Source organism: Chiloscyllium plagiosum, unplaced genomic scaffold, assembly GCF_037043375.1.
Source record: "Chiloscyllium plagiosum isolate Xiang-an unplaced genomic scaffold, Cpla_swu_hap1 HiC_scaffold_132, whole genome shotgun sequence".
Taxonomy (NCBI): domain Eukaryota; kingdom Metazoa; phylum Chordata; class Chondrichthyes; order Orectolobiformes; family Hemiscylliidae; genus Chiloscyllium; species Chiloscyllium plagiosum.
Window position 1 is genome coordinate 2,501 of NW_028270271.1, and position 67,420 is coordinate 69,920.

At 56.8% G+C, this 67,420-nt stretch overlaps 1 protein-coding gene across 1 annotated transcript; it reads right to left on the minus strand.

The window, feature by feature from the left end:
• Window positions 1-13,662: 13,662 nt before the first annotated feature.
• On the minus strand, window positions 13,663-48,546 carry LOC148134001 (hydroxyproline dehydrogenase-like; the record flags this gene model as incomplete). The annotated part of the gene is made up of 5 exons (XM_087985704.1): window positions 48,199-48,546; window positions 40,934-41,124; window positions 18,982-19,114; window positions 14,237-14,320; window positions 13,663-13,743 (listed from the first exon to the last, which is right to left on the minus strand). Coding segments are annotated over exons 1-5 (717 nt in total), but the record flags the coding sequence as incomplete, so codon positions are not given.
• Between the last annotated feature and the right edge of the window lie 18,874 nt (window positions 48,547-67,420).

The following is a 67,420-nucleotide window of genomic DNA, read 5'->3' on the forward strand; positions in this document are numbered from 1 at the left end:
TCTGTAACCCCCCTACACCCCCTCCCTATCTCTGTAACCCCCTACATCCCCTCCCTGTCTCTGTAACCCCCCTACACCCCCTCCCTATCTCTGTAACCACCCTACACCCCCTCCCTATCTCTGTCACCCCCTACACCTCCTCCCTATCTCTGTCACCTCCTACACCCCCTCCCTGTCTCTGTAACCCCCCTACACCCCCTCCCTATCTCTGTAACCCCCTACATCCCCTCCCTGTCTCTGTAACCCCCCTACACCCCCTCCCTATCTCTGTAACCCCCTACACCCCCTCCCTATCTCTGTAACACCCCTACACCCCCTCCCTATCCCTGTAACCCCCTACACCCTCTCCCTGTCTCTGTAACCCCCCTACACTCCCTCCCTATCTCTGTAACCCCCCCTACACCCCCTCCCTATCTCTGTCACCCCCTACACCTCCTCCCTATCTCTGTAAACCCCTACACCCCCTCCCTATCTCTGTAACCCCCTACACCCCCTCCCTATCCCTGTAACCCCCTACACCCCCTCCCTATCTCTGTAACCACACTACACCCCCTCCCTATCTCTGTAACCCCCCTACACCCCCTCCCTATCTCTGTAACCCCCCTACACCTCCTCCCTATCTCTGTCACCTCCTACACCCCCTCCCTATCTCTGTAACCCCCCTACACCCCCTCCCTATCTCTGTAACCCCCCTACACCTCCTCCCTATCTCTGTCACCTCCTACACCCCTTCCCTATCTCTGTAACCCCCTACACCCCCTCCCTATCTCTGTAACACTCCTACACCCCCTCCCTACCCCTGTAACCCCCTACAACCCCTCCCTATCTCTGTCACCCCCTACACCCCCTCCCTATCCCTGTAACCCCCTACACCCCCTCCCTATCTCTGTAACACCCTACACCCCTTCCCTATCTCTGTCACCCCCTACACCCCCTCCCTATCCATATAACCCCCCAACACCCCCTCCCGATCTCTGTTACCCCCTACACCCCCTCCCTATCCCTGTAACCCCCTACACCCCCTCCCTATCTCTGTAACCCCCCCCACACCCCCTCCCTATCACTGTAACCCCCTACACCCCCCTCCCTATCTCTGTAACCCCCTACACCCTCTCCCTGTCTCTGTAACACCGCTACACCCCCTCCCTATCCCTGTAACCCCCTACACCCCCTCCCTATCTCTGTAACCCCCTACACACCCTCCCTATCCATCTAACCCCCCAACACCCCCTCCCGATCTCTGTTACCCCCTACACCCCCTCCCTATCCCTGTAACCCCCTACACCCCCTCCCTATCTCTGTAACCCCCTACACCCCCTCCCTATCTCTGTAACCCCCCCACACGCCCTCCCTATCACTGTAACCCCCTACACCCCCCTCCCTATCACTGTAACCCCCTACACCCTCTCCCTGTCTCTGTAACCCCCTACACCCTCTCCCTGTCTCTGTAACACCCCTACACCCCCTCCCTATCCCTGTAACCCCCTACACCCCCTCCCTATCTCTGTAACCCCCTGCACCCCCTCCCTATCACTGTAACCCCCTACACCCCCCTCCCTATCTCTGTAACCCCCTACACCCTCTCCCTGTCTCTGTAACACCCCTACACCCCCTCCCTATCCCTGTAACCCCCTACACCCCCTCCCTATCTCTGTAACCCCCTACACCCTCTCCCTGTCTCTGTAACCCCCCTACACCCCCTCCCTATCTCTGTAACCCCCCCTACACCCCCTCCCTATCTCTGTCACCCCCTACACCCCCTCCCTATCCCTGTAACCCCCTACACCCCCTCCCTATCTCTGTAACCCCCCCACACCCCCTCCCTATCTCTGTTACCCCCTACACCCCCTCCCTATCCCTGTAACCCCCTACCCCCCCCTCCCTGTCCCTGTAACCCCCTACACCCCCTCCCTATCCCTGTAACCCCCTACCCCCCCCTCCCTATCCCTGTAACCCCCTACACCCTCTCCCTGTCTCTGTAACCCCCCTACACCCCCTCCCTATCTCTGTCACCCCCTACAACCTCTCCCTATCTCTGTAACCACCTACACCCCTTCCCTATCTCTGTCACCCCCTACACCCCCTCCCTATCCCTGTAACCCCCTGCACCCCCTCCCTATCTCTGTAACCCCCTACACCCCCTCCCTATCCCTGTAACCCCCTACACCCCCTCCCTATCTCTGTAACCACCCTACACCCCCTCCCTATCTCTGTCACCCCCTACACCTCCTCCCTATCTCTGTAAACCCCTACACCCCCTCCCTATCTCTGTAACCCCCTACACCCCCTCCCTATCCCTGTAACCCCCTACACCCCCTCCCTATCTCTGTAACCCCCTACCCCCCCTCCCTATCCCTGTAACCCCCGACACCCCCTCCCTATCTCTGTAACCCCCCCACACCCCCTCCCTATCACTGTAAACCCCTACACCCTCTCCCTGTCTCTGTAACACCCCTACACCCCCTCCCTATCTCTGTCACCCCCTACACCCCCTCCCTATCTCTGTAACCCCCTACACCCTCTCCCTGTCTCTGTAACACCCCTACACCCCCTCCCTATCCCTGTAACCCCCTACACCACCTCCCTATCTCTGTAACCCCCCACACCCCCTCCCTATCTCTGTCACCCCCCACACCCCCTCCCTATCTCTGTCACCCCCTACACCCCCTCCCTATCTCTGTAACCCCCTACACCCTCTCCCTGTCTCTGTAACCCCCCTACACCCCCTCCCTATCTCTGTAACCCCCCCTACACCCCCTCCCTATCTCTGTCACCCCCTACAACCCCTCCCTATCTCTGTAACCACCTACACCCCTTCCCTATCTCTGTCACCCCCTACACCCCCTCCCTATCCCTGTAACCCCCTACACCCCCTCCCTATCTCTGTAACCCCCCTACACTCCCTCCCTATCTCTGTTACCCCCCCCAGAAACCTCTCCCTATCTCTGTAACCCCCTACACCCCCCTCCCTATCTCTGTAACCCCCTACACTCCCTCCCTATCTCTGTAACCCCCTACAACCCCTCCCTATCTCTGTAACCCCCTACCCTCCCTCCCTATCTCTGTAACCCCTACACCCTCTCCCTATCTCTGTAACCCCCTACACCCCCTCCCTATCTCTGTAACCCCCTACACTCCCTCCCTATCCCTGTAACCCCCCTACACCCCCTCCCTATCTCTGTAACCCCCTACACTCCCTCCCTATCCCTGTAACCCCCCTACACCCCCTCCCTATCTCTGTAACCCCCCTACACCCCCTCCCTATCTCTGTAACCCCCTACACCCTCTCCCTATCCCTGTAACCCCCCTACAACCCCTCCCTATCTCTGTAACCCCCTATACCCCCTCCGTATCCCTGTAACCCCCCTACACCCTCTCCCTATCTCTGTAACCCCCTACACCCCCTCCCTATCTCTGTAACCCCCTACACTCCCTCCCTATTCCTGTAACCCCCCTACACCCCCTCCCTATCCCTGTAACCCCCCTACACCCCTCCCGATCTCTATAACCCCCTACTCCCCCTCCCAATCTCTGTAACCCCCTACACCCCCTCCCTATCCCTCCAGCCCCTACACCCCCTCCCTATCTCTGTAACCCCCTCCAGCCCCTACATCCACTCCCTATCTCTGTAACCCCCTCCAGCCCCTACTTCCACTCCCTATCTCTGTAACCCCCTACACCCCCTCCCAGTCTCTGTAACCCCTTACACCCCCTCCCTATCTCTGTAACCCCCTACATCCCCTCCCTGTCTCTGTAACCCCCCTACACCCCCTCCCTATCCCGTAACCCCCCTACACACACCCCCATCTCTGCAACCCCCTACACCCCCTCCCTATCCCTGTAACCCCCTACACCCCCTCCCTATCCCTGTAACCACCTACACCCCCTCCTTATCTCTGTAACCCCCTACACCCCCTCCCTATCCCTGTAACCCCCTACACCCCCTCCCTATCTCTGTAACCCCCTACACCCCTTTTCTATCCTTGTAACACCCCTACACCCCCTCACTATCTCTGTAACCCCTGCACCCCCTCCCTATCTCTGTAACCCCCTACACCCCTTTTCTATCCCTGTAACACCCCTACACCCCCTCACTATCTCTGTACCCCCCTACACCCCCTCCCTATCTCTGTAACCCCCTACACCCCCTCCCTATCTCTGTAACCCCCTACACCCCCTCCCTATCTCTGTAACCCCCCTACACCCCCACCCTATCTCTGTAACCCCCTACACCCCCTCCTTGCCTCTATAACCCCCCTACACCCCCTCCCTGTCTCTGTAACCCCCAACACCCCCTCCCTTTCTCTGTAATCCCCCTACACACCCTCCATATCTCTGTAACCCCTTCACCCTCTACCTGTCTCTGTAACCACCCTACACCCCCTCCCAATCACTGTAACCCCCCTACACCCCCTCCCTATCTCTGTAACCCCCTACACCCTCTCCCTATCCCTGTAACCCCCCTACAACCCCTCCCTATCTCTGTAACCCCCTATACCCCCTCCGTATCCCTGTAACCCCCCTACACCCTCTCCCTATCTCTGTAACCCCCTACACCCCCTCCCTATCTCTGTAACCCCCTACACTCCCTCCCTATTCCTGTAACCCCCCTACACCCCCTCCCTATCCCTGTAACCCCCCTACACCCCTCCCGATCTCTATAACCCCCTACTCCCCCTCCCAATCTCTGTAACCCCCTACACCCCCTCCCTATCCCTCCAGCCCCTACACCCCCTCCCTATCTCTGTAACCCCCTCCAGCCCCTACATCCACTCCCTATCTCTGTAACCCCCTCCAGCCCCTACTTCCACTCCCTATCTCTGTAACCCCCTACACCCCCTCCCAGTCTCTGTAACCCCTTACACCCCCTCCCTATCTCTGTAACCCCCTACATCCCCTCCCTGTCTCTGTAACCCCCCTACACCCCCTCCCTATCCCGTAACCCCCCTACACCCCCTCCATATCCCTGTAACCACCTACACCCCCTCCTTATCTCTGTAACCCCCTAGACACCCTCCCTATCCCTGTAACCCCCCTACACCCCCTCCCTATCTCTGTAACCCCCTCGACTCCCCCTCCCTATCTCTGCAACCCCCTACACCCCCTCCCTATCCCTGTAACCCCCCTACACCCCCTCCCTATCCCTGTAACCACCTACACCCCCTCCTTATCTCTGTAACCCCCTAGACACCCTCCCTATCCCTGTAACCCCCCTACACCCCCTCCCTATCTCTGTAACCCCCTCGACTCCCCCTCCCTATCTCTGTAACCCCCTACACCCCCTCCCTATCTCTGTAACCCCTACACCCCCTCCCTATCCCTGTAACCCCCTACACCCCCTCCCTATCCCTGTAACCCCCTACACCCTCTCCCTAGCTCTGTAACCCCCTACACCCCTTTTCTATCCCTGTAACCCCCTACACCCCCTCCCTATCTCTGTAACCCCCTACACCCCCTCCTTGTCTCTGTAACCCCCCTACATCCCTTCCCTATCTCTGTAACCCCTACACCCCCTCCCTATCTCTGTAACCCCCTACACCCCTTTTCTATCCTTGTAACACCCCTACACCCCCTCACTATCTCTGTAACCCCTGCACCCCCTCCCTATCTCTGTAACCCCCTACACCCCTTTTCTATCCCTGTAACACCCCTACACCCCCTCACTATCTCTGTACCCCCCTACACCCCCTCCCTATCTCTGTAACCCCCTACACCCCCTCCCTATCTCTGTAACCCCCTACACCCCCTCCCTATCTCTGTAACCCCCCTACACCCCCACCCTATCTCTGTAACCCCCTACACCCCCTCCTTGCCTCTATAACCCCCCTACACCCCCTCCCTGTCTCTGTAACCCCCAACACCCCCTCCCTTTCTCTGTAATCCCCCTACACACCCTCCATATCTCTGTAACCCCTTCACCCTCTACCTGTCTCTGTAACCACCCTACACCCCCTCCCAATCACTGTAACCCCCCTACACCCCCTCCCTATCTCTGTAACCCCCTACACCCTCTCCCTGTCTCTGTAACCCCCCTACACCCCCTCCCTATCTCTGCAACCCCCCTACACCCCCTCCCTATCTCTGTAACCCCCTACACCCCCTCCCTATCTCTGTAATACCCCTACACCCCCTCCCTATCTCTGTAACCCCCTACACCCCCTCCTTGCCTCTATAACCCCCCTACAACCCCTCCCTGTCTCTGTAACCCCCAACACCCCCTCCCTTTCTCTGTAATCCCCCTACACACCCTCCATATCTCTGTAACCCCTTCACCCTCTACCTGTCTCTGTAACCACCCTACACCCCCTCCCAATCACTGTAACCCCCCTACACCCCCTCCCTATCTCTGTGACCCCCTACACCCTCTCCCTGTCTCTGTAACCCCCCTACACCCCCTCCCTATCTCTGCAACCCCCCTACACCCCCTCCCTATCTCTGTAACCCCCTACAACCCCTCCCTATCTCTGTAATACCCCTACACCCCCTCCCTATCTCTGTAACCCCCTACACCCTCTCCCTGTCTCTGTAACCCCCCTACACCCCCTCCCTATCACTGTAACCCCCCTACACCCCCTCACTATCTCTGTCACCTCCTACACCCCCTCCCTGTCTCTGTAACCCCCCTGCACCCCCTCCCTATCTCTGTAACCCCCTACATCCCCTCCCTGTCTCTGTAACCCCCCTACACCCCCTCCCTATCTCTGTAACCCCCCTACACCCCCTCCCTATCTCTGTAACACCCCTACACCCCCTCCCTATCTCTGTCACCCCCTACACCCCCTCCCTATCTCTGTCACCCCCTACACCCCCTCCCTATCTCTGTAACCCCCCTACACCCCCTCCCTATCTCTGTAACCCCCTACACCCCCTCCCTATCTCTGTCACCCCCCTACACCCCCTCCCTATCTCTGTAACCCCCTACACCCTCTCCCTGTCTCTGTAACCCCCCTACACCCCCTCCCTATCCCTGTAACCCCCTACACCCCCTCCTTATCCCTGTAACCCCCTACACCCCCTCACTATCCCTGTAACCCCCTACACCCCCTCCCTATCTCTGTAACCCCCTACACCCCCTCCCTATCTCTGTAACCCCCCCACAAACCTCTCCCTATCACTGTAATCCCCTACACCCCCTCCCTATCCCTGTAACCCCCTACACCCCCTCCCTATCTCTGTAACCCCCTACACCCCCTCCCTATCTCTGTAACCCCCCCACAAACCTCTCCCTATCACTGTAATCTCCTACACCCCCTCCCTATCTCTGTAACCCCCTACACTCCCTCCCTATCCCTGTAACCCCCCTACACCCCCCCCCATCCCTGTAACCCCCTACACCCCCTCCCTATCTCTGTAACCCCCCTACACCCCCTCCCTATCCCTGTAACCCCCTACACCCCCCTCCCTATCCCTGTAACCCCCCTACACCCCCTCCCTATCCCTGTAACCCCCCTACACCCCCTCCCTATCCCTGTAACCCCCCTACATCCCCTCCCTATCCCTGTAACCCCCTCCACACTGTAAGTAATCTCATCTAATCTAATCTACACCCCCTCCCTATCTCTGTAACCCCCCTACACCCCCTCCGTATCCCTGTAACCCCCCTACACCCTCTCCATATCTCTGTAACCCCCTACACCCCCTCCCTATCCCTGTAACCCCCTACACCCCCTCCCTATCCCTGTAACCCCCCTACACCCCCCCCATCCCTGTAACCCCCTACACCCCCTCCCTATCTCTGTAACCCCCCTACACCCCCTCCCTATCCCTGTAACCCCCTACACCCCCCTCCCTATCCCTGTAACCCCCCTACACCCCCTCCCTATCCCTGTAACCCCCTACACCCCCTCCCTATCTCTGTAACCCCCCTACACCCCCTCCCTATCCCTGTAACCCCCTACACCCCCCTCCCTATCCCTGTAACCCCCCTACACCCCCTCCCTATCCCTGTAACCCCCTACCCCCCCCTCCCTATCCCTGTAACCCCCTACACCCTCTCCCTGTCTCTGTAACCCCCCTACACCCCCTCCCTATCTCTGTCACCCCCTACAACCTCTCCCTATCTCTGTAACCACCTACACCCCTTCCCTATCTCTGTCACCCCCTACACCCCCTCCCTATCCCTGTAACCCCCTGCACCCCCTCCCTATCTCTGTAACCCCCTACACCCCCTCCCTATCCCTGTAACCCCCTACACCCCCTCCCTATCTCTGTAACCACCCTACACCCCCTCCCTATCTCTGTCACCCCCTACACCTCCTCCCTATCTCTGTAAACCCCTACACCCCCTCCCTATCTCTGTAACCCCCTACACCCCCTCCCTATCCCTGTAACCCCCTACACCCCCTCCCTATCTCTGTAACCCCCTACCCCCCCTCCCTATCCCTGTAACCCCCGACACCCCCTCCCTATCTCTGTAACCCCCCCACACCCCCTCCCTATCACTGTAAACCCCTACACCCTCTCCCTGTCTCTGTAACACCCCTACACCCCCTCCCTATCTCTGTCACCCCCTACACCCCCTCCCTATCTCTGTAACCCCCTACACCCTCTCCCTGTCTCTGTAACACCCCTACACCCCCTCCCTATCCCTGTAACCCCCTACACCACCTCCCTATCTCTGTAACCCCCCACACCCCCTCCCTATCTCTGTCACCCCCCACACCCCCTCCCTATCTCTGTCACCCCCTACACCCCCTCCCTATCTCTGTAACCCCCTACACCCTCTCCCTGTCTCTGTAACCCCCCTACACCCCCTCCCTATCTCTGTAACCCCCCCTACACCCCCTCCCTATCTCTGTCACCCCCTACAACCCCTCCCTATCTCTGTAACCACCTACACCCCTTCCCTATCTCTGTCACCCCCTACACCCCCTCCCTATCCCTGTAACCCCCTACACCCCCTCCCTATCTCTGTAACCCCCCTACACTCCCTCCCTATCTCTGTTACCCCCCCCAGAAACCTCTCCCTATCTCTGTAACCCCCTACACCCCCCTCCCTATCTCTGTAACCCCCTACACTCCCTCCCTATCTCTGTAACCCCCTACAACCCCTCCCTATCTCTGTAACCCCCTACCCTCCCTCCCTATCTCTGTAACCCCTACACCCTCTCCCTATCTCTGTAACCCCCTACACCCCCTCCCTATCTCTGTAACCCCCTACACTCCCTCCCTATCCCTGTAACCCCCCTACACCCCCTCCCTATCTCTGTAACCCCCTACACTCCCTCCCTATCCCTGTAACCCCCCTACACCCCCTCCCTATCTCTGTAACCCCCCTACACCCCCTCCCTATCTCTGTAACCCCCTACACCCTCTCCCTATCCCTGTAACCCCCCTACAACCCCTCCCTATCTCTGTAACCCCCTATACCCCCTCCGTATCCCTGTAACCCCCCTACACCCTCTCCCTATCTCTGTAACCCCCTACACCCCCTCCCTATCTCTGTAACCCCCTACACTCCCTCCCTATTCCTGTAACCCCCCTACACCCCCTCCCTATCCCTGTAACCCCCCTACACCCCTCCCGATCTCTATAACCCCCTACTCCCCCTCCCAATCTCTGTAACCCCCTACACCCCCTCCCTATCCCTCCAGCCCCTACACCCCCTCCCTATCTCTGTAACCCCCTCCAGCCCCTACATCCACTCCCTATCTCTGTAACCCCCTCCAGCCCCTACTTCCACTCCCTATCTCTGTAACCCCCTACACCCCCTCCCAGTCTCTGTAACCCCTTACACCCCCTCCCTATCTCTGTAACCCCCTACATCCCCTCCCTGTCTCTGTAACCCCCCTACACCCCCTCCCTATCCCGTAACCCCCCTACACACACCCCCATCTCTGCAACCCCCTACACCCCCTCCCTATCCCTGTAACCCCCTACACCCCCTCCCTATCCCTGTAACCACCTACACCCCCTCCTTATCTCTGTAACCCCCTACACCCCCTCCCTATCCCTGTAACCCCCTACACCCCCTCCCTATCTCTGTAACCCCCTACACCCCTTTTCTATCCTTGTAACACCCCTACACCCCCTCACTATCTCTGTAACCCCTGCACCCCCTCCCTATCTCTGTAACCCCCTACACCCCTTTTCTATCCCTGTAACACCCCTACACCCCCTCACTATCTCTGTACCCCCCTACACCCCCTCCCTATCTCTGTAACCCCCTACACCCCCTCCCTATCTCTGTAACCCCCTACACCCCCTCCCTATCTCTGTAACCCCCCTACACCCCCACCCTATCTCTGTAACCCCCTACACCCCCTCCTTGCCTCTATAACCCCCCTACACCCCCTCCCTGTCTCTGTAACCCCCAACACCCCCTCCCTTTCTCTGTAATCCCCCTACACACCCTCCATATCTCTGTAACCCCTTCACCCTCTACCTGTCTCTGTAACCACCCTACACCCCCTCCCAATCACTGTAACCCCCCTACACCCCCTCCCTATCTCTGTAACCCCCTACACCCTCTCCCTATCCCTGTAACCCCCCTACAACCCCTCCCTATCTCTGTAACCCCCTATACCCCCTCCGTATCCCTGTAACCCCCCTACACCCTCTCCCTATCTCTGTAACCCCCTACACCCCCTCCCTATCTCTGTAACCCCCTACACTCCCTCCCTATTCCTGTAACCCCCCTACACCCCCTCCCTATCCCTGTAACCCCCCTACACCCCTCCCGATCTCTATAACCCCCTACTCCCCCTCCCAATCTCTGTAACCCCCTACACCCCCTCCCTATCCCTCCAGCCCCTACACCCCCTCCCTATCTCTGTAACCCCCTCCAGCCCCTACATCCACTCCCTATCTCTGTAACCCCCTCCAGCCCCTACTTCCACTCCCTATCTCTGTAACCCCCTACACCCCCTCCCAGTCTCTGTAACCCCTTACACCCCCTCCCTATCTCTGTAACCCCCTACATCCCCTCCCTGTCTCTGTAACCCCCCTACACCCCCTCCCTATCCCGTAACCCCCCTACACCCCCTCCATATCCCTGTAACCACCTACACCCCCTCCTTATCTCTGTAACCCCCTAGACACCCTCCCTATCCCTGTAACCCCCCTACACCCCCTCCCTATCTCTGTAACCCCCTCGACTCCCCCTCCCTATCTCTGCAACCCCCTACACCCCCTCCCTATCCCTGTAACCCCCCTACACCCCCTCCCTATCCCTGTAACCACCTACACCCCCTCCTTATCTCTGTAACCCCCTAGACACCCTCCCTATCCCTGTAACCCCCCTACACCCCCTCCCTATCTCTGTAACCCCCTCGACTCCCCCTCCCTATCTCTGTAACCCCCTACACCCCCTCCCTATCTCTGTAACCCCTACACCCCCTCCCTATCCCTGTAACCCCCTACACCCCCTCCCTATCCCTGTAACCCCCTACACCCTCTCCCTAGCTCTGTAACCCCCTACACCCCTTTTCTATCCCTGTAACCCCCTACACCCCCTCCCTATCTCTGTAACCCCCTACACCCCCTCCTTGTCTCTGTAACCCCCCTACATCCCTTCCCTATCTCTGTAACCCCTACACCCCCTCCCTATCTCTGTAACCCCCTACACCCCTTTTCTATCCTTGTAACACCCCTACACCCCCTCACTATCTCTGTAACCCCTGCACCCCCTCCCTATCTCTGTAACCCCCTACACCCCTTTTCTATCCCTGTAACACCCCTACACCCCCTCACTATCTCTGTACCCCCCTACACCCCCTCCCTATCTCTGTAACCCCCTACACCCCCTCCCTATCTCTGTAACCCCCTACACCCCCTCCCTATCTCTGTAACCCCCCTACACCCCCACCCTATCTCTGTAACCCCCTACACCCCCTCCTTGCCTCTATAACCCCCCTACACCCCCTCCCTGTCTCTGTAACCCCCAACACCCCCTCCCTTTCTCTGTAATCCCCCTACACACCCTCCATATCTCTGTAACCCCTTCACCCTCTACCTGTCTCTGTAACCACCCTACACCCCCTCCCAATCACTGTAACCCCCCTACACCCCCTCCCTATCTCTGTAACCCCCTACACCCTCTCCCTGTCTCTGTAACCCCCCTACACCCCCTCCCTATCTCTGCAACCCCCCTACACCCCCTCCCTATCTCTGTAACCCCCTACACCCCCTCCCTATCTCTGTAATACCCCTACACCCCCTCCCTATCTCTGTAACCCCCTACACCCCCTCCTTGCCTCTATAACCCCCCTACAACCCCTCCCTGTCTCTGTAACCCCCAACACCCCCTCCCTTTCTCTGTAATCCCCCTACACACCCTCCATATCTCTGTAACCCCTTCACCCTCTACCTGTCTCTGTAACCACCCTACACCCCCTCCCAATCACTGTAACCCCCCTACACCCCCTCCCTATCTCTGTGACCCCCTACACCCTCTCCCTGTCTCTGTAACCCCCCTACACCCCCTCCCTATCTCTGCAACCCCCCTACACCCCCTCCCTATCTCTGTAACCCCCTACAACCCCTCCCTATCTCTGTAATACCCCTACACCCCCTCCCTATCTCTGTAACCCCCTACACCCTCTCCCTGTCTCTGTAACCCCCCTACACCCCCTCCCTATCTCTGTAACCCCCTACACCCCCTCCCTATCTCTGTAACCCCCCCACAAACCTCTCCCTATCACTGTAATCCCCTACACCCCCTCCCTATCCCTGTAACCCCCTACACCCCCTCCCTATCTCTGTAACCCCCTACACCCCCTCCCTATCTCTGTAACCCCCCCACAAACCTCTCCCTATCACTGTAATCTCCTACACCCCCTCCCTATCTCTGTAACCCCCTACACTCCCTCCCTATCCCTGTAACCCCCCTACACCCCCCCCCATCCCTGTAACCCCCTACACCCCCTCCCTATCTCTGTAACCCCCCTACACCCCCTCCCTATCCCTGTAACCCCCTACACCCCCCTCCCTATCCCTGTAACCCCCCTACACCCCCTCCCTATCCCTGTAACCCCCCTACACCCCCTCCCTATCCCTGTAACCCCCCTACATCCCCTCCCTATCCCTGTAACCCCCTCCACACTGTAAGTAATCTCATCTAATCTAATCTACACCCCCTCCCTATCTCTGTAACCCCCCTACACCCCCTCCGTATCCCTGTAACCCCCCTACACCCTCTCCATATCTCTGTAACCCCCTACACCCCCTCCCTATCCCTGTAACCCCCTACACCCCCTCCCTATCCCTGTAACCCCCCTACACCCCCCCCATCCCTGTAACCCCCTACACCCCCTCCCTATCTCTGTAACCCCCCTACACCCCCTCCCTATCCCTGTAACCCCCTACACCCCCCTCCCTATCCCTGTAACCCCCCTACACCCCCTCCCTATCCCTGTAACCCCCTACACCCCCTCCCTATCTCTGTAACCCCCCTACACCCCCTCCCTATCCCTGTAACCCCCTACACCCCCCTCCCTATCCCTGTAACCCCCCTACACCCCCTCCCTATCCCTGTAACCCCCTACACCCCCTCCCTATCCCTGTAACCCCCCTACACCCCCTCCCTATCTCTGTAACCCCCCTACACCCCCTCCCTATCCCTGTAACCCCCCTACACCCCCTCCCTATCCCTGTAACCACCTTGCAGCCCCTATACCCCGCCCCTTCTCCCTGACAACCCCCTCCCTGAACTGAGTGACCTACCCGGCCAATTTTCGCCAGGCGCCTGAGGGAGTGATGGAAATGCGCAGAGTCTGAGTCACTCAGTGACCGGAAAGTGAGGTCCTGATTGAGGTGAGTGAGGAAGACAGGATCGACATGAAAAACAGAGAGAGAGAGCGAGTGGGAACGCTCCTTTCGCCCTGGGAATACATCCCCTACTCCTTGGGGACACTCCCTCCGCCGTGGGGACGCTCCCTCCACCGTGAGGACCCTCCCTCCGCCGTGGGGCCAGTTCCTCCACCGTGGGGACACACCTCCACCATGAGAGGACACTTTCCCCATGGGGGACCCTCCCTCCGCCGTGGGGCCAGTTCCTCCGCGGTGGGGACGCAGCTCCACCGTGGGGATACACCACCATCACAGGAATGTTCCCCCCTTCGTGGGGACGCTCCCTCCGCTGGGAGTGCGCTCCCTGCATCGTGTGTCCCTGATCCCACTTCACCCCCGCTCCCCCCCCACCACCACCCCAGGGGTCACTCCATCCCCCTCCCAGCCAGTGACTCCAGGGCACTGGGCCTTGACCCCAGACCTTTGATCCCTGCTCCCCATCACTCACCTTTCCCTCCATCACCTCCACCAATCGGTGAACAGCGAGGTCCTGAGCACAAGCCGTCTCCCTCAGGGCGAGGGTCAGTGTCTTCTGGAGGGAGTGAAAGAAGGGTGGGTAGGGGGGGGGTACAGAGACAGTCCCATTTACGTAAGGGGGTTACAGAGACAGTGCCTGGTAGGTAGGGGGCAAAGAGACAATGCCCAGTGGGTAAGGGGGTTACAGAGACAGTGCCTGGTAGGTAGGGGGCAAAGAGACAATGCCCAGTGGGTAAGGGGGTTACAGAGACAGTGCCCGGTGGATCAGGAGATACAGAGCGCCTAGTGGGTAAGGGGGTTACAGAAACACTGCCCAGTGGGTAAGGGGGTTACAGAGACACTGTCAGGTGGATCAGGGGGTACAGAGTGCCCAGTGGGTAAGGGGGATACAGAGACAGTGTCCAGTGGGTAAGGGGGTTACAGAGACATTGCCCAGTAGGTAAGGGGGTTACAGAGACACTGTCCAGTGGGTAAGGGGGTTACAGAGACACTGCAAAGTGGGTAAGGGGGTTGCAGAGACATTGCCTAGTGGGTAAGGGGGTTACAGAGACACTGCCCAGTGGGTAAGGGGGTTACAAAGACAGTTCCCAGTGGGTAAGGGGGTTACAGAGACATTGCCCAGTGGGTAAGCGGGTTACCGAGACAGTGCCCAGTGGATCAGGGGATACAGAGTCCCCAGTGAGTAAGGGGGTTACAGAGACAGTACCCAATGGGTAAGGGGGTTACAGTGATACTGTCCGGTGGGTAAGGGGGTTACAGAGACGCTGCCCAGTGGGTAAGGGGGTTACAGAGACATTGCCCAGTGGGTAAGGGGGTTACAAAGACAGTGCCCAGTGGGTAAGGGGGTTACAGAGACATTGCCCAGTGGGTAAGCGGGTTACAGAGACAGTGCCCAGTGGATCAGGGGATACAGAGTCCCCAGTGGGTAAGGGGGTTACAGAGACAGTACCCAATGGGTAAGGGGGTTACAGAGATACTGTCCGGTGGGTAAGGGGGTTACAGAGACGCTGCCCAGTGGGTAAGGGGGTTACAGAGACGCTGCCCAGTGGGTAAGGGGGTTACAGAGACACTGCCCAGTGGGTAAGCGGGTTACAGAGACAGTGCCCAGTGGATCAGGGGATACAGAGTCCCCAGTGGGTAAGGGGGTTACAGAGACAGTACCCAATGGGTAAGGGGGTTACAGAAATACTGTCCGGTGGGTAAGGGGGTTACAGAGACAATGCCCAGTGGGTAAGGGGGTTACAGAGAGAGTGCCCAGTGGGTAAGGGGGTAACAGAGGCGCTGCCCAGTGGGTAAGGGTGTTACAGAGACAGTGCCCAGTGGATCAGGGGATACAGAGTCCCCAGTGGGTAAGGGGGTTACAGAGACAGTACCCAATGGGTAAGGGGGTTACAGAAATACTGTCCGGTGGGTAAGGGGGTTACAGAGACAATGCCCAGTGGGTAAGGGGGTTACAGAGAGAGTGCCCAGTGGGTAAGGGGGTAACAGAGGCGCTGCCCAGTGGGTAAGGGTGTTACAGAGACAATACCCAGCGGGTAAGGGGGTTACAGAGACAATGCCCAGTGTGTAAGAGGTTACAGAGACATTTCCCAGTGGGTAAGGGGGTTACAGACACACTGCCCAATGGATAAGGGGGTTACAGAGACATTGTCCAGTGGGTAAGGGGGTTACAGAGACATTGCCTAGCGGGTAAGGGGGTTACAGAGACAGCGCCCAGTGGGTAAGGGGGTTACAGAAAGACTGCCCAGTGGGTAAGGCGGTTACAGAGACAACGCCCAGTGGTTAAGGGAGTTACAGAGACATTGCCCAGTGGGTAAGGGGGTTACTGAGACATTGCCCAGTGGGTAAGGGGGTTACAGAGACATTGCCTTGTGTATCAGAGGATACCGAGTGCCCAGTGGGTGAGGGGTTTACAGAGGCAGTGTCCAGTGGGTAAGGGGATTACAGAGACAGTGCCCAGTGGGTAGGTGGGTTACACTGACAGTGCCAAGTGGGTAAGGGGGTTACAGAGACATTGCCCAGTGGGTAAGGGGGTTACAGAAATACTGCCCAATGGGTGAGGGGGTTACAGAGACATTGCCCAGTGGGTAAGGGGGTTACAGAGACATTGCCCAGTGGGTAAGGGGGTTAAAGAGACAGTGCCCAGTGGGTAAGGGGGTTACAGAGACAGTGCCCAGTGGGTAAGGCGGTTACAGAGACATTGCCCAGTGGGTAAGGGGGTTAAAGAGATAGTGCCCAGTGGGTAAGGGGGTTACAGCGACATTGACCAGTGGGGAAGGGGGTTACAGACACAGTGCCAGTGGGTAAGTGGGTTACAGAGACATTGCCCAGTGGATCACGTGATACACAGTCCCCAGTGAGTAAGGGGGTTACAGAGACAGTGCCCAGTGGATCGGGGATACAGAGTCCCCAATGGGTAAGGGGATTACAGAGACACTGTCCAGTGGGTAAGGGGGTTACAGAGACATTGCCCAGTGGGTAAGGTGTTTACAGAGACAGTGCCCAGTAGATCAGGGCATACAGAGTCCCCAATGGGTAAGGGGGTTACAGAGACACTGTCCAGTGGGTAAGGGGGTTACAGAGACAATGCCCAGTGGGTAAGGGGGTTAAAGAGACAGTGCCCAGTGGGTAAGGGGGTTACAGAGACATTGCCCAGTGGATCAGGGGATACAGAGTCCCCAGTGGGTAAGGGGGTTACAGAGACAGTGCCCAATGGATAAGGGGGTTACAGAGACACTGTCCGGTGGGTAAGGGGGTTACAGAGACAATGCCCAGTGGGTAAGGGGGTTACAAAGACATTGCCCAGTGGGTAAGGGGGTTACAGAGACGCTGCCCACTGGGTAAGGCTGTTACAGAGACAATGCCCAGTGGGTAAGGGGGTTACAGAGACAATGCCCAGTGTGTAAGAGGTTACAGAGACAGTGCCCAGTGGGTAAGGGGGTTACAGACACACTGCCCTTTGGGTAAGGAGGTTACAGAGACAACGCCCAGTGGTTAAGGGAGTTACAGAGACATTGCCCAGTGGGTAAGGGGGTTACTGAGACATTGCCCAGATGGCAAGGGGGTTACAGAGACATTGCCTGGTGTATCAGAGGATACCGAGTGCTCAGTGGGTGAGGGGTTTACAGAGACAGCGCCCAGTGGGTAAGGGGGTTACAGAGACAGTGCCCAGTGGGTAGGTGGGTTACAGAGACATTGCCCAGTGGCTAAGGGGGTTACAGAGACATTGCCTGGTGGTTCAGAGGATACAGAGTGCCCAGTGGGTAAGAGGGTTACAGAGACAGTTCCCAGTGGGTAAGGGGGTTACAGAGACATTGCGCAGTGGATCAGGGGATACAGAGTGCCCAGTGGGTGCGGGGGTTACAGAGACAGTGCCCAGTGGGTAAGGTGGTTACAGAGACATTGCCTAGTGGGTGAGGGGTTTACTGAGACAGCGCCCAGTGGGTAGGTGGGTTACAGAGATAATGCTCAGTGGGTTAGGGGATTACAGCGACACTGTCCGGTGGGTAAGGGGGTTACAGCGACATTGACCAGTGGGGAAGGGGGTTACAGAGAGCCCGGTGGGTAAGGGGGTTACAGAGACATTGTCGAGTTGATCATGGGGAATAGATTGCCCGGTGGGTAAGGGGGTTACAGAGATACTGTCCAGTGAGTAATGGGGTTACAGAGACATTGCGCAGTGGATCAGGGGATACAGAGTGCCCAGTGAGTAAGGGGGTTACAGAGACATTGCCCAGTGGGTAAGGGGCTTACAGAGACAGTGCCAGGTTGATCGGGGGTACAGTGTGCCCAGAGAGTAAGGGCAGGTTACAGAATGCCCAGGGTTACAGAAACAGAACCCAGTGGATCAGGGGATACAGAGTCAATGCCTAGTGGGTAAGGGTGTTACAGAGACAGTGCCCAGTGGGTAAGGGGGTTACAGAGACATTGTCCACTGGGTAAGGGGATAACAGAGACATTGCCCAGTGGGTAAGGGGGTTACAGAGACAGCACCCAGTGGGTAAGGGGGTTATAGAGACAGCGCCCAGTGGGTAAGAGGTTACAGAGACACTGCCCAGTGGGTAAGGGGGTAACAGAGACATTGCCCAGTGGGTAAGGGGGTTACAGAGACAGCGCCCAGTGGGTAAGAGGTTACAGAGAGAGCGCCCAGTGGGTAAGGGGGTTACAGAGACACTGCCCAGTGGGTAAGGGGGTTACAGAGACACTGCCCAGTGGGTACGGTGGTCACAAAGACACTGTCCGGTGGGTAAGGGGCTTACAGAGTCAGTGCCAGGTTGATCGGGGGTACAGTGTGCCCAGAGAGTAAGGGCGGGTTACAGAGATAGTGCGAAGTGGGTAAGGGGGTAACAGAGACAGTGCCTGATGGGTAAGGGGGTTACAGAGACAGTGCCCGGTGGGTAAGGGGGTAACAAAGACAGCGCCCAGTGGGTAAGGGGGTAACAGAGACAATGCCTAGTGGGTAAGGGGGTAACAGAGACAGTGCCCGATGGATAAGGGGGTTACAGAGACAGTGCCTGGTGAGTAAGGGGGTGAGAGAGACAGTGCCCAGTGGGTAAGGGAGTTAGAGAGACAGTGCCCAGTGAATAAGGGGGTTAAAACAGACACTGCACGGTGTGTTAGGGGGTGACAGAGTGCCTGGTGGGTAAGGGGGTTAAAGAGTCAGTGCCCCAATGAGTAATGGGGGACAGATATGGTGCGCAGTGGTTAGGTACTCACACACAGCTCAGCACTCATCAGGGCGGTGACCTTTAATTGCATCATTGGCTGGGGGCAGCTCCCGGTGGAAAGATCAACGCAGTTCAGCATCCTCTGCAGGTGCTGGTCATACCAGGACTCCATCTCACTGTCCCTCAGAGGGAGATGGAGGGAGAGAGACAGAAACAGACAGGGATAGTGAAGGGGAATCCACTCCAGCACTCTGTGTTACTGACTGTATCCCTACTGATGTTAATCCAGCTCCCTCACACTGTCACTCAGTAACCCCTCTCCCCCCCAACGCCCTGTGTTACTGACTGTATCCCTACTGCGTTAATGCAGCTCCCTCACACTGTCACTCAGTAACCCCTCTCCCTCCCAGCGCACTGTGTTACTGACGATATCCCGACTGTTGTTAATCTAGCTCCCTCACACTGTCACTCAGTAACCCCTCCCCCCCCAGTGCCCTGTGTTACTGACTGTATCCCTACTGATGTTAATCCAGCTCCCTCACACTGTCAGTCAGTAACCCCTCTCCCCCCCAGGGCCCTGTGTTACTGACTGTATCCCTACTGATGTTAATCCAGCTCCCTCACACTGTCACTCAGTAACCCCTCTCCCCACCAGTGCCCTGTGTTACTGACTGTATCCCTACTGATGTTAATCCAGCTCCCTCACACTGTCACTCAGTAACCCCTCTCCCCCCCAGCACCCTGTGTTAGTGACTGTATCCCTACTGATGTTAATCCAGCTCCCTCACACTGTCACTCAGTAACCCCTCTCCCCGCCAGGGCCCTGTGTTACTGACTGTATCCCTACTGATGTTAATCCAGCTCCCTCACACTGTCACTCAGGAACCCCTCTCCCCCCCAGTGACTTGTGTTACTGACTGTATCCCTACTGATGTTAATCCAGCTCCCTCACACTGTCACTCAGTAACCCCTCCCCCCAGCACCCTGTGTTACTGACTGTATCCCTACTGATGTTAATCCAGCTCCCTCACACTGTCACTCAGTAACCCCTCCCCCCAGCACCCTGTGTTACTGACTGTATCCCTACTGATGTTAATCCAGCTTCCTCACACTGTCACTCAGTAACCGCTCTCCCCCCATCGCCCTGTGTTACTGACTGTATCCCTACTGATGTTAATCCAGGTTCCTCACACTGTCACTCAGTAACCCCTCTCCCCCCCAACGCCCTGTGTTACTGACTGTATCCCTACTGCGTTAATGCAGCTCCCTCACACTGTCACTCAGTAACCCCTCTCCCTCCCAGCGCACTGTGTTACTGACGATATCCCGACTGTTGTTAATCTAGCTCCCTCACACTGTCACTCAGTAACCCCTCCCCCCCCAGTGCCCTGTGTTACTGACTGTATCCCTACTGATGTTAATCCAGCTCCCTCACACTGTCAGTCAGTAACCCCTCTCCCCCCCAGGGCCCTGTGTTACTGACTGTATCCCTACTGATGTTAATCCAGCTCCCTCACACTGTCACTCAGTAACCCCTCTCCCCACCAGTGCCCTGTGTTACTGACTGTATCCCTACTGATGTTAATCCAGCTCCCTCACACTGTCACTCAGTAACCCCTCTCCCCCCCAGCACCCTGTGTTAGTGACTGTATCCCTACTGATGTTAATCCAGCTCCCTCACACTGTCACTCAGTAACCCCTCTCCCCGCCAGGGCCCTGTGTTACTGACTGTATCCCTACTGATGTTAATCCAGCTCCCTCACACTGTCACTCAGGAACCCCTCTCCCCCCCAGTGACTTGTGTTACTGACTGTATCCCTACTGATGTTAATCCAGCTCCCTCACACTGTCACTCAGTAACCCCTCCCCCCAGCACCCTGTGTTACTGACTGTATCCCTACTGATGTTAATCCAGCTTCCTCACACTGTCACTCAGTAACCGCTCTCCCCCCATCGCCCTGTGTTACTGACTGTATCCCTACTGATGTTAATCCAGCTCCCTCACACTGTCACTCAGTAACCCCTCTCCCTCCCAGTGCCCTGTGTTACTGACTGTATCCCTACTGATGTTAATCCAGCTCCCTCACACTGTCACTCAGGAACCCCTCTCCCCCCCAGTGACTTGTGTTACTGACTGTATCCCTACTGATGTTAATCCAGCTCCCTCACACTGTCACTCAGTAACCCCTCCCCCCAGCACCCTGTGTTACTGACTGTATCCCTACTGATGTTAATCCAGCTTCCTCACACTGTCACTCAGTAACCGCTCTCCCCCCATCGCCCTGTGTTACTGACTGTATCCCTACTGATGTTAATCCAGGTTCCTCACACTGTCACTCAGTAACCCCTCTCCCCCCCAGGGCCCTGTGTTACTGACTGTATCCCTACTAATGTTAATCCAGCTCCCTCACACTGTCACTCAGTAACCCCTCTCCCCCCATCGCCCTGTGTTACTGACTGTATCCCTACTGATGTTAATCCAGCTCCCTCACACTGTCACTCAGTAACCCCTCTCCCCCCCAGCGCCCTGTGTTACTGACTGTATCCCTACTGATGTTAATCCAGCTCCATCACACTGTCACTCAGTAACCCCTCTCCCTCCCAGTGCCCTGTGTTACTGAGTGTATCCCTACTGATGTTAATCCAGCTCCCTCACACTGTCCCTCAGTAACCCCTCTTCCCCCCAGCGCCCTGTGTAACTGACTGTATCCCTACTGATGTTAATCCAGCTCCCTCACACTGTCACTCAGTAACCCCTCTCCCCCCCAGCGCCCTGTGTTACACACTGTATCCCTACTGATGTTAATCCAGCTCCCTCACACTGTCACTAAGTAACCCCTCTCCCCCCCCAGCGCCCTGTGTTACTGACGGTATCCCTACTGATGTTACTCCAGCTCCCTCACACTGTCACTCAGTAACCCCTCTCCCCCCCAGTGCCTTGTGTTACTGACTGTATCCCTACTGATGTTAATCCAGCTCCCTCACACTGTCACTCAGTAACCCCTCCCCCCAGCACCCTGTGTTACTGACTGTATCCCTACTGATGTTAATCCAGCTCCCTCACACTGTCACTCAGTAACCCCACCCCCCAGCACCCTGTGTTACTGACTGTATCCCTACTGATGTTAATCCAGCTCCCTCACACTGTCCCTCAGTAACCCCTCTCCCCCCCAGCGCCCTGTGTTACTGACTGTATCCCTACTGATGTTGATCCAGCTCCCTCACACTGTCACTCAGAAACCCCTCTCCCTCCCAGGGCCCTGTGTTACTGACTGTATCCCTACTGATGTTAATCCAGCTCCCTCACACTGTCACTCAGTAACCCCTCTCCCCCCCAGCGCCCTGTGTTACTGACTGTATCCCTACTGATGTTAATCCAGCTCCCTCACACTGTCACTCACTAACCCCTCTCCCCCCCAGCGCCCTGTGTTACTGAGTGTATCCCTACTGATGTTAATCCAGCTCCCCCACACTGTCACTCACTAACCCCTCTCCCCCCCCAGCGCCCTGTGTTACTGACTGTATCCCTACTGATGTTAATCCAGCTCCCTCACACTGTCACTCACTAACCCCTCTCCCCCCCAGTGCCCTGTGTTACTGAGTGTATCCCTACTGATGTTAATCCAGCTCCCTCACACTGTCACTCACTAACCCCTCTCCCCCCCCAGTGCCCTGTGTTACTGAGTGTATCCCTACTGATGTTAATCCAGCTCCCTCACACTGTCACTCAGTAACCCCTCTCTCTCCCAGCGCCCTGTGTTACTGACTGTATCCCTACTGATGTTAATCCAGCTGCCTCACACTGTCACTCAGTAACCCCTCTCCCCCCCAGCGCCCTGTGTTACTGACTGTATCCCTACTGATGTTTATCCAGCTCCCTCACACTGTCACTCAGTAACCCCTCTCTCTCCCAGCGCCCTGTGTTACTGACTGTATCCCTACTGATGTTAATCCAGCTCCCTCACACTGTCACTCAGTAACCCCTCTCCCCCCCAGCGCCCTGTGTTACTGACTGTATCCCTACTGATGTTAATTCAGCTCCCTCACACTGTCACTCAGTAATCCCTCTCCCCCCCAGTGCCCTGTGTTACTGACTGTATCCCTACTGATGTTAATCCCGCTCCCTCACACTGTCACTCAGTAACCCCTCCCCCCCCCCGAGCGCCCTGTGTTACTGACTGTATCCCTCCTGATGTTAATCCAGCTCCCTCACACTGTCACTCAGTAACCCCTCTCCCTCCCAGTGCCCTGTGTTACTGACTGTATCCCTACTGATGTTAATCCAGCTCCCTCACACTGTCACTCAGTAACCCCTCTCCCCCCCACAGCGCCCTGTGTTACTGACTGTATCCCTACTGATGTTAATCCAGCTCCCTCACACTGTCACTCAGTAACCCCTCTCCCCCCCACAGCGCCCTGTGTTACTGACTGTATCCCGACTCATGTTAATCCAGCTCCCTCACACTGTCACTCAGTAACCCCTCTCCCTCCCAGTGCCCTGTGTTACTGAGTGTATCCCTACTGATGTTAATCCAGCTCCCTAACACTGTCACTCACTAACCCCTCTCCCCCCCAGCGCCCTGTGTTACTGAGTGTATCCCTACTGATGTTAATCCAGCTCCCTCACACTGTCACTCACTAACCCCTCTCCCCGCCCAGCGCCCTGTGTTACTGACTGTATCCCTACTGATGTAAATCCAGCTCCCTCACACTGTCACTCACTAACCCCTCTCCCCCCCAGTGCCCTGTGTTACTGAGTGTATCCCTACTGATGTTAATCCAGCTCCCTCACACTGTCACCCAGTAACCCCTCTCCCCCCCCAGCGCCCTGTGTTACTGACTGTATCCCTACTGATGTTAATCCAGCTCCCTCACACTGTCACTCACTAACCCCTCTCCCCCCCAGTGCCCTGTGTTACTGACTGTATCCCTAGTGATGTTAATCCAGCTCACTCACACTGTCACTCAGTAACCCCTCTCCCCCCCAGCGCCCTGTGTTACTGACGGTATCCCTACTGATGTTACTCCAGCTCCCTCACACTGTCACTCAGTAACCCCTCTCCCCCCCAGTGCCTTGTGTTACTGACTGTATCCCTACTGATGTTAATCCAGCTCCCTCACACTGTCACTCAGTAACCCCTCCCCCCAGCACCCTGTGTTACTGACTGTATCCCTACTGATGTTAATCCAGCTCCCTCACACTGTCACTCAGTAACCCCACCCCCCAGCACCCTGTGTTACTGACTGTATCCCTACTGATGTTAATCCAGCTCCCTCACACTGTCCCTCAGTAACCCCTCTCCCCCCCAGCGCCCTGTGTTACTGACTGTATCCCTACTGATGTTGATCCAGCTCCCTCACACTGTCACTCAGAAACCCCTCTCCCTCCCAGGGCCCTGTGTGACTGACTGTATCCCTACTGATGTTAATCCAGCTCCCTCACACTGTCACTCAGTAACCCCTCTCCCCCCCAGCGCCCTGTGTTACTGACTGTATCCCTACTGATGTTAATCCAGCTCCCTCACACTGTCACTCACTAACCCCTCTCCCCCACAGCGCCCTGTGTTACTGAGTGTATCCCTACTGATGTTAATCCAGCTCCCTCACACTGTCACTCAGTAACCCCTCTCCCCCCCAGCGCCCTGTGTTACTGACTGTATCCATACTGATGTTAATCCAGCTCCCCCACACTGTCACTCACTAACCCCTCTCCCCCCCCAGCGCCCTGTGTTACTGACTGTATCCCTACTGATGTTAATCCAGCTCCCTCACACTGTCACTCACTAACCCCTCTCCCCCCCAGTGCCCTGTGTTACTGAGTGTATCCCTACTGATGTAAATCCAGCTCCCTCACACTGTCACTCAGTAACCCCTCTCCCCCCCAGTGCCCTGTGTTACTGACTGTATCCCTACTGATGTTAATCCAGCTCCCTCACACTGTCACTCAGTAACCCCTCTCCCCCCCCAGCGCCCTGTGTTCCTGACTGTATCCCTACTGATGTTAATCCAGCTCCCTCACACTGTCACTCAGTAACCCCTCTCCCCCCCAGTGCCCTGTGTTACTGACTGTATCCCGACTAATGTTAATCCAGCTCCCTCACACTGTCACTCAGTAACCCCTCTCCCCCCCAGTGCCCTGTGTTACTGACTGTATCCCTACTGATGTTAATCCAGCTCCCTCACACTGTCACTCAGTAACCCCTCTCCCCCCCAGCGCCCTGAGGTACTGACTGTATCCCTACTGATGTTAATCCAGCTCCCTCACACTGTCACTCAGTAACCCCTCTCCCCCCCAGCGCCCTGTGTTACTGACTGTATCCCTACTGATGTTAATCCAGCTCCCTCACACTGTCACTCAGTAACCCCTCTCCCCCCCAGTGCCCTGTGTTACTGACTGTATCCCTACTGATGTTAATCCAGCTCCCTCACACTGTCACTCAGTAACCCCTCTCCCCCCCAGCGCCCTCTGTTATTGACTGTATCCCTACTGATGTTAATCCAGCTCCCTCACACTGTCACTCAGTAACCCCTCTCCCTCCCAGCGCCCTGTGTTACTGACTGTATCCCTACTGATGTTAATCCAGCTCCCTCACACTGTCACTCAGAAACCCCTCTCCCTCCCAGCGCCCTGTGTTACTGACTGTATCCCTACTGATGTTAATCCAGCTCCCTCACACTGTCACTCAGTAACCCCTCTCCCTCCCCAGTGCCCTGTGTTACTGACTGTATCCCTACTGATGTTAATCCAGCTCCCTCACACTGTCACTCAGTAACCCCTCTCCCCCCCAGCGCCCTGTGTTACTGACTGTATCCCTACTGATGTTAATCCAGCTCCCTCACACTGTCACTCAGTAACCCCTCTCCCCCCCAGCGCCCTGTGTTACTGACTGTATCCCTACTGATGTTAATCCAGCTCCCTCACACTGTCACTCAGTAACCCCTCTCCCCCCAGCGTCCTGTGTTACTGACTGTATCCCTACTGATGTTAATCCAGCTCCCTCACACTGTCACTCAGTAACCCCTCTCCCTCCCAGCGCACTGTGTTACTGACTGTATCCCTACTGATGTTAATCCAGCTCCCTCACACTGTCACTCAGTAACCCCTCTCCCCCCAGGGCCCTGTGTCACTGACTGTATCCCTACTGATGTTAATCCAGCTCCCTCACACTGTCACTCAGTAACCCCTCTCCCTCCCAGCGCCCTGTGTTACTGACTGTATCCCTACTGATGTTAATCCAGCTCCCTCACACTGTCACTCAGTAACCCCTCTCCCCCCCAGCGCACTGTGTTACTGACTGTATCCCTACTGATGTTAATCCAGCTCCCTCACACTGTCACTCAGTAACCCCTCTCCCCCCCAGTGCCCTGTGTTACTGACTGTATCCCTACTGATGTTAATCCAGCTCCCTCACACTGTCACTCAGTAACCCCTCTCCCCACCAGCGCCCTGTGTTACTGACTGTATCCCTACTGATGTTAATCCAGCTCCCTCACACTGTCACTCACTAACCCCTCTCCCCCCCAGTGCCCTGTGTTACTGAGTGTATCCCTACTGATGTAAATCCAGCTCCCTCACACTGTCACTCAGTAACCCCTCTCCCCCCCAGTGCCCTGTGTTACTGACTGTATCCCTACTGATGTTAATCCAGCTCCCTCACACTGTCACTCAGTAACCCCTCTCCCCCCCCAGCGCCCTGTGTTCCTGACTGTATCACTACTGATGTTAATCCAGCTCCCTCACACTGTCACTCAGTAACCCCTCTCCCCCCCAGTGCCCTGTGTTACTGACTGTATCCCTACTGATGTTAATCCAGCTCCCTCACACTGTCACTCAGTAACCCCTCTCCCCCCCAGTGCCCTGTGTTACTGACTGTATCCCTACTGATGTTAATCCAGCTCCCTCACACTGTCACTCAGTAACCCCTCTCCCCCCCAGCGCCCTGAGTTACTGACTGTATCCCTACTGATGTTAATCCAGCTCCCTCACACTGTCACTCAGTAACCCCTCTCCCCCCCAGCGCCCTGTGTTACTGACTGTATCCCTACTGATGTTAATCCAGCTCCCTCACACTGTCACTCTGTAACCCCTCTCCCCCCCTGCGCCCTGTGTTACTGACTGTATCCCTACTGATGTTAATCCAGCTCCCTCACACTGTCACTCAGTAACCCCTCTCCCCCCAGCGCCCTGTGTTACTGACTGTATCCCTACTGATGTTAATCCAGCTCCCTCACACTGTCACTCAGTAACACCTCTCCCTCCCAGCGCCCTGTGTTACTGACTGTATCCCTACTGATGTTAATCCAGCTCCCTCACACTGTCACTCAGTAACCCCTCTCCCCACCAGCGCCCTGTGTTACTGACTGTATCCCTACTGATGTTAATCCAGCTCCCTCACACTGTCACTCAGTAACCCCTCTCCCCCCCAGTGCCCTGTGTTACTGACTGTATCCCTACTGATGTTAATCCAGCTCCGTCACACTGTCACTCAGTAACCCCTCTCCCCCCCAGCGCCCTCTGTTATTGACTGTATCCCTACTGATGTTAATCCAGCTCCCTCACACTGTCACTCAGTAACCCCTCTCCCTCCCAGCGCCCTGTGTTACTGACTGTATCCCTACTGATGTTAATCCAGCTCCCTCACACTGTCACTCAGAAACCCCTCTCCCTCCCAGCGCCCTGTGTTACTGACTGTATCCCTACTGATGTTAATCCAGCTCCCTCACACTGTCACTCAGTAACCCCTCTCCCTCCCCAGTGCCCTGTGTTACTGACTGTATCCCTACTGATGTTAATCCAGCTCCCTCACACTGTCACTCAGTAACCCCTCTCCCCCCCAGCGCCCTGTGTTACTGACTGTATCCCTACTGATGTTAATCCAGCTCCCTCACACTGTCACTCAGTAACCCCTCTCCCCCCCAGCGCCCTGTGTTACTGACTGTATCCCTACTGATGTTAATCCAGCTCCCTCACACTGTCACTCAGTAACCCCTCTCCCCCCAGCGTCCTGTGTTACTGACTGTATCCCTACTGATGTTAATCCAGCTCCCTCACACTGTCACTCAGTAACCCCTCTCCCTCCCAGCGCACTGTGTTACTGACTGTATCTCTACTGATGTTAATCCAGCTCCCTCACACTGTCACTCAGTAACCCCTCTCCCCCCAGGGCCCTGTGTTACTGACTGTATCCCTACTGATGTTAATCCAGCTCCCTCACACTGTCACTCAGTAACCCCTCTCCCTCCCAGCGCCCTGTGTTACTGACTGTATCCCTACTGATGTTAATCCAGCTCCCTCACACTGTCACTCAGTAACCCCTCTCCCCCCCAGCGCACTGTGTTACTGACTGTATCCCTACTGATGTTAATCCAGCTCCCTCACACTGTCACTCAGTAACCCCTCTCCCCCACAGTGCCCTGTGTTACTGACTGTATCCCTACTGATGTTAATCCAGCTCCCTCACACTGTCACTCAGTAACCCCTCTCCCCACCAGCGCCCTGTGTTACTGACTGTATCCCTACTGATGTTAATCCAGCTCCCTCACACTGTCACTCAGTAACCCCTCTCCCTCCCAGCGCCCTGTGTTACTGACTGTATCCCTACTGATGTTAATCCAGCTCCCTCACACTGTCACTCAGTAACCCCTCTCCCCACCAGCGCCCTGTGTTACTGACTGTATCCCTACTGATGTTAATCCAGCTCCCTCACACTGTCACTCAGTAACCCCTCTCCCTCCCAGCGCCCTGTGTTACTGACTGTATCCCTACTGATGTTAATCCAGCTCCCTCACACTGTCACTCAGTAACCCCTCTCCCCACCAGCGCCCTGTGTTACTGACTGTATCCCTACTGATGTTAATCCAGCTCCCACACACTGTCACTCAGTAACCCCTCTCCCCACCAGCGCCCTGTGTTACTGACTGTATCCCTACTGATGTTAATCCAGCTCCCTCACACTGTCACTCAGTAACCCCTCTCCCCTCCCAGCGCCCCGTGTTACTGACTGTATCCCTACTGATGTTAATCCAGCTGCCTCACACTGTCACTCAGTAACCCCTCTCCCCCCCAGCGCCCTGTGTTACTGACTGTATCCCTACTGACGTTAATCCAGCTCCCTCACACTGTCACTCAGTAACCCCTCTCCCTCCCAGCGCCCTGTGTTACTGACGATATCCCGACTGATGTTAATCTAGCTCCCTCACACTGTCACTCAGTAACCCCTCTCCCCCCCAGTGCCCTGTGTTACTGTCTGTATCCCTACAGATGTTAATCCAGCTCCCTCACACTGTCACTCAGTAACCCCTCTCCCTCCCAGTGCCCTGTGTTACTGACTGTATCCCTACTGATGTTAATCCAGCTCCCTCACACTGTCACTCACTAACCCCTCTCCCCCCCACAGCGCCCTGTGTTACTGACTGTATCCCTACTGATGTTAATCCAGCTCCCTCACACTGTCACTCAGTAACCCCTCTCCCCCCCACAGCGCCCTGTGTTACTGACTGTATCCCGACTCATGTTAATCCAGCTCCCTCACACTGTCACTCAGTAACCCCTCTCCCTCCCAGTGCCCTGTGTTACTGAGTGTATCCCTACTGATGTTAATCCAGCTCCCTCACACTGTCACTCAGTAACCCCTCTCCCCCCCAGCGCCCTGTGTTACTGACTGTATCCCTACTGATGTTAATCCAGCTCCCTCACACTGTCACTCACTAACCCCTCTCCCCCCCAGCGCCCTGTGTTACTGAGTGTATCCCTACTGATGTTAATCCAGCTCCCTCACACTGTCACTCACTAACCCCTCTCCCCGCCCAGCGCCCTGTGTTACTGACTGTATCCCTACTGATGTAAATCCAGCTCCCTCACACTGTCACTCACTAACCCCTCTCCCCCCCAGTGCCCTGTGTTACTGAGTGTATCCCTACTGATGTTAATCCAGCTCCCTCACACTGTCACCCAGTAACCCCTCTCCCCCCCCAGCACCCTGTGTTACTGACTGTATCCCTACTGATGTTAATCCAGCTCCCTCACACTGTCACTCACTAACCCCTCTCCCCCCCAGTGCCCTGTGTTACTGAGTGTATCCCTACTGATGTTAATCCAGCTCCCTCACACTGTCACTCAGTAACCCCTCTCCCCTCCAGCGCCCTGTGTTACTGACTGTATCCCTACTGATGTTAATCCAGCTCCCTCACACTGTCACTCAGTAACCCCTCTCCCCCCCAGCACCCTGTGTTACTGACTGTATCCCTACTGATGTTAATCCAGCTCCCTCACACTGTCACTCACTAACCCCTCTCCCCCCCAGTGCCCTGTGTTACTGAGTGTATCCCTACTGATGTTAATCCAGCTCCCTCACACTGTCACTCAGTAACCCCTCTCCCCCCCAGTGCCCTGTGTTACTGACTGTATCCCTACTGATGTTAATCCAGCTCCCTCACACTGTCACTCAGTAACCCCTCTCCCCCCCAGCGCCCTGAGTTACTGACTGTATCCCTACTGATGTTAATCCAGCTCCCTCACACTGTCACTCAGTAACCCCTCTCCCCCCCAGCGCCCTGTGTTACTGACTGTATCCCTACTGATGTTAATCCTGCTCCCTCACACTGTCACTCAGTAACCACTCTCCCTCCCAGCGCCCTGTGTTACTGACTGTATCCCTACTGATGTTAATCCAGCTCCCTCATACTGTCCCTCAGTAACCCCTCTCCCCCCCAGTGCCCTGTGTTACTGACTGTATCCCTACTGATGTTAATCCAGCTCCCTCACACTGTCCCTCAGTAACCCCTCTCCCCCCCAGGGCCCTGTGTTACTGACTGTATCCCTACTGATGTTAATCCAGCTCCCTCACACTGTCACTCAGTAACCCCTCTCCCCCCCAGCACCCTGTGTTACTGACTGTATCCCTACTGATGTTAATCCAGCTCCCTCACACTGTCACTCAGTAACCCCTCTCCCTCCCAGCACCCTGTGTTACTGACTGTATCCCTACTGATGTTAATCCAGCTCCCTCACACTGTCACTCAGTAACCCCTCTCCCCCCAGCGCCCTGTGTTACTGACTGTATCCCTACTGATGTTAATCCAGCTCCCTCACACTGTCACTCAGTAACCCCTCTCCCCCCCAGGGCCCTGTGTTACTGACTGTATCCCTACTGATGTTAATCCAGCTCCCTCACACTGTCACTCAGTAACCCCTCTCCCCCCCAGCGCCCTGTGTTACTGACTGTATCCCTACTGATGTTAATCCAGCTCCCTCACGCTGTCACTCAGTAACCCCTCTCCCCCCCCAGTGCCCTGTGTTACTGACTGTATCCCTACTGATGTTAATCCAGCTCCCTCACACTGTCACTCAGTAACCCCTCTCCCCCCAGCGCCCTGTGTTACTGACTGTATCCCTACTGATGTTAATCCAGCTCCCTCACACTGTCACTCAGTAACCCCTCTCCCCCCCAGCGCCCTGTGTTACTGACTGTATCCCTACTGATGTTAATCCAGCTCCCTCACACTGTCACTCAGTAACCCCTCTCCCCCCCAGTGCCCTGTGTTACTGACTGTATCCCTACTGATGTTAATCCAGCTCCCTCACACTGTCACTCAGTAACCCCTCTCCCCCCAGCGTCCTGTGTTACTGACTGTATCCCTACTGATGTTAATCCAGCTCCCTCACACTGTCACTCAGTAACCCCTCTCCCTCCCAGCGCACTGTGTTACTGACTGTATCCCTACTGATGTTAATCCACCTCCCTCACACTGTCACTCAGTAACCCCTCTCCCCCCAGGGCCCTGTGTCACTGACTGTATCCCTACTGATGTTAATCCAGCTCCCTCACACTGTCACTCAGTAACCCCTCTCCCTCCCAGCGCCCTGTGTTACTGACTGTATCCCTACTGATGTTAATCCAGCTCCCTCACACTGTCACTCAGTAACCCCTCTCCCCCCCAGCGCACTGTGTTACTGACTGTATCCCTACTGATGTTAATCCAGCTCCCTCACACTGTCACTCAGTAACCCCTCTCCCCCCCAGTGCCCTGTGTTACTGACTGTATCCCTACTGATGTTAATCCAGCTCCCTCACACTGTCACTCAGTAACCCCTCTCCCCACCAGCGCCCTGTGTTACTGACTGTATCCCTACTGATGTTAATCCAGCTCCCTCACACTGTCACTCACTAACCCCTCTCCCCCCCAGTGCCCTGTGTTACTGAGTGTATCCCTACTGATGTTAATCCAGCTCCCTCACACTGTCACTCAGTAACCCCTCTCCCCCCCCAGCGCCCTGTGTTTCTGACTGTATCCCTACTGATGTTAATCCAGCTCCCTCACACTGTCACTCAGTAACCCCTCTCCCCCCCAGTGCCCTGTGTTACTGACTGTATCCCTACTGATGTTAATCCAGCTCCCTCACACTGTCACTCAGTAACCCCTCTCCCCCCCAGTGCCCTGTGTTACTGACTGTATCCCTACTGATGTTAATCCAGCTCCCTCACACTGTCACTCAGTAACCCCTCTCCCCCCCAGCGCCCTGAGTTACTGACTGTATCCCTACTGATGTTAATCCAGCTCCCTCACACTGTCACTCAGTAACCCCTCTCCCCCCCAGCGCCCTGTGTTACTGACTGTATCCCTACTGATGTTAATCCTGCTCCCTCACACTGTCACTCAGTAACCACTCTCCCTCCCAGCGCCCTGTGTTACTGACTGTATCCCTACTGATGTTAATCCAGCTCCCTCATACTGTCCCTCAGTAACCCCTCTCCCCCCCAGTGCCCTGTGTTACTGACTGTATCCCTACTGATGTTAATCCAGCTCCCTCACACTGTCCCTCAGTAACCCCTCTCCCCCCCAGGGCCCTGTGTTACTGACTGTATCCCTACTGATGTTAATCCAGCTCCCTCACACTGTCACTCAGTAACCCCTCTCCCCCCCAGCACCCTGTGTTACTGACTGTATCCCTACTGATGTTAATCCAGCTCCCTCACACTGTCACTCAGTAACCCCTCTCCCTCCCAGCACCCTGTGTTACTGACTGTATCCCTACTGATGTTAATCCAGCTCCCTCACACTGTCACTCAGTAACCCCTCTCCCCCCAGCGCCCTGTGTTACTGACTGTATCCCTACTGATGTTAATCCAGCTCCCTCACACTGTCACTCAGTAACCCCTCTCCCCCCCAGGGCCCTGTGTTACTGACTGTATCCCTACTGATGTTAATCCAGCTCCCTCACACTGTCACTCAGTAACCCCTCTCCCCCCCAGGGCCCTGTGTTACTGACTGTATCCCTACTGATGTTAATCCAGCTCCCTCACACTGTCACTCAGTAACCCCTCTCCCCCCCAGCGCCCTGTGTTACTGACTGTATCCCTACTGATGTTAATCCAGCTCCCTCACACTGTCACTCAGTAACCCCTCTCCCCCCCAGGGCCCTGTGTTACTGACTGTATCCCTACTGATGTTAATCCAGCTCCCTCACACTGTCACTCAGTAACCCCTCTCCCCCCCAGCGCCCTGTGTTACTGACTGTATCCCTACTGATGTTAATCCAGCTCCCTCACACTGTCACTCAGTAACCCCTCTCCCCCCCAGCGCCCTGTGTTACTGACTGTATCCCTACTGATGTTAATCCAGCTCCCTCACACTGTCACTCTGTAACCCCTCTCCCCCCCTGCGCCCTGTGTTACTGACTGTATCCCTACTGATGTTAATCCAGCTCCCTCACACTGTCACTCAGTAACCCCTCTCCCCCCAGCGCCCTGTGTTACTGACTGTATCCCTACTGATGTTAATCCAGCTCCCTCACACTGTCACTCAGTAACACCTCTCCCTCCCAGCGCCCTGTGTTACTGACTGTATCCCTACTGATGTTAATCCAGCTCCCTCACACTGTCACTCAGTAACCCCTCTCCCCCCCAGCGCCCTGTGTTACTGACTGTATCCCTACTGATGTTAATCCAGCTCCCTCACACTGTCACTCAGTAACCCCTCTCCCCCCCAGTGCCCTGTGTTACTGACTGTATCCCTACTGATGTTAATCCAGCTCCCTCACACTGTCACTCAGTAACCCCTCTCCCCACCCCCCAATGCCCTGTGTTACTGACTGTATCCCTACTGATGTTAATCCAGCTCCCTCACACTGTCACTCAGTAACCCCTCTCCCCCCCAGTGCCCTGTGTTACTGACTGTATCCCTACTGATGTTAATCCAGCTCCGTCACACTGTCACTCAGTAACCCCTCTCCCCCCCAGCGCCCTCTGTTATTGACTGTATCCCTACTGATGTTAATCCAGCTCCCTCACACTGTCACTCAGTAACCCCTCTCCCTCCCAGCGCCCTGTGTTACTGACTGTATCCCTACTGATGTTAATCCAGCTCCCTCACACTGTCACTCAGAAACCCCTCTCCCTCCCAGCGCCCTGTGTTACTGACTGTATCCCTACTGATGTTAATCCAGCTCCCTCACACTGTCACTCAGTAACCCCTCTCCCTCCCCAGTGCCCTGTGTTACTGACTGTATCCCTACTGATGTTAATCCAGCTCCCTCACACTGTCACTCAGTAACCCCTCTCCCCCCCAGCGCCCTGTGTTACTGACTGTATCCCTACTGATGTTAATCCAGCTCCCTCACACTGTCACTCAGTAATCCCTCTCCCCCCCAGCGCCCTGTGTTACTGACTGTATCCCTACTGATGTTAATCCAGCTCCCTCACACTGTCACTCAGTAACCCCTCTCCCCCCAGCGTCCTGTGTTACTGACTGTATCCCTACTGATGTTAATCCAGCTCCCTCACACTGTCACTCAGTAACCCCTCTCCCTCCCAGCGCACTGTGTTACTGACTGTATCCCTACTGATGTTAATCCAGCTCCCTCACACTGTCACTCAGTAACCCCTCTCCCCCCAGGGCCCTGTGTTACTGACTGTATCCCTACTGATGTTAATCCAGCTCCCTCACACTGTCACTCAGTAACCCCTCTCCCTCCCAGCGCCCTGTGTTACTGACTGTATCCCTACTGATGTTAATCCAGCTCCCTCACACTGTCACTCAGTAACCCCTCTCCCCCCCAGCGCACTGTGTTACTGACTGTATCCCTACTGATGTTAATCCAGCTCCCTCACACTGTCACTCAGTAACCCCTCTCCCCCACAGTGCCCTGTGTTACTGACTGTATCCCTACTGATGTTAATCCAGCTCCCTCACACTGTCACTCAGTAACCCCTCTCCCCACCAGCGCCCTGTGTTACTGACTGTATCCCTACTGATGTTAATCCAGCTCCCACACACTGTCACTCAGTAACCCCTCTCCCCACCAGCGCCCTGTGTTACTGACTGTATCCCTACTGATGTTAATCCAGCTCCCTCACACTGTCACTCAGTAACCCCTCTCCCCTCCCAGCGCCCCGTGTTACTGACTGTATCCCTACTGATGTTAATCCAGCTGCCTCACACTGTCACTCAGTAACCCCTCTCCCCACCAGCGCCCTGTGTTACTGACTGTATCCCTACTGACGTTAATCCAGCTCCCTCACACTGTCACTCAGTAACCCCTCTCCCTCCCAGCGCCCTGTGTTACTGACGATATCCCGACTGATGTTAATCTAGCTCCCTCACACTGTCACTCAGTAACCCCTCTCCCCCCCAGTGCCCTGTGTTACTGTCTGTATCCCTACTGATGTTAATCCAGCTCCCTCACACTGTCACTCAGTAACCCCTCTCCCTCCCAGCGCCCTGTGTTACTGACGATATCCCGACTGATGTTAATCTAGCTCCCTCACACTGTCACTCAGTAACCCCTCTCCCCCCCAGTGCCCTGTGTTACTGACTGTATCCCTACTGATGTTAATCCAGCTCCCTCACACTGTCACTAAGTAACCCCTCTCCCCCCCAGGGCCCTGTGTTACTGACTGTATCCCTACTGATGTTAATCCAGCTCCCTCACACTGTCTCTCAGTAACCCCTCTCCCCCCCAGTGCCCTGTGTTACTGACTGTATCTCTACTGATGTTAATCCAGCTCCCTCACACTGTCACTCAGTAACCCCTCTCCCCCCCAGCACCCTGTGTTAGTGACTGTATCCCTATTGATGTTAATCCAGCTCCCTCACACTGTCACTCAGTAACCCCTCTCCCCCCGAGCGCCCTGTGTTACTGACTGTATCCCTACTGATGTTAATCCAGCTCCCTCACACTGTCACTCAGTAACCCCTCTTCCCCCCCCAGGGCCCTGTGTTACTGACTGTATCCCTACTGATGTTAATCCAGCTCCCTCACACTGTCACTCAGTAACCCCTCTCCCTCCCAGCGCCCTGTGTTACTGACTGTATCCCTACTGATGTTAATCCAGCTCCCTCACACTGTCACTCAGTAACCCCTCTTCCCCCCCCAGGGCCCTGTGTTACTGACTGTATCCCTACTGATGTTAATCCAGCTCCCTCACACTGTCACTCAGTAACCCCTCTCCCCCCCAGCGCCCTGTGTTACTGACTGTATCCCTACTGATGTTAATCCAGCTCCCTCACACTGTCACTCAGTAACCCCTCTCCCCCCCCAGTGCCCTGTGTTACTGACTGTATCCCGACTGATGTTAATCCAGCTCCCTCACACTGTCACTCAGTAACCCCTCCCCCCCCCAGCGCCCTGTGTTACTGACTGTATCCCTACTGATGTTAATCCAGCTCCCTCACACTGTCACTCAGTAACCCCTCTCCCTCCCAGTGCCCTGTGTTACTGACTGTATCCCTACTGATGTTAATCCAGCTCCCTCACACTGTCACTCAGTAACACCTCCCCCCCCCAGCGCCCTGTGTTACTGACTGTATCCCTACTGATGTTAATCCAGCTCCCTCACACTGTCTCTCAGTAACCCCTCTCCCCCCCCCAGGGCCCTGTGTTACTGACTGTATCCCTACTGATGTTAATCCCGCTCCCTCACACTGTCACTCAGTAACCCCTCTCCCTCCCAGCGCCCTGTGTTACTGACTGTATCCCTACTGATGTTAATCCAGCTCCCTCACACTGTCACTCAGTAACCCCTCTCCCCCACCCAGGGCCCTGTGTTACTGACTGTATCCCTACTGATGTTAATCCAGCTCCCTCACACTGTCACTCAGTAACCCCTCTCCCCCCCCAGTGCCCTGTGTTACTGACTGTATCCCTACTGATGTTAATCCAGCTCCCTCACACTGTCACTCAGTAACCCCTCTCCCTCCCAGGGCCCAGTGTTACTGACTGTATCCCTACTGATGTTAATCCAGCTCCCTCACACTGTCACTCATTAACCCCTCTCCCCCCCAGTGCCCTGTGTTACTGACTGTATCCCTACTGATGTTAATCCCGCTCCCTCACACTGTCACTCAGTAACCCCTCTCCCCCCCAGGGCCCTGTGTTACTGACTGTATCCCTACTGATGTTAATCCAGCTCCCTCACACTGTCACTCAGTAACCCCTCTCCCCCCCCAGTGCCCTGTGTTACTGACTGTATCCCTACTGATGTTAATCCAGCTCCCTCACACTGTCACTCATTAACCCCTCTCCCCCCCAGTGCCCTGTGGTACTGACTGTATCCCTACTGATGTTAATCCCGCTCCCTCACACTGTCACTCAGTAACCCCTCTCCCCCCCAGGGCCCTGTGTTACTGACTGTATCCCTACTGATGTTAATCCAGCTCCCTCACACTGTCACTCAGTAACCCCTCTCCCCCCCAGCGCCCTGTGTTACTGACTGTATCCCTACTGATGTTAATCCAGCTCCCTCACACTGTCACTCAGTAACCCCTCTCCCCCCCAGCGCCCTGTGTTACTGACTGTATCCCTACTGATGTTAATCCAGCTCCCTCACACTGTCACTCAGTAACCCCTCTCCCCCACCCAGGGCCCTGTGTTACTGACTGTATCCCTACTGATGTTAATCCAGCTCCCTCACACTGTCACTCAGTAACCCCTCTCCCCCCCCAGGGCCCTGTGTTACTGACTGTATCCCTACTGATGTTAATCCAGCTCCCTCACACTGTCACTCAGTAACCCCTCTCCCCCCAGGGCCCTGTGTTACTGACTGTATCCCTACTGATGTTAATCCAGCTCCCTCACACTGTCACTCAGTAACCCCTCTCCCCCCAGGGCCCTGTGTTACAGACTGTATCCCTACTGATGTTAATCCAGCTCCCTCACACTGTCACTCAGTAACCCCTCTCCCCCCAGCACCCTGTGTTACTGACTGTATCCCTACTGATGTTAATCCAGCTCCCTCACACTGTCACTCAGTAACCCCTCTCCCCCCAGGGCCCTGTGTTACTGACTGTATCCCTACTGATGTTAATCCAGCTCCCTCACACTGTCACTCAGTAACCCCTCTCCCCCCAGGGCCCTGTGTTACTGACTGTATCCCTACTGATGTTAATCCAGCTCCCTCACACTGTCACTCAGTAACCCCTCTCCCCCCAGCACCCTGTGTTACTGACTGTATCCCTACTGATGTTAATCCAGCTCCCTCACACTGTCACTCAGTAACCCCTCTCCCCCCCAGCGCCCTGTGTTACTGAATGTATCCCTACTGATGTTAATCCAGCTCCCTCACGCTGTCACTCAGTAACCCCTCTCCCCCCCAGCGCCCTGTGTTACTGACTGTATCCCGACTGATGTTAATCTAGCTCCCCCACACTGTCACTCAGTAACCCCTCTCCCCCCCAGCGCCCTGTGTTACTGACTGTATCCCGACTGATGTTAATCCAGCTCCCTCACACTGTCACTCAGTAACCCCTCTCCCCCCAGCGCCCTGTGTTACTGACTGTATCCCTACTGATGTTAATCCAGCTCCCTCACACTGTCACTCAGTAACCCCTCTCCCCCCCAGCGCCCTGTGTTACTGACTGTATCCCTACTGATGTTAATCCAGCTCCCTCACACTGTCACTCAGTAACCCCTCTCCCCCCCAGTGCCCTGTGTTACTGACTGTATCCCTACTGATGTTAATCCAGCTCCCTCACACTGTCACTCAGTAACCCCTCTCCCCCCCAGCGCCCTGTGTTACTGACTGTATCCCTACTGATGTTAATCCAGCTCCCTCACACTGTCACTCAGTAACCCCTCTCCCCCCCAGCGCCCTGTGTTACTGACTGTATCCCTACTGATGTTAATCCAGCTCCCTCACACTGTCACTCAGTAACCCCTCTCCCCCCCCAGTGCCCTGTGTTACTGACTGTATCCCTACTGATGTTAATCCAGCTCCCTCACACTGTCACTCAGTAACCCCTCTCCCTCCCAGCGCCCTGTGTTACTGACTGTATCCCTACTGATGTTAATCCAGCTCCCTCACACTGTCACTCAGTAACCCCTCTCCCCCCCGCGCCCTGTGTTACTGACTGTATCCCTACTGATGTTAATCCAGCTCCCTCACACTGTCACTCAGTAACCCCTCTCCCCCCCCAGCGCCCTGTGTTACTGACTGTATCCCTACTGATGTTAATCCAGCTCCCTCACACTGTCACTCAGTAACCCCTCTCCCCCCCCAGTGCCCTGTGTTACTGACTGTATCCCTACTGATGTTAATCCAGCTCCCTCACACTGTCACTCACTAACCCCTCTCCCCCCCCCGCGCCCTGTGTTACTGACTGTATCCCTACTGATGTTACTCCAGCTCCCCCACACTGTCACTCAGTAACCCCTCTCCCTCCCAGTGCCCTGTGTTACTGACTGTATCCCTACTGATGTTAATCCAGCTCCCTCACACTGTCACTCAGTAACCCCTCTCCCTCCCAGGGCCCTGTGTTACTGACTGTATCCCTACTGATGTTAATCCAGCTCCCTCACACTGTCACTCAGTAACCCCTCTCCCCCCCAGTGCCCTGTGTTACTGACTGTATCCCTACTGATGTTAATCCAGCTCCCTCACACTGTCACTCAGTAACCCCTCTCCCCCCCAGCGCCCTGTGTTACTGACTGTATCCCTACTGATGTTAATCCAGCTCCCTCACACTGTCACTCAGTAACCCCTCTCCCCCCCAGTGCCCTGTGTTACTGACTGTATCCCTACTGATGTTAATCCAGCTCCCTCACACTGTCACTCAGTAACCCCTCTCCCCCCAGCGCCCTGTGTTACTGACTGTATCCCTACTGATGTTAATCCAGCTCCCTCACACTGTCACTCAGTAACCCCTCTCCCCCCCAGTGCCCTGTGTTACTGACTGTATCCCTACTGATGTTAATCCAGCTCCCTCACACTGTCACTCAGTAACCCCTCTCCCTCCCAGGGCCCTGTGTTACTGACTGTATCCCTACTGATGTTAATCCAGCTCCCTCACACTGTCACTCAGTAACCCCTCTCCCTCCCAGGGCCCTGTGTTACTGACTGTATCCCTACTGATGTTAATCCAGCTCCCTCACACTGTCACTCAGTAACCCCTCTCCCCCCCAGTGCCCTGTGTTACTGACTGTATCCCTACTGATGTTAATCCAGCTCCCTCACACTGTCACTCAGTAACCCCTCTCCCTCCCAGGGCCCTGTGTTACTGACTGTATCCCTACTGATGTTAATCCAGCTCCCTCACACTGTCACTCAGTAACCCCTCCCCCCCCAGCGCCCTGTGTTACTGACTGTATCCCTACTGATGTTAATCCAGCTCCCTCACACTGTCACTCAGTAACCCCTCTCCCCCCCAGCGCCCTGTGTTACTGACTGTATCCCTACTGATGTTAATCCAGCTCCCTCACACTGTCACTCAGTAACCCCTCTCCCTCCCAGGGCCCTGTGTTACTGACTGTATCCCTACTGATGTTAATCCAGCTCCCTCACACTGTCACTCAGTAACCCCTCTCCCCCCCAGCGCCCTGTGTTACTGACTGTATCCCTACTGATGTTAATCCAGCTCCCTCACACTGTCACTCAGTAACCCCTCTCCCCCCCAGCGCCCTGTGTTACTGACTGTATCCCTACTGATGTTAATCCAGCTCCCTCACACTGTCACTCCTTCCCGCTCCCACACGCAGAGGCCTGACCTGATGTGCATTTATATGGTACCTGGTCCGTTCTCCAACATCTTCCTCCATGGGAACAGCGAGGAGGGGCCGGATTCCGAGCTGGGAAAGTTTGCTGAGCGTCCCGTGGATTTCGGGAAGCGTTTCCCCGGCGACAAACTGCCCGTACGCTGTGACCTTCATCACCCGGTTGAATAGCCCCTTCCCCAACACCTTCCTGCAGACCGTCAGTAACTGTCAGAGAGACCGGCACCGTGTGTAACATAAGGAGCAATGGAATTCCCCAGGGTAAGGGGTGGGGACACTGACTCTCCCCGGGGTATGGGGGTGGGGACACTGACTCTCCCCGGGGTATGGGGTGGGGACACTGACTCTCCCCGGGGTATGGGGGTGGGGGCACTGACTCTCCCCAGGGTAAGGGGTGGGGAACACAGACACTCCCCGGGGTATGGGGTGGGGGCACTGACTCTCCCCGGGGTATGCGGTGGGGAACACAGACACTCCCCGGGGTATGGGGTGGGGGCACTGACTCTCCCCGGGGTATGGGGTGGGACACAGACTCTCCCCGGGGTATGGGGTGGGACACAGACTCTCCCCGGGGTATGGGGTGGGACACAGACTCTCCCCGGGGTATGGGGTGGGGGCACTGACTCTCCCCGGGGTATGGGGTGGGACACAGACTCTCCCCGGGGTATGGGGTGGGGAACACAGACTCTCCCCGGGGTATGGGGTGGGGAACACAGACTCTCCCCGGGGTATGGAGGTGGGGAACACAGACTCTCCCCGGGGTATGGAGGTGGGGAACACAGACTCTCCCCGGGGTATGGAGGTGTGACACAGACTCTCCCCGGGGTATGGAGGTGGGGAACACAGACTCTCCCCGGGGTATGGAGGTGTGACACAGACTCTCCCCGGGGTATGGAGGTGGGGAACACAGACTCTCCCCGGGGTATGGAGGTGGGGAACACAGACTCTCCCCGGGGTATGGAGGTGGGGAACACAGACTCTCCCCGGGGTATGGAGGTGGGGAACACAGACTCTCCCCGGGGTATGGAGGTGGGGAACACAGACTCTCCCCGGGGTATGGAGGTGGAACACAGACTCTCCCCGGGGTATGGAGGTGGAACACAGACTCTCCCTGGGGTATGGAGGTGGAACACAGACTCTCCCTGGGGTATGGAGGTGGAACACAGACTCTCCCCGGGGTATGGAGGTGGAACACAGACTCTCCCTGGGGTATGGAGGTGGGGAACACAGACTCTCCCCGGGGTATGGAGGTGGGGAACACAGACTCTCCCCGGGGTATGGAGGTGGGGAACACAGACTCTCCCCGGGGTATGGAGGTGTGACACAGACTCTCCCCGGGGTATGGAGGTGGGGAACACAGACTCTCCCCGGGGTATGGGGTGGGACACAGACTCTCCCCGGGGTATGGAGGTGGGGAACACAGACTCTCCCCGGGGTATGGGGTGGGACACAGACTCTCCCCGGGGTATGGAGGTGGGACACAGACTCTCCCCGGGGTATGGAGGTGGGGAACACAGACTCTCCCCGGGGTATGGAGGTGGGGAACACAGACTCTCCCCGGGGTATGGAGGTGTGACACAGACTCTCCCCGGGGTATGGAGGTGGGGAACACAGACTCTCCCCAGGGTATGGAGGTGGGGAACACAGACTCTCCCCGGGGTATGGAGGTGTGACACAGACTCTCCCCGGGGTATGGAGGTGGGACACAGACTCTCCCCGGGGTATGGAGGTGGGACACAGACTCTCCCCGGGGTATGGAGGTGGGACACAGACTCTCCCCGGGGTATGGAGGTGGGGAACACAGACTCTCCCCGGGGTATGGGGTGGGGAACACAGACTCTCCCCGGGGTATGGAGGTGGGACACAGACTCTCCCCGGGGTATGGAGGTGGGGAACACAGACTCTCCCCGGGGTATGGGGTGGGGAACACAGACTCTCCCCGGGGTATTGAGGTGGGACACAGACTCTCCCCGGGGTATGGAGGTGGAACACAGACTCTCCCCGGGGTATGGAGGTGGGACACAGACTCTCCCCGGGGTATGGGGTGGGGAACACAGACTCTCCCCGGGGTATGGGGGTGGGGAACACAGACTCTCCCCGGGGTATGGAGGTGGAACACAGACTCTCCCCGGGGTATGGAGGTGGGGAACACAGACTCTCCCCGGGGTATGGAGGTGGGACACTGACTCTCCCCGGGGTATGGAGGTGGGGAACACAGACTCTCCCCGGGGTATGGAGGTGGGACACAGACTCTCCCCGGGGTATGGACGTGGGACACAGACTCTACCCGGGGTATGGGGTGGGACACAGACTCTCCCCGGGGTATGGAGGTGGAACACAGACTCTCCCCGGGGTATGGGGTGGGACACAGACTCTCCCCGGGGTATGGAGGTGGAACACAGACTCTCCCCGGGGTATGGAGGTGGGACACAGACTCTCCCCGGGGTATGGGGTGGGACACAGACTCTCCCCGGGGTATGGAGGTGGAACACAGACTCTCCCCGGGGTATGGAGGTGTGACACAGACTCTCCCCGGGGTATGGAGGTGGGACACAGACTCTCCCCGGGGTATGGGGTGGGGAACACAGACTCTCCCCGGGGTATGGAGGTGGGACACAGACTGTCCCCGGGGTATGGGGTGGGGAACACAGACTCTCCCCGGGGTATGGGGTGGGGAACACAGACTCTCCCCGGGGTATGGAGGTGGGACACAGACTGTCCCCGGGGTATGGGGTGGGGAACACAGACTCTCCCCGGGGTATGGAGGTGTGACACAGACTCTCCCCGGGGTATGGAGGTGGGACACAGACTCTCCCCGGGGTGTGGAAGTGGGACACAGACTCTCCCCGGGGTATGGGGTGGGACACAGACTCTCCCCGGGGTATGGGGTGGGACACAGACTCTCCCCGGGGTATGGGGTGGGGAACACAGACTCTCCCTGGGGTACGGAGGTGGGACACAGACTCTCCCCGGGGTATGGAGGTGGAACACAGACTCTCCCTGGGGTATGGGGTGGGGAACACAGACTCTCCCCGGGGTATGGGGTGGGGAACACAGACTCTCCCCGGGGTATGGGGTGGGACACAGACTCTCCCCGTGGTATGGGGTGGGGACACAGACCCTCCCCGGGGTATGGAGGTGGGACACAGACTCTCCCCGGGGTATGGAGGTGGGACACAGACTCTCCCCGGGGTATGGGGTGGGACACTGACTCTCCCCGGGGTATGGAGGTGGGACACAGACTCTCCCCGGGGAATGGGGTGGGACACTGACTCTCCCCGGGGTATGGAGGTGGGACACAGACTCTCCCCGGGGTATGGGGTGTGACACTGACTCTCCCCGGGGTATGGGGTGGGGAACACAGATTCTCCCCGGGGTATGGGGTGGGGAACACAGACTCTCCCCGGGGTATGGGGTGGGACACAGACTCTCCCCGGGGTATGGGGTGTGACACTGACTCTCCCCGGGGTATGGGGTGGGGAACACAGACTCTCCCTGGGGTATGGAGGTGGGACACAGACTCTCCCCGGGGTGTGGAAGTGGGACACAGACTCTCCCCGGGGTATGGGGTGGGACACAGACTCTCCCTGGGGTATGGGGTGGGACACAGACTCTCCCCGGGGTATGGGGTGGGACACAGACTCTCCCCGGGGTATGGAGGTGGGACACAGACTCTCCCCGGGGTATGGGGTGGGGAACACAGACTCTCCCCGGGGTATGGGGGTGGGGACACTGACTCTCCCCGGGGCATGGGGTGGGGAACACAGACTCTCCCCGGGGTATGGGGTGTGACACTGACTCTCCCCGGGGCATGGGGTGGGGAACACAGACTCTCCCCGGGGTATGGGGTGTGACACTGACTCTCCCCGGGGTATGGGGTGGGGAACACAGACTCTCCCCGGGGTATGGAGGTGGGACACAGACTCTCCCTGGGGTATGGAGGTGGGACACTGACTCTCCCTGGGGTATGGAGGTGGGACACAGACTCTCCCCGGGGTATGGAGGTGGGACACAGACTCTCCCCGGGGTATGGGCGTGGGGAACACAGACTCTCCCCGGGGTATGGAGGTGGGGAACACAGACTCTCCCCGGGGTATGGAGGTGGGACACAGACTCTCCCCGGGGTATGGAGGTGGGACACAGACTCTCCCTGGGGTATGGGGTGGGGAACACAGACTCTCCCCGGGGTATGGGGTGGGACACAGACTCTCCCCGGGGTATGGAGGTGGGGAACACAGACTCTCCCTGGGGTATGGGGGTGGGGAACACAGACTCTCCCCGGGGTATGGAGGTGGAACACAGACTCTCCCCGGGGTATGGAGGTGGGACACAGACTCTCCCCGGGGTATGGAGGTGGAACACAGACTCTCCCCGGGGTATGGAGGTGGGACACAGACTCTCCCCGGGGTATGGGGTGGGGAACACAGACTCTCCCCGGGGTATGGAGGTGTGACACAGACTCTCCCCGGGGTATGGAGGTGTGACACAGACTCTCCCCGGGGTATGGAGGTGGGACACAGACTCTCCCCGGGGTATGGAGGTGGGACACAGACTCTCCCCGGGGTATGGCGCTGGGACACAGTCTCTCCCCGGGGTATGGAGGTGGAACACAGACTCTCCCTGGGGTATGGGGTGGGACACAGACTCTCCCCGGGGTATGGGGTGGGGACACTGACTCTCCCCGGGGTATGGGGTGGGGAACACAGACTCTCCCCAGGGTATGGAGGTGGAACACAGACTCTCCCCGGGGTATGGGGTGGGGACACAGACTCTCCCCGGGGTATGGAGGTGGGACACAGACTCTCCCCGGGGTATGGGCGTGGGGAACACAGACTCTCCCCGGGGTATGGAGGTGGGACACAGACTCTCCCCGGGGTATGGAGGTGGAACACAGACTCTCCCCGGGCTACGAGGAGTAAGTCTCTCCTCCCCCATTCTCCTGCAGTCTCCCCCTAACCCTTGATCCCCCCCTAGACTCTCTCTACCTCCATCTTCAATACATTCGATGACCTGGACCCCCCCCCCCCAACCTTCTGTGACAGTGTATTCCACAGACTCCCCCCACTCTCTGCCTGAAGAGAGTTCTCCTCAATTCCCTTCCAAAACATCTTCCTTTTGCACTCTCAGGCGATTCCCTCGGGTCCTAGTCTCTCCGACCAATGGGAACATCTTCCCAAAGCTCGCCCTGTCTGGGCCGTCCAACGTTCTGTGAGTTTCAATCACCACCCCCCCCCATCCCTCGCCGACCCAAACTCCCATCGAGTACTGACCCAGAGTCCTCAAACGTTCCTCAAGTGTCCAGCCTTACGTTTCTGAGCCATTCTCCTCTGGACCCACTCCCGGGGGGAGGGGGGGAACGGGGGCGATTACATCCTTCCTGAGATACGGGGCCCAAAACCCCTCGCCGTACCCCGAACGGGGCCTGGCCCGAGGGGCCCAGCAGCCCGTCCCTGCTTTTTATACTCTCGTCCTGTCCGAATAAACACCGTCCTCCCCACCTGCCGAGCCAACCTGCCACGTTTACCTCGAGGGGGGGGGGTTACCCTGGCCTCGGAGCCCCCTCTGGGTCCCCCTTTGCCCCTCAGACTTTCTGAGCTTTCTCATGCCTCTACCCTTCCCACCCCTCACACACACGCCGAGTCTCTCCGCATTTCGGACCGTTCGGAAATAGTCCGCGCGCCCGTTCTCCTGGCCGCGAGGCTGGCGCTACCCAACATTGCCCTCCACCTCGATCCTGCTGTCTCAGCCCCAACACCCACCCCCCCCCCCCCTCCCCCAAGCCATCTCTCCACCCCCAAGAGAGGTTAAACCCAGTGGGAGGTTAGAATCGTAGCCCGAGCAGGAACCCAGCCTTTGCCCCTGCCCCTGCTGGTCCGGTAGTTGTGGGTGCCACCTCAGACTCTGGTCTCCCAGCTGCAGGAAGGGTGTTGGGGGAACCGGAGAGGGTGCTAGGGGTTGCGAGAGGGTCTGAGCTACAGGGAGGGGCTGGAGGCGAATTTCCCCGGAGCATCCGAGGCTGAGCAGGCGGGGTGACCATATGGAGCTTTACAAAATCGCGAGGGGTAACGGACAGGGTAAACCGACGAGGTCTTTTCCGCCCCCTTGGGGTGGGGGAGAGTCCAGAACTAGAAGGACGTAGGTGTAAGGTGGAGGTGGGGGGGTGAGGGAAGTGAACCGAGGGGCAACTTTTTCAGGCAGGGGGCGTTGCTTGTGTGCAACGAGGAAGTGGTGGGGGATAGCCCAACGGCAACGCTTAAAAGGTTGTGAGAGACCAGGAGTGGGTCCCACCGCGAGTAGTCCCTCGGTCGCCCAGTCATATTGCGGGATGGGAGAGGCGTTGGGACGTGGGGGGGGGGGGGGGGGGGTGGTGGTGGTGGGTGGGATGGGGGGCTGGTTGGGATGAGAGAGGGGGGCGTTGTGGGTGGGATGGGGGGGTGGTGGGTGGGATGAGAGAGAGGGGGACTGGTGGGTGGAATGGGGGGTGGTAGGTGGGATGAGAGAGAGAGGGGGTGGTGGGTGGGATGAGGGGGTTGGTGGGTGGGATGAGAGAGAGGGGGTGGTGGGTGGGATGAGGGGGTTGGTGGGTGGGATGAGAGAGGGGGTGGTGGGTGGGATGAGAGAGAGGGGGTGGTGGGTGGGATGAGGGGGTTGGTGGGTGGGATGAGAGAGAGGGGGTGGTGGGTGGGATGAGGGGGTTGGTGGGTGGGATGAGAGAGGGGGTGGTGGGTGGGATGAGGGGGTTGGTGGGTGGGATGAGAGAGAGGGGGTGGTGGGTGGGTTGGGGGGGATGGTGGGTGGGATGAGGGGGTTGGTGGGAGGGATGAGAGAGAGGGGGTGGTGGGTGGGATGAGGGGGTTGGTGGGTGGGATGAGAGAGGGGGTGGTGGGTGGGATGAGGGGGTTGGTGGGTGGGATGAGAGAGAGGGGGTGGTGGGTGGGATGAGGGGGTTGGTGGGTGGGATGAGAGAGAGGGGGTGGTGGGTGGGTTGGGGGGGATGGTGGGTGGGATGAGGGGGGTGGTGGGTGGGATGAGAGAGAGAGGGGGTGGTGGGTGGGATGAGGGGGTTGGTGGGTGGGATGAGAGAGGGGGTGGTGGGTGGGATGAGGGGGTTGGTGGGTGGGATGAGAGAGAGAGGGGGTGGTGGGTGGGATGAGGGGGGTGGTGGGTGGGATGAGAGAGAGAGGGGGTGGTGGGTGGGTGGGATGAGAGGGGGGGGGTGGCGGAGTGAGGCAACCCTCAGCGATCTTCCCCCCCCCCCCCCCAGCTCCGTCATTAACTCACCAGCGCGGCGTTCCGCACCAGCAGAGGGTGGGAGCAGAAACGGAAGATCAGGAGAGCCCGGATGATCTCGGAGAGGGGCCTCACCCGGAAAGCGGCGCCCCCGAAGGCCAGGGGAGGCACCGCGCCCTCCTCAGCCCCCGGGGGTGCCCGGCTCGGCCGGGGGGCCCAGCGGCTGCTGGGGAGACTCCCTCTGGAACGCCGCAGTGGGGAGAACGAAAATCGCAACATCTCCCCTTCCTTCCCTTCCCTTCCCCCCCACCCCCCCACACCCGCCGCCACACTCCGGTGAGGGGGAATTGGGAACGGGATGGGGGTGAGGGTCTCTCCACTCGGAAGGACGCTCTCGCTTACCCCCCCCAACGGCCCTCCTGTTCCCCCACCAGCCCACCGCCCCAGCTCAGAGCAGACAGGGACAGTGAAGGAGACAGAGAGGACGGGGGCAAGGGGAAGGCAGAGGACACAGAGGACGCTGACCCCTTGTTAAATATTGACGGAATCGCACACACCGTCACTGGGTGAAGGGGCCACTCAGCTTCTGGGCTCTTGGGAGGAGGGGGGGTTAGCCCAAAGTCAGGGGAACATAGTTGGTCAGGGGAGTTGTGGGGTGCAGGGGAGAGACCCCCCTCCCACAGTGCGGGGCTCCCTCGGCGCTGACCCTCCCACAGTGCGGGGCTCCCTCAGCACTGACCCTCCCACAGTGCAGGGCTCCCTCGGCGCTGACCCTCCCACAGTGCGGGGCTCCCTCAGCACTGACCCTCCCACAGTGCGGGGCTCCCTCAGCACTGACCCTCCCACAGTGCGGGGCTCCCTCAGCACTGACCCTCCCACAGTGCGGGGCTCCCTCAGCACTGACCCTCCCACAGTGCAGGGCTCCCTCAGCACTGACCCTCCCACAGTGCGGGGCTCCCTCAGCACTGATCCTCCCACAGTGCGGGGCTCCCTCAGCGCTGACCCTCCCACAGTGCGGGACTCCCTCAGCACTGACCCTCCCACAGTGCGGGGCTCCCTCAGCACTGACCCTCCCACAGTGCGGGGCTCCCTCGGCGCTGACCCTCCCACAGTGCGGGGCTCCCTCAGCGCTGACCCTCCCACAGTGCGGGGCTCCCTCAGCACTGACCCTCCCACAGTGCGGGACTCCCTCAGCACTGACCCTCCCACAGTGCGGGGCTCCCTCAGCACTGACCCTCCCACAGTGCGGGGCTCCCTCAGCACTGACCCTCCCACAGTGCGGGGCTCCCTCAGCACTGACCCTCCCACAGTGCGGGGCTCCCTCGGCGCTGACCCTCCCACAGTGCGGGGCTCCCTCAGCGCTGACCCTCCCACAGTGCGGGGCTCCCTCAGCACTGACCCTCCCACAGTGCGGGGCTCCCTCAGCGCTGACCCTCCCACAGTGTGGGGCTCCCTCAGCACTGACCCTCCCACAGTGCGGGGCTCCCTCAGCGCTGACCCTCCCACAGTGCGGGGCTCCCTCGGCGCTGACCCTCCCACAGTGCAGGGCTCCCTCAGCACTGACCCTCCCACAGTGCGGGGCTCCCTCGGCGCTGACCCTCCCACAGTGTGGGGCTCCCTCAGCGCTGACCCTCCAACAGTGCGGGGCTCCCTCAGCACTGACCCTCCCACAGTGCGGGGCTCCCTCAGCACTGACCCTCCCACAGTGCGGGGCTCCCTCAGCACTGACCCTCACACAGTGCGGGGCTCCCTCAGCACTGACCCTCCCACAGTGCGGGACTCCCTCGGCGCTGACCCTCCGACAGTGCGGGGCTCCCTCAGCACTGACCCTCCCACAGTGCGGGGCTCCCTCAGCGCTGACCCTCCCACAGTGCGGGGCTCCCTCGGCGCTGACCCTCCCACAGTGCGGGGCTCCCTCAGCGCTGACCCTCCCACAGTGCGGGGCTCCCTCAGCACTGACCCTCTCACAGTGCGGGGCTCCCTCAGCACTGACCCTCCCACAGTGCGGGGCTCCCTCAGCACTGACCCTCCCACAGTGCGGGGCTCCCTCGGCGCTGACCCTCCCACAGTGCGGGCCTCCCTCGGCGCTGACCCTCCCACAGTGCGGGCCTCCCTCGGCGCTGACCCTCCCACAGTGCGGGGCTCCCTCAGCACTGACCCTCCGACAGTGCGGGACTCCCTCGGCGCTGACCCTCCGACAGTGCGGGGCTCCCTCAGCACTGACCCTCCCACAGTGCGGGGCTCCCTCAGCGCAGACCCTCCCACAGTGTGGGGCTCCCTCAGCACTGACCCTCCAACAGTGCGGGGCTCCCTCAGCGCTGACCCTCCCACAGTGCGGGGCTCCCTCAGCGCTGACCCTCCCACAGTGCGGGGCTCCCTCAGCACTGACCCTCCCACAGTGCGGGGCTCCCTCAGCACTGACCCTCCCACAGTGCGGGGCTCCCTCAGCACTGACCCTCCCACAGTGCGGGGCTCCCTCAGCACTGACCCTCCCACAGTGCGGGACTCCCTCGGCGCTGACCCTCCGACAGTGCGGGGCTCCCTCGGCGCTGACCCTCCCACAGTGCGGGGCTCCCTCAGCACTGACCCTCCCACAGTGCGGGGCTCCCTCAGCACTGACCCTCCCACAGTGCGGGGCTCCCTCAGCACTGACCCTCCCACAGTGCGGGGCTCCCTCAGCACTGACCCTCCCACAGTGCGGGACTCCCTCGGCGCTGACCCTCCGACAGTGCGGGGCTCCCTCAGCACTGACCCTCCCACAGTGCGGGGCTCCCTCAGCGCTGACCCTCCCACAGTACGTGGCTCCCTCAGCACTGACCCTCCAACAGTGCGGGGCTCCCTCAGCGCTGTCCCTCCCACAGTGCGGGGCTCCCTCAGCGCTGTCCCTCCCACAGTGCGGGGCTCCCTCGGCACTGACCCTCCCACAGTGCGGGGCTCCCTCAGCACTGACCCTCCCACTGTGCGGGGCTCCCTCAGCACTGACCCTCCCACAGTGCGGGGCTCCCTCAGCACTGACCCTCCGACAGTGTGGGGCTCCCTTGGCGCTGACCCTCCAACATCTCCTTCCTTAGTCTCAGCCTGTTCTGGAGCCTGTGTCTCTGATGGTGTGGGTTGGGGTCATAGAGAATGACCGTCCCTCATGTTGAATAGGCCTCTGTATGCTGTGCACCCCCACTCCCCACCCCCTCCCGGTCTCTCCCGGCCTCGCTCTCTTTATCCAAAGCATCGTTCTCTGAGATTTGAGCTCCACGGAGCACAAGGGGGATTCTGTTACGAACAAATGTGAACACAGATGTCGTGGAGTACAATTTCACGCCTTATCTCTGTCTCCATGCCCTGGCTTTGATCATGGGGCCTTCATTCCTCTCTGAGGCCTGTCAATTGTCATGGCAACCACACAGGCCTGGACCTTTACTAGCCCCCTGTGCCCGCTGTCCCTAATCTCCTCCGTCTCTCGTTCCTCTCTCCCAGTTTCCCACAGTTTGGAACCGAAAGGAATGTTATGTATTCAACAAGAATGGAGAAAATGGGAAGAGAGAGAGACAGAGAGACAGAGATAAAGGGGTGTAGGGTCACCCGTGGGGACTGATGGGAATGAGATAGAGTGAGAGAGGCAGGGACATGAGAGAGGGAGCGATGGAGATATATCCGAGCGAGTGAGGGAGCGATGGAGAGATTGGGGGAAAGAAGAGATAGTGACTGGGAGCGAAAGAGAGGTTTGCAGTAAAGGAGAGAGAGAGAGCTGGAGAGTGAAAATGATATTGCAGTAAAGGAGCGAGAAATGGAGAGCGACAGAGAGATTGCAGTAAAGGAGAGAGAGCGCGATAGAGAGGTTAGAGGAAAAGGGGGATAGAGAGAGTGAGAGAGACAGCGAGGGATGGAGAGACTTTTGTATGAGACATAAATAGACAGTGGAGCCTGAGGCCCGTCTCTCCATGCTGACTCAGATATCCTAACCCCATGAGGTCCAATTTGCCAGCACTTGGCCCAGATCTCTCCAACCCCTTCCGATTCATGTCCCCAAACAGATGCCTTTTCAATGTCATTATTGTCCCAGCCTCCACCACATCCTCTGGCAGCTCATTCCATACACGTACCACCCTCTGTGTGAAAAAGTTGCCCCTGAGGTCCCTTTTAAATCTTTCCCCTCTCACCCTAAACCTATGACCCTCTAGTTCTGGACTCCCCCACCCCAGACAGCAGACCTCGTCTATTTACCCTCTCCCATGCCCCTCATGATTTTATACACCTCCACAAAGTCACCACTCAGCCTCCGACACTCCAGGGAAAACAGCCCCAACCTGTTCAGCCTCTCCCTATGGCTCAAACCCTCCACCCCTGGCAACATCCTTGTAAATCTTTTCTGAACCCTTTCATGTTTCACAACATGCTTCCCATAGCAGGGAGACCAGAGGTGAATGCAGTGTTCCCGAAGTGGCCCTAACAAATACAGCCACAACGTGACCCTCCCAAATCCTACACTCAACGCACTGACCAATACAGCCACAACGTGACCGTCCCAACTCCTACACTCAACGCACTGACCAATACAGCCACAACGTGACCCTCCCAACTCCTACACTCAACGCACTGACCAATACAGCCACAACGTGACCCTCCCAACTCCTACACTCAACACACTGACCAATACAGCCACAACGTGACCCTCCCAACTCCTACACTCAACGCACTGACCAATACAGCCACAACGTGACCGTCCCAACTCCTACACTCAACACACTGACCAATACAGCCACAACGTGACCTCCCGACTCATACACTCAACGCACTGACCAATACAGCCACAATGTGACCCTCCCGACTCCTACACTCAACGCACTGACCAATACAGCCACAACGTGACCCTCCCAACTCCTACACTCAACACACTGACCAATACAGCCACAACGTGACCCTCCCAACTCCTACAGTCAACGCACTGACCAATACAGCCACAACGTGACCCTCCCAACTCCTACACTCAACACACTGACCAATACAGCCACAACGTGACCCTCCCAACTCCTACACTCAACGCACTGACCAATACAGCCACAACGTGACCCTCCCAACTCCTACACTCAACACACTGACCAATACAGCCACAACGTGACCCTCCCAACTCCTACACTCAACGCACTGACCAATACAGCCACAACGTGACCCTCCCAACTCCTACACTCAACACACTGACCAATACAGCCACAACGTGACCCTCCCAACTCCTACACTCAACACACTGACCAATACAGCCACAACGTGACCCTCCCAACTGCTACACTCAACGCACTGACCAATACAGCCACAACGTGACCCTCCCAACTCCTACACTCAACGCACTGACCAACACAGCCACAACGTGACCCTCCCAACTCCTACACTCAACGCACTGACCAATACAGCCACAACGTGACCCTCCCAACTCCTACACTCAACACACTGACCATTACAGCCACAACGTGACCTCCCAACTCCTACACACAACGCACTGACCAATACAGCCACAACGTGACCCTCCCGACTCCTACACTCAACGCACTGACCAATACAGCCACAACGTGACCCTCCCAACTCCTACACTCAACGCACTGAACAATACAGCCACAACGTGACCCTCCCGACTCCTACAGTCAACGCACTGACCGATACAGCCACAACGTGACCCTCCCAACCCCTACACTCAACACACTGACCAATACAGCCACAACGTGACCCTCCCAACTCCTACACTCAACACACTGACCGATACAGCCACAACGTGACCCTCCCAACTCCTACACTCAACGCACTGAACAATACAGCCACAACGTGACCTTCTCAACTCCTACACTCAACGCACTGACCAATACAGCCACAACGTGACCCTCCCAACTCCTACACTCAACGCACTGACCGATACAGCCACAACGTGACCTCCCGACTCATACACTCAACGCACTGACCAATACAGCCACAACGTGACCCTCCCAACTCCTACAGTCAACGCACTGACTGATACAGCCACAACGTGACCTCCCAACTCCTACACTCAACGCACTGACCGATACAGCCACAACGTGACCCTCCCGACTCCTACAGTCAACGCACTGACCAATACAGCCACAACGTGACCCTCCCAACTCCTACTCTCAACACACTGACCAATACAGCCACAACATGACCCTACCAACTCCTACACTCAACGCACTGACCAATACAGCCACAACGTGACCCTCCCAACTCCTACACTCAACGCACTGACCAATACAGCCACAACGTGACACTCCCAACTCCTACACTCAACGCACTGACCAATACAGCCACAACGTGACCCTCCCAACTCCTACACTCAACGCACTGACCAATACAGCCACAACGTGACCCTCCCAACTCCTACACTCAACGCACTGACCAATACAGCCACAACGTGACACTCCCAACTCCTACACTCAACGCACTGACCAATACAGCCACAACGTGACCCTCCCAACTCCTACACTCAACGCACTGACCAATACAGCCACAACGTGACCGTCCCAACTCCTACACTCAACACACTGAACAATACAGCCACAACGTGACCCTCCCGACTCCTACACTCAACGCACTGACCAATACAGCCACAACGTGACCCTCCCAACTCCTACACTCAACGCACTGACCAATACAGCCACAACGTGACCCTCCCGACTCCTACAGTCAACGCACTGACCAATACAGCCACAACGTGACCCTCCCAACTCCTACACTCAACACACTGACCAATACAGCCACAACGTGACCTCCCAACTCCTACACTCAACGTACAGACCAATACAGCCACAACGTGACCCTCCCAACTCCTACACTCAACGCACTGACCAATACAGCCACAACGTGACATCTCAACTCCTACACTCAACGCACTGACCAATACAGCCACAACGTGACCCGCCCAACTCCTACACTCAACGCACTGACCGATACAGCCACAACGTGACCTCCCAACTCCTACACTCAACGCACTGACCAATACAGCCACAACGTGACCCTCCCAACTCCTACACTCAACACACTGACCGATACAGCCACAACGTGACCCGCCCAACTTCTACACTCAACGCACTGACCGATACAGCCACAACGTGACCCTCCCAACCCCTACACTCAACGCACTGACCAATACAGCCACAACGTGACCCTCCCGACTCCTACACTCAACACACTGAACAATGCAGCCACAACGTGACCCTCTCAACTCCTACACTCAACACACTGACCAATACAGCCACAACGTGACCCTCCCAACTCCTACACTCAACACACTGACCAATACAGCCACAACGTGACCCTCCCAACTCCTACACTCAACGCACTGACCGATACAGCCACAACGTGACCCTCCCAACTCCTACAGTCAACGCACTGACCAATACAGCCACAACGTGACCCTCCCAACGTCTACACTCAACGCACTGACCGATACAGCCACAACGTGACCTCCCAACTCCTACACACAACGCACTGACCGATACAGCCACAACGTGACCCTCCCAACTCCTACAGTCAACGCACTGACCAATACAGCCACAACGTGACCTCCCAACTCCTACACTCAACGCCCTGACCGATACAGCCACAACGTGACCCTCCCAACTCCTACACTCAACGCACTGACTGATACAGCCACAACGTGACCTCCCAACTCCTACACTCAACGCACTGACCGATACAGCCACAACGTGACCCTCCCGACTCCTAATGTCAACGCACTGACCAATACAGCCACAACGTGACCCTCCCAACTCCTACTCTCAACACACTGACCAATACAGCCACAACATGACCCTACCAACTCCTACACTCAACGCACTGACCAATACAGCCACAACATGACCCTCCCAACTCCTACACTCAACGCACTGACCAATACAGCCACAACGTGACCGTCCCAACTCCTACACTCAACGCACTGACCAATACAGCCACAACGTGACCCTCCCAACTCCTACACTCAACGCACTGACCGATACAGCCACAACGTGACCTCCCAACTCCTACACTCAACGCACTGACCAATACAGCCACAACGTGACCCTCCCAACACCTACACTCAACGCACTGACCAATACAGCCACAACGTGACACTCCCAACTCCTACACTCAACGCACTGACCAATACAGCCACAACGTGACCCTCCCAACTCCTACACTCAACGCACTGACCAATACAGCCACAACATAACCCTCCCAACTCCTACACTCAACACACTGACCAATACAGCCACAACGTGACCTCCCAACTCCTACACTCAACGTACAGACCAATACAGCCACAACGTGACCCTCCCAACTCCTACACTCAACGCACTGACCAATACAGCCACAACGTGACATCCCAACTCCTACACTCAACGCACTGACCAATACAGGCACAACATGACCCGCCCAACTCCTACACTCAACGCACTGACCGATACAGCCACAACGTGACCTCCCAACACCTACACTCAACGCACTGACCAATACAGCCACAACGTGACCCTCCCAACTCCTACACTCAACGCACTGACCAATACAGCCACAACGTGACCCTCCCAACTCCTACACTCAACACACTGACCAATACAGCCACAACGTGACCCTCCCAACTCCTACACTCAACACACTGACCGATACAGCCACAACGTGACCCTCCCAACTCCTACACTCAACGCACTGACCAATACAGCCACAACGTGACCCTCCCAACCCCTACACTCAACGCACTGACCGATACAGCCACAACGTGACCTCCCAACACCTACACTCAACGCACTGACCAATACAGCCACAACGTGACCCTCCCAACTCCTACACTCAACACACTGACCGATACAGCCACAACGTGACCCTCCCAACTCCTACACTCAACGCACTGAACAATACAGCCACAACGTGACCCTCTCAACTCCGACACTCAACGCACTGACCAATACAGCCACAACGTGACCCTCCCAACTCCTGCACTCAACGCACTGACCGATACAGCCACAACGTGACCTCCCAACTCCTACACACAACGCACTGACCGATACAGCCACAACGTGACCCTCCCAACTCCTACAGTCAGCGCACTGACCAATACAGCCACAACGTGACCCTCCCAACTCCTACACTCAACGCACTGACCAATACAGCCACAACATAACCCTCCCAACTCCTACACTCAACACACTGACCAATACAGCCACAACGTGACCTCCCAACTCCTACACTCAACGTACAGACCAATACAGCCACAACGTGACCCTCCCAACTCCTACACTCAACGCACTGACCAATACAGCCACAACGTGACATCCCAACTCCTACACTCAACGCACTGACCAATACAGGCACAACGTGACCTCCCAACTCCTACACTCAACGCACTGACCAATACAGCCACAACGTGACCCGCCCAACTCCTACACTCAACGCACTGACCGATACAGCCACAACGTGACCTCCCAACTCCTACACTCAACACACTGACCAATACAGCCACAACGTGACCCTCCCAAATCCTATACTCAACACACTGACCGATACAGCCACAACGTGACCGTCCCAACTCCTACACTCACTGCACTGACCAATACAGCCACAACGTGACCTCCCGACTCATACACTCAACGCACTGACCAATACAGCCACAACGTGACCGTCCCAACTCCTACACTCAACACACTGACCAATACAGCCACAACGTGACCGTCCCAACTCCTACACTCAACACACTGACCAATACAGCCACAACGTGACCTCCCGACTCATACACTCAACGCACTGACCGATACAGCCACAACGTGACCCTCCCAACCCCTACACTCAACACACTGACCGATACAGCCATAACGTGACCCTCCCAACTCCTACACTCAACACACTGACCGATACAGCCACAACGTGACCGTCCCAACTCCTACACTCAACACACTGACCGATACAGCCATAACGTGACCCTCCCAACTCCTACACTCAACACACTGACCGATACAGCCACAACGTGACCTCCTAACTCCTACACTCAACGCACTGACCAATACAGCCACAACGTGACCCTCCCAACTCCTACACTCAACACACTGACCAATACAGCCACAACGTGACCCTCCCAACTCCTACACTCAACGCACTGACCAATACAGCCACAACGTGACCCTCCCAACTCCTACACTCAACGCACTGACCAATACAGCCACAACGTGACCTCCCGACTCCTACACTCAACACACTGACCAATACAGCCACAACGTGACCCTCCCAACTCCTACACTCAACGCACTGACCAATACAGCCACAACGTGACCTCCCGACTCCTACACTCAACGCACTGACCAATACAGCCACAACGTGACCTCCCAACTCCTACACTCAACACACTGACCAATACAGCCACAACGTGACCCTCCCAACTCCTACACTCAACGCACTGACCAATACAGCCACAACGTGACCCTCCCAACTCCTACACTCAACACACTGACCAATACAGCCACAACGTGACCCTCCCGACTCCTACACTCAACACACTGACCGATACAGCCACAACGTGACCCTCCCGACTCCTACACTCAACGCACTGACCAATACAGCCACAACGTGACCCTCCCAACTCCTACACTCAACACACTGACCAATACAGCCACAACGTGACCCTCCCAACTCCTACACTCAACACACTGACCGATACAGCCACAACGTGACCCTCCCAACTCCTACACTCAACGCACTGAACAATACAGCCACAACATGACCCTCTCAACTCCTACACTCAACGCACTGACCAATACAGCCACAACGTGACCCTCCCAACTTCTACACTCAACGCACTGACCGATACAGCCACAACGTGACCTCCCAACTCCTATTCACAACGCACTGACCGATACAGCCACAACGTGACCCTCCCAACTCCTGCAGTCAACGCACTGACTGATACAGCCACAACGTGACCTCCCAACTCCTACACTCAACGCACTGACCGATACAGCCACAACGTGACCCTCCCGACTCCTACAGTCAACGCACTGACCAATACAGCCACAACGTAACCCTCCCAACTCCTACTCTCAACACACTGACCAATACAGCCACAACGTGACCCTCCCAACTCCTACACTCAACGCACTGACCAATACAGCCACAACGTGACCCTCCCAACTCCTACACTCAACGCACTGACCAATACAGCCACAACGTGACCCTCCCAACTCCTACACTCAACGCACTGACCAATACAGCCACAACGTGACACTCCCAACTCCTACACTCAACGCACTGACCAATACAGCCACAACGTGACCCTCCCAACTCCTACACTCAACACACTGAACAATACAGCCACAACGTGACCCTCCCGTCTCCTACACTCAACGCACTGACCAATACAGCCACAACGTGACCCTCCCGACTCCTACACTCAACGCACTGACCAATACAGCCACAACGTGACCCTCCCAACTCCTACACTCAACGCACTGACCAATACAGCCACAACGTGACCCTCCCGACTCCTACACTCAACGCACTGACCAATACAGCCACAACGTGACCCTCCCAACTCCTACACTCAACGCACTGAACAATACAGCCACAACGTGACCCTCCCGACTCCTACAGTCAACGCACTGACCAATACAGCCACAACGTGACCCTCCCAACTCCTACACTCAACACACTGACCGATACAGCCACAACGTGACCTCCCAACTCCTATTCACAACGCACTGACCGATACAGCCACAACGTGACCCTCCCGACTCCTAATGTCAACGCACTGACCAATACAGCCACAACGTGACCCTCCCAACTCCTACTCTCAACACACTGACCAATACAGCCACAACATGACCCTACCAACTCCTACACTCAACGCACTGACCAATACAGCCACAACATGACCCTCCCAACTCCTACACTCAACGCACTGACCAATACAGCCACAACGTGACCGTCCCAACTCCTACACTCAACGCACTGACCAATACAGCCACAACGTGACCCTCCCAACTCCTACACTCAACGCACTGACCGATACAGCCACAACGTGACCTCCCAACTCCTACACTCAACGCACTGACCAATACAGCCACAACGTGACCCTCCCAACTCCTACACTCAACGCACTGACCAATACAGCCACAACGTGACCCTCCCAACTCCTACACTCAACGCACTGACCAATACAGCCACAACGTGACACTCCCAACTCCTACACTCAACGCACTGACCGATACAGCCACAACGTGACCCTCCCAACTCCTACACTCAACGCACTGACCAATACAGCCACAACATGACCCTCCCAACTCCTACACTCAACACACTGACCAATACAGCCACAACGTGACCTCCCAACTTCGACACTCAACGTACAGACCAATACAGCCACAACGTGACCCTCCCAACTCCTACACTCAACGCACTGACCAATACAGCCACAACGTGACATCCCAACTCCTACACTCAACGCACTGACCAATACAGGCACAACATGACCCGCCCAACTCCTACACTCAACGCACTGACCGATACAGCCACAACGTGACCTCCCAACTCCTACACTCAACGCACTGACCAATACAGCCACAACGTGACCCTCCCAACTCCTACACTCAACGCACTGACCAATACAGCCACAACGTGACCCTCCCAACTCCTACACTCAACACACTGACCGATACAGCCACAACGTGACCCTCCCAACTCCTACACTCAACGCACTGAACAATACAGCCACAACGTGACCCTCTCAACTCCTACACTCAACGCACTGACCAATACAGCCACAACGTGACCCTCCCAACTCCTGCACTCAACGCACTGACCGATACAGCCACAACGTGACCTCCCAACTCCTACACACAACGCACTGACCGATACAGCCACAACGTGACCCTCCCAACTCCTACAGTCAGCGCACTGACTGATACAGCCACAACGTGACCTCCCAACTCCTACACTCAATGCACTGACCGATACAGCCACAACGTGACCCTCCCAACTCCTACACTCAACACACTGACCGATACAGCCACAACATGACGCTACCAACTCCTACACTCAACACACTGACCAATACAGCCACAACATGACCCTCCCGACTCCTACACTCAACGCACTGACCAATACAGCCACAACATGACCCTCCCAACTCCTACACTCAACGCACTGACCAATACTGCCACAACGTGACCCTCCCAACTCCTACACTCAACGCACTGACCAATACAGCCACAACGTGACCTCCCAACTCCTACACTCAACGCACTGACCAATACAGCCACAACGTGACCCTCCCGACTCCTACAGTCAACGCACTGACCAATACAGCCACAACGTGACCCTCCCAACTCCTACACTCAACACACTGACCGATACAGCCACAACGTGACCTCCCAACTCCTATTCACAACGCACTGACCGATACAGCCACAACGTGACCCTCCCGACTCCTAATGTCAACGCACTGACCAATACAGCCACAACGTGACCCTCCCAACTCCTACTCTCAACACACTGACCAATACAGCCACAACATGACCCTACCAACTCCTACACTCAACGCACTGACCAATACAGCCACAACATGACCCTCCCAACTCCTACACTCAACGCACTGACCAATACAGCCACAACGTGACCGTCCCAACTCCTACACTCAACGCACTGACCAATACAGCCACAACGTGACCCTCCCAACTCCTACACTCAACGCACTGACCGATACAGCCACAACGTGACCTCCCAACTCCTACACTCAACGCACTGACCAATACAGCCACAACGTGACCCTCCCAACTCCTACACTCAACGCACTGACCAATACAGCCACAACGTGACCCTCCCAACTCCTACACTCAACGCACTGACCAATACAGCCACAACGTGACACTCCCAACTCCTACACTCAACGCACTGACCGATACAGCCACAACGTGACCCTCCCAACTCCTACACTCAACGCACTGACCAATACAGCCACAACATGACCCTCCCAACTCCTACACTCAACACACTGACCAATACAGCCACAACGTGACCTCCCAACTTCGACACTCAACGTACAGACCAATACAGCCACAACGTGACCCTCCCAACTCCTACACTCAACGCACTGACCAATACAGCCACAACGTGACATCCCAACTCCTACACTCAACGCACTGACCAATACAGGCACAACATGACCCGCCCAACTCCTACACTCAACGCACTGACCGATACAGCCACAACGTGACCTCCCAACTCCTACACTCAACGCACTGACCAATACAGCCACAACGTGACCCTCCCAACTCCTACACTCAACGCACTGACCAATACAGCCACAACGTGACCCTCCCAACTCCTACACTCAACACACTGACCGATACAGCCACAACGTGACCCTCCCAACTCCTACACTCAACGCACTGAACAATACAGCCACAACGTGACCCTCTCAACTCCTACACTCAACGCACTGACCAATACAGCCACAACGTGACCCTCCCAACTCCTGCACTCAACGCACTGACCGATACAGCCACAACGTGACCTCCCAACTCCTACACACAACGCACTGACCGATACAGCCACAACGTGACCCTCCCAACTCCTACAGTCAGCGCACTGACTGATACAGCCACAACGTGACCTCCCAACTCCTACACTCAATGCACTGACCGATACAGCCACAACGTGACCCTCCCAACTCCTACACTCAACACACTGACCGATACAGCCACAACATGACGCTACCAACTCCTACACTCAACACACTGACCAATACAGCCACAACATGACCCTCCCGACTCCTACACTCAACGCACTGACCAATACAGCCACAACATGACCCTCCCAACTCCTACACTCAACGCACTGACCAATACTGCCACAACGTGACCCTCCCAACTCCTACACTCAACGCACTGACCAATACAGCCAGAACGTGACACTCCCGACTCCTACACTCAACGCACTGACTGATACAGCCACAACGTGACCCTCCCGACTCCTACACTCAACGCACTGACTGATACAACCACAACGTGACCCTCCCAACTCCTACACTCAACGCACTGACTGATACAACCACAACGTGACCCTCCCAACTCCTACACTCAACGCACTGACCAATACAGCCACAACGTGACCTCCCGACTCATACACTCAACGCACTGACCAATACAGCCACAACGTGACCCTCCCAACTCCTACACTCAACGCACTGACCAATACAGCCACAACGTGACCCTCCCAACTCCTACACTCAACGCACTGACCAATACAGCCACAACGTGACCCTCCCAACGCCTACACTCAACGCACTGACCAATACAGCCACAACGTGACCCTCCCAACTCCTACACTCAACACACTGACCAATACAGCCACAACGTGACCGCCCAACTCCTACACTCAACGTACTGACCAATACAGCCACAACGTGACCCTCCCAACTCCTACACTCAACACACTGACCAATACAGCCACAACGTGACATGCCAACTCCTCCCCTCAATGCACTGACCAATACAGCCACAACGTGACCCTCCCGACTCCTACAGTCAATGCACTGACCGATACAGCCACAACGTGACCTCACAACTCCTACACACAACGTAATGACCGATACAGCCACAACGTGACCCTCCCAACTCCTACAGTCAACGCACTGACTAATACAGCCACAACGTGACCTCCCAACTCCTACACTCAACACACTGACCGATACAGCCACAACGTGACCCTCCCGACTCCTACAGTCAACGCACTGACCAATACAGCCACAACGTGACCGTCTCAACTCCTACACTCAACGCACTGACCAATACAGCCACAACGTGACCCTCCCAACTCCTGCACTCAACGCACTGACCGATACAGCCACAACGTGACCTCCCAACTCCTACACACAACGCACTGACCGATACAGCCACAACGTGACCCTCCCAACTCCTACAGTCAGCGCACTGACTGATACAGCCACAACGTGACCTCCCAACTCCTACACTCAATGCACTGACCGATACAGCCACAACGTGACCCTCCCAACTCCTACAGTCAACACACTGACCGATACAGCCACAACATGACCCTACCAACTCCTACACTCAACGCACTGACCAATACAGCCACAACGTGACCCTCCCAACTCCTACACTCAACACACTGACCAATACAGCCACAACGTGACCCTCCCAACTCCAACACTCAACGCACTGACCAATACAGCCACAACGTGACCCTCCCAACTCCTACACTCAACACACTGACCAATACAGCCACAACGTGACCCTCCCAACTACTACACTCAACGCACTGAACAATACAGCCACAACATGACCCTCTCAACTCCTACACTCAACGCACTGACCAATACAGCCACAACGTGACCCTCCCAACTTCTACACTCAACGCACTGACCGATACAGCCACAACGTGACCCTCCCAACTCCTACACTCAACGCACTGACCAATACAGCCACAACGTGACCTCCCAACTCCTACACTCAACGTACTGACCAATACAGCCACAACGTGACCCTCCCAACTCCTACACTCAACGCACTGACCAAAACAGCCACAACGTGACCCTCCCAACTCCTACACTCAACACACTGACCGATACAGCCACATCGTGACCCTCCCAACTCCTACACTCAACGCACTGAACAATACAGCCACAACATGACCCTCCCGACTCCTACACTCAACGCACTGACCGATACAGCCACAACGTGACCCTCCCAACCCCGACACACAACGCACTGATCAATACAGCCACAACATGACCCTCCCAACTCCTACACTCCACGCACTGACCGATACAGCCACAACGTGACCCTCCCGACTCCTACAGTCAACGCACTGACCGATACAGCCACAACGTGACCCTCCCGACTCCTACACTCAACGCACTGACTGATACAGCCACAACGTGACCTCCCAACCCTTACACTCAACACACTGACCAATACAGACACAACGTGACCCTCCCAACTCCTACACTCAACACACTGACCAATACAGACACAACGTGACCCTCCCAACTCCTACACTCAACACACTGACCGATACAGCCACAACGTGACCCTCCCAACTCCTACACTCAACGCACTGAACAATACAGCCACAACGTGACCCTCTCAACTCCTACATTCAACGCACTGACCAATACAGCCACAACGTGACCCTCCCAACTCCTACACTCAACGCACTGACCGATACAGCCACAACGTGACCTCCCAACTCCTACACTCAACGCACTGACCGATACAGCCACAACGTGACCCTCCCAACTCCTACAGTCAACGCACGGACCGATACAGCCACAACGTGACCTCCCAACTCCTACACACAACGCACTGACCGATACAGCCACAACGTGACCCTCCCGACTCCTACACTCAACGCACTGACCGATACAGCCACAACGTGACACTCCCGACTCCTACAGTCAACGCACTGAACAATACAGCCACAACGTGACCCTCCCAACTCCTACACTCAACGCACTGAACAATACAGCCACAACATGACCCTCCCGACTCCTACACTCAACGCACTGACCGATACAGCCACAACGTGACCCTCCCAACCCCTACACACAACGCACTGATCAATACAGCCACAACATGACCCTCCCAACTCCTACACTCCACGCACTGACCAATACAGCTACAACGTGACCTCCCAACTCCTACACTCAACGCACTGACCAATACAGCCACAACGTGACCCTCCCAACCCCTACACTCAATGCCCTGACCGATACAGCCACAACGTGACCTCCCAACTCCTACACTCAACGCACTGTCCGATACAGCCACAACCTGACCCTCCCAACTCCTACACTCAACACACTGTCCGATACAGCCACAACCTGACCCTCCCAACTCCTACACTCAACGCACTCACCAATATAGCCACAACGTGACCTTCCCAACTCCTACACTCAACGCACTGATCAATACAGCCACAACGTGACCCTCCCAACTCCTACACTCAACGCACTGACCAATACAGCCACATCGTGACACTACCAACTCCTACACTCAACGCACTGACCAATACAGCCACAACGTGAACTTCCCAACTCCTACACTCAACGCACTGACCAATACAGCCACAACGTGACCTCCCAACTCCTACACTCAACGCACTGACCAATACAGCCACAACGTGACCCTCCCAACTCCTACACTCAACGCACTGACCAATACAGCCACAATGTGACATGCCAACTCCTCCCCTCAACGCACTGACCAATACAGCCACAACGTGACCCTCCCGACTCCTACAGTCAACGCACTGACCGATACAGCCACAACGTGACCTCACAACTCCTACACACAACGTACTGACCGATACAGCCACAACGTGACCCTCCCAACTCCTACAGTCAACGCACTAACTAATACAGCCACAACGTGACCTCCCAACTCCTACACTCAACACACTGACCGATACAGCCACAACGTGACCCTCCCGACTCCTACAGTCAACGCACTGACCAATACAGCCACAACGTGACCGTCTCAACTCCTACACTCAACGCACTGACCAATACAGCCACAACGTGACCCTCCCAACTCCTGCACTCAACGCACTGACCGATACAGCCACAACGTGACCTCCCAACTCCTACACACAACGCACTGACCGATACAGCCACAACGTGACCCTCCCAACTCCTACAGTCAGCGCACTGACTGATACAGCCACAACGTGACCTCCCAACTCCTACACTCAATGCACTGACCGATACAGCCACAACGTGACCCTCCCAACTCCTACAGTCAACACACTGACCGATACAGCCACAACATGACCCTACCAACTCCTACACTCAACGCACTGACCAATACAGCCACAACGTGACCCTCCCAACTCCTACACTCAACACACTGACCAATACAGCCACAACGTGACCCTCCCAACTCCTACACTCAACGCACTGACCAATACAGCCACAACGTGACCCTCCCAACTCCTACACTCAACACACTGACCTATACAGCCACAACGTGACCCTCCCAACTCCTACACTCAACGCACTGAACAATATAGCCACAACATGACCCTCTCAACTCCTACACTCAACGCACTGACCAATACAGCCACAACGTGACCCTCCCAACTTCTACACTCAACGCACTGACCGATACAGCCACAACGTGACCCTCCCAACTCCTACACTCAACGCACTGACCAATACAGCCACAACGTGACCTCCCAACTCCTACACTCAACGTACTGACCAATACAGCCACAACGTGACCCTCCCAACTCCTACACTCAA